Raw genomic sequence first — 72,089 nt, forward strand, 5'->3', positions numbered from 1 at the left:
ACAAAAGCTTTGATACCAAACTAATTTGGGATTTATTGTTAAGTTTTGGGATAGGTAGGGTCAGTGTTTGTTGTTAGGAAGTGACAAAGAAATAAGTAAAATCAATTGAAATTTGCTGGAATTTGAACAGAAAGAAGAAGAAGAAGAAGAAGAAGAAGAAAATATTTACCTCACACGTGGAGATCCTGAGCATGGCAACTAGAGATTCCAGCTCCAACAACTCAGGAGTCATCAGTTACCAAAATATTCAAATTAAAGAATTCATTTTATTAACTAGAATGGGTCAAGCCCGGTTATATCATCTTACTGAGATTTACATGCTCAAATGAGCATCTAATCTATGTTCTCTTGATATAAAGCATTTGGAAAAATATAGAGTAATTAGTTGATTTGATACCTTGGAGACTGGAGAGTAAAGGGGAGACTATCAAAGCCCAATTGAGTATATTTCTCGTCATGGAAGTTCGTTTCATAATATATTTACTTCTTGTGATTGCAATGAATAAAGTCGTAACTCATTTAAAGAAACCTCTTTCATCACAGGGCAATGATGGGTTAGTATTACAAGGAGAATGCTTATGAGCATATTGCCAAGAGATCATTTTTTATTACATGAATGAAAACTTAATACTAATAATAAAATTTGTATGAATCAGATATATCTGCTTTAATAACTAGTGTTTCATGTCGTTAAACACCATGTTTCTTGCCTAAGTGCATTTTTGTTCTTTAAGTGTTTTGCCTTTAGGATTGAACTGTCTTCAACGGGGTTTTCCTTGCAATCAAGGCACTGGAAGATGTAAGTACAATTTAAAAATCACACTTGTTGGAAAGCATTAGTAGGTATTCAGGCCAAGCAATGAAAAGATTATACTTTAGGGTTGGTGTTTCTAAGAAGAATACGAAGTGATGAAACTTCAAATGCTTACAAAATATTGATATGAACACAGTACTTAGAAGATGCATTCCAAATTTTTAGTACACATGAATATTGTATCTATCCTTTTAAGGGCTAAATTGGCAATGCTCATAGCTATATTCCAGTGTCAATTCAATAATTTTCAATGGCAATGTGACGTACTTTAGAAAAAAATTATAAGGTCAATGAACCTCTGACTAAAACCCTTTACTGGTTATCATTAAAAAGTATTTAAAAATCTTGGGTTTGAATATGTCAATCTTTTGTCCTTAGCACTAAGTCTCACATTCAACTTACAGATAGTTAAACCATTTTTCAACTGTTAGTTTATTTATAATAAACTACTAGAATTGATCAAGATTCTAAATTCAAGCATGTCCACTATTGAAATGTATAGCATGCTTATGAACGCACAAATTTGATCACCTTTTTTGAACTTAAACATCAAGGAGTGCTTTTTTTTTTTTTTTTTTTTAAGATTCTGACTTTGCAATTAAGTGAGGTGGTCCTTAGATTACCTCTTCTAATGGGATTGTGTATGAGTGGGATAATGAGACACTTGGTCCAGCTACATATTATGTGATTGACACAAACAGGTGGGCTGTTAGCAATGTTGGATATTTTAGTTGGACCAATGATGCTAAGTATACAAGGCTTTCATTATCTCAATTCACGAATACTTTAGACTCAGAGCTGTTCCAAACAGCTCGACTCTCAGCTTCATCATTAAGATACTATGGCTTAGGGCTCGAGAATGGAAACTACACTGTGAGCCTCCAGTTTGTAGAAACAGCTTTTGATAACTCTAACACATGGAAAAGTCTTGGGAGGCGTGTCTTTGATATTTATATACAGGTCTTCATAATCTCATCAAATTGTTTTAGAACTACAGTGTTTTCTTTTAAAATAAAGTTTGCACTTTGCATTGCCTATCATCCTAGTAAATAAGTGTTACTTTCTTTTGTTAACCATTAATTGTGTGGTTTAATAATCACACACCATGACCATGACTAGGGGTTATGATGATAATCAAAGTGTACATTTCCTAACCAAAAAAAAAAAAGAGTGCATGTAAAAAATATATTGACGGTCTTATTTTATCAATGCAAAAATTTCCTTGAATATGATGCATATTTATAATTGAGATTATCTAATTAATTCCAAAATTTACCACTAGAGGTTCTCTATTTTGGCCCCTCAAATTTTATTTGACCATCTGTAATTTCTTCACTACTTTTGCAATTAATTTACAAAACAAATAGTTTTGATATCGAAAATATGTCTATAATCATGATAAAGATTTTGAATGAAGCCTTTGATGTGGTCCAATTTTCCTAAAAAATTATCTCCCTCTTATCCTCCCTGTTTATTTTGTTAATTTTTGAATTTGTTTACCCTAGGGGAATCTTGTTTTAAAGGATTTTGACATACGAAAGGATGCTGGTGGTGCATCTTTCGTAGCTGTTCAGAAGGAATATAAAGCGGTTCAGGTATCAGAAAACTACCTTGAAATCCATCTCTATTGGGCTGGAAAAGGGACTTGCTGCGTACCTGCTCAAGGTACTCTCGGGCCTTCTATTTCAGCCATCAGTGCTACCCCAGGTAATAAAGTGCAAAAACTGTAGCTGCAATTTAGAAAGATTAGGTACTGGTTTCCTCAGATATTAGTACCATGTTATTGACTATCTTACTTTGGTATAGAATTTACACCCACTGTTAGTAATAGACCTCCTAGCAGCAGCAAGAATAAGACTGGTCTGGTTGTGGGTCTCGTTGTTGGTGTTGGAGTTTTGAGCTTTCTGGCTGTTTTCGTATTTTTCTATATTGTTCGAAGGAGAAAACCGCCGGCCAATGATGATGAGGGTAAGCCAAAAATCATGTTGCACATACATAATAGTTGTCAAACTTCTTTCAGTTTTCTCTACATATTAGAAAAAGGGAACTCTTTCCTTTATGTAATGCTGTGGTACTCACTATTAGTGACTAGTGAGGTGGCCTCTGCATACTCCATATTAGGTTTAGTATAAAATGCAGTGTATCATTTCTTGTATACGTAGGCATTTTTACTAAAACCTCTTTCTATACTTGTCTTGGAATAATAAGCATTTACACACAAACAGACATATATGACCAAAAAGGAATAGGGAGAAACATAATTTACATGGCCAATGAAACCCGGGGCTATAGACAACTTTCCATATATTAAGCTTGCTATTGAATCTCCAGCTTCAACACAACAATGTTGTAGACTAAAACACATTTATGGTTGATGCTTATGAAAAGGATAGTTTCTCATTTTAGCATGAAAAAAATTTGCTGCATTTTCTGCTTTAAACCACTCAAGCAAATCGATTACTAGATGCTGGATTCAGTGTTACAACCTGTATTTATGTTGAAATTGCAGAGCTCCTTGGAATAGATGCTAAACATTCACTTTCAGCTATGCTGAACTAAAGACAGCTACAGAAGATTTTAGTCCTGATAATAAGCTTGGAGAGGGTGGATTTGGACCCGTATATAAGGTAGGTCCTTGTTCTAATTAAAACTTTAGTGGCTGAACCCAACCCATTGCCTTCAAGTTGACTGTCTGATATAAGTTTAAGGCTGCTATACATCTGTTTCTATTTCCATGCGATAAAAATTATCAAATCACAGATTGCAACATCTCCCTTTTCTTTTTGTTTCATACTTATTTTTTTCCATTTATTTTAATTTTGCTTTTTTTGTGAGTCTGCATGGCTCCTTACAAGTATATCTTGTTCCTGTGATGGGTGGGAAGCTAGCATTTGCAATTATTGTAGAAGTAAATTGATCAAAAATATATGAAGATTCATAACCTCATATGCATAAGCCCTTTTCTATTTCTTGTACTAGTTCTAATGCACATGCATCTTCACGTTCATAAAAAAAAACTTTAGTTAGAGTAAAAAGTTATTCAAAGTTACTTATCAAAAAAATATTTATTCAAAAAAAAAAAATTTATTCAAATTAAGTTCTTAATGAAATGAATGAGCCTATTTTGAGTATTTTCTAGTTATCTTCTGACTCAGGCAATTTTCCCAAATTCAAACCTTTCTAATCTGCCATATCGTAAAATCTGTAACACAATTTTTTTTCCCTTTATTTGGCCCTGGTTGCACATTCAAACCTTTCAATGCAACTTGTTCTCTACACTTGGTATACTTATAAAAGAAAGCATCGTATATTGAAATGAGGTCCATTTTTTATTCCACTATGGCACTATATCTCAATTTCAAGAAGTGAATCTGTAAAATCACTGATTTAGAGAAAACTACTTATAAACCCTAAACTTTAACAATTTACATATAAAACCTCGTATTTTATCAAATGTTTCAGTTATCCCCTTCTGTCCATATTTCCTATGCTGTCGTTTACTTACATGAGTCCAAAATGGTGCATTTTGGTAAGTCCAAAATAATGTCGTATTTCCCTTTTTTGTTTTTGTTTTAAGTTTATGAGTTGTCATTTTTGTGTGACATTAATCTTTGTAAAACGCCATTGTTTAGGAACATATGTTTGTAAAACGCCGTTGTTTAGGAACATATGTTTGTAAAACGCCGTTGTTCAAAGATCAAGGTGTACATTGAAACATTTTTAAAGTTTAGGGGTTTAATTGCAATCAACCCAAACTATAATGTTTAAAATGTAATTTAGTCAAATATAATTATTGGACACACATTCTAACTAGTCACACTCCAAACAAATTACGCTTAAAATGATGAATTGATGATTCCATAAATTTAATATCCTCTTGGATGGTTTAAAGCTTGAGCAGTTGTCTAAGAAAAAATTTTAAAAATGGACTGGACTCTGCGTTTATTAGATTTGATATTAATGGGCACCATTAGATGAGTAATTATATTTTGTGGAGGGTATAGCATTTTTAATTAGTCATAACATTTGGCTTGAATAAAGGATTTCCTAAATGTTTTACTATTAGGATTTAGAAGATTCTGACCAAATAATTGAAGTAATAAGAAAACAAGATTAATTTTTTTTTTTTTTTTTTGTTACTAATTTAATTGCTAGGAGGTAGGAGCATCAAATAACGCTTTTATTTTTTATTTTATTTTACAATTTGTCTGGTTGTTTACCTTATCTATGAAATGGGATCCAAAAGATGATCTTTTTTTTGTTGTTAATAGTTTTCTTACTGTATTGAATGTATCATTGGAGGGAAAACACTCTAGAAGGCAAAGTTTATTTATTTATTGGACAAGGTTTGGCTCCAACCACCAATAGAAATATGACATATGTCCCGTTATGTGCAATGCATGTGACTCACTTGGTTGGTTGGGTTAAGTGAGTCATTTACATTGCACATGACAAGACAAATATCATTTTTCCATTGATGGTTGGAGCCCAAGGCTCCAAACATATTTAGAGCCAAATCTTTTCCTTATTTATTTATTTTAAAAATCAACGTTTTGGACCAAATGAAGGAAATCCATGCTTTGAAGAACATTTACATTGGGAAATGTTGTCATCCCTGCTCATACGTTTCCTATGAATGGCAGGAGGCATGAAATTTTTTATTTTTTATTTTTTGAGAAAAGGAGGCATAAAATTGAAAATGATTAAATTGGACATACATCTTCACAGTGTAGATAAACATAAAGTAACTACAATGTTCTGAGTTTTATCCTTATAATTGTATATATAAATGGATATTATGTTATTTTGTTTTACATTGTTTGACTTGAGCCATCAGTAAGATAATAAGTGTAGATTATATATATTAAGACATCCATCCTAATTGGTCAAACTCCCATTTTTAATTTACTTTAATGGATTAAATTCATATGTAGTAATGTAGATGTGTAATTATTTTAAAAATATATATGTATATTTTTTAATATTTTGTTGGTACATTGTATTAGGGAACACTCAATGATGGGAAAGTAATTGCTGTGAAGCAACTATCTGTAACATCACACCAAGGAAAGAACCAATTCATAACTGAGATTGCTACTATATCTGCTTTGCAACACCGTAACCTTGTGATGTTGCATTGAGGGAGATAAACAACTCCTTGTGTACGAGTATCTAGAGAATAAAAGTCTTGATCAAGCATTATTTGGTATGTGAAAGCATCTTTGCAGTTGCTATACGTGTATAACTATTTATTTATACCATGTAGATTAAATCTGTATGCTTGCATGAGACAGGAAATCGAACTTTGAATCTCGATTGGTCAACACGCTTTGATATATGCCTGGGTGTAGCAAGAGGTTTAGCTTATCTTCATGAGGAGTCACGGCTTCGAATTGTACATAGAGATGTGAAGGCTAGTAATATCCTTCTTGACTCTTATCTCGTCCCCAAAATATCAGACTTTGGCTTGGCCAAGCTTTATGATGATAAAAAGACCCACATAAGCACCCGCATTGCAGGGACCATGTAAGACTCTAGAGGCATAGTGTGTCACCTTGTCTCTTTGAATTATATAATCCTTTTATTTTATTTTATTATTTTATAGTTATGTTAGTACTAAACTTTGCGTGTGATTATTACTGATATAGTGGGTACCTTGCACCGGAGTATGCCATGCGTGGGTACCTTACAGAGAAGGCTGATGTGTTTGCCTTTGGTGTTGTGGCTCTTGAGATTGTCAGTGGGAGGCCAAATGCTGACTCGAGCCTGGAAGAAGAAGAGATATATCTGCTTGAATGGGTATGCACAGTATTTTTGTGTTCCATGTATTTATGATCTTTCTATAATTGGATGGATTTTTTTCCTTCAAAAAGTCAGTAGCATTTTTTTTTTCATCTGGACATGTGTTTTGTGTTTGTGACAGTCATGATCCATCCATAACTATATATTTTTTACTTCTGCCAAAAGTTGAAGTACCATTAAAACCTGGATCATAACTTATCAGAAATAAATAATTTTTTTTCCAAAAATAAATAGATAAAAATGAAGAAGAAAGTTTGGACGTCCAAAGGAAGCTGAATAATTTTAATTGCTAATTTAGTGTATTTGAAAATAAGTCCACTTTGCAACTTAACAGGAAATGAAATGAGTCTCCATACCCAAACCTACCCTAGTAAGAGCCTACTTTTTGTGTGACCAACATTATGTAATAGCCTCTTTCAAAATTATTTCATGAATTCCAAGATAAAACTTAAGTCTTATTTTGTTTGGTTAGTTCTTATCTATTCATAATTCTGTAATGATCATGATTTTGAACTTTACACTTTCTTTGATATTGAAGAATGTGTTAATCTTGATTTATCACTCATCCATATGTCCCAAAACATTTAAATTAGAGTTCTTAAAATAGATTGATTGTTAGATTCACAAAATGAGCCTATGGATGAGTTTAGGGAAAAGAACTGGATTTTATCTAGATCCCCTGTAAAACATGGTTGTCTTATTCATTCAAACAATTAGAATACTCACTACCAATACATTTATACTTCAATATGAAACTTAGACTCATTGAAAGTTCTAAGCCATTGGATTACTCACTTCTACCTCTTCTGTACCATATTCTGAACCTATAGAAAGTTGATTCACTGAAACAAATGGATCACTCACTGCCACCACCATGATACAATATTGTAAAGCTGCTCTTGTAACACACATCTTTCTCAGGCTTGGAAGTTGCATGAAAACAACCGTGAAGTTGACCTTGTGGACTCTACATTATCAGAATTCAATGAGGAAGAAGTAAAACGACTGATAGGAGTATCTCTTTTGTGCACTCAAGCATCTCCAACATTACGGCCATCTATGTCGCATGTGGTGGCAATGCTTTCGGGAGATATTGAAGTAAGCATTGTAACTTCAAGGCCAGGATATTTGACTGACAGGAAATATGATGATGTGACCAACGTTACAACTATGAGTGGGGGTGCAACTATAGGAACCGATACTAGCTATTACAACTCATTATCAGCAAGTGCAAGCATGGTAGGTGATGTAGGGAATTCACCAGGAAATGCTTCTAAACCTATGCTTGGTGAGATTATCAAAGAGGGCCGATGAGAATTAGTATTTTTTTTTTTTTCAAAAGTTTTCTGGTGTGTAAATAAAGACACTTTTGTGTATTCTCCAAGTCCTAGCTAGTTGTAAATTTATTTATATAATCTAAGATGTTATTGTTTAGTATGAATTTTTCAAAATTCCTTTTGTAAGTTTTACACCATAATTCCTTACGTTTTATGGCATGGCGTAATTTGCTTCATGTTGTGACTGAAACACTATCAAATTTAAGGCACTATTCAAGAAGCGATACTTTCACATGGAGATTAACTTGGGTGAAGTTCTTATTAAAAGGAGAATAACTATCTCACTTATTATTCATCAAGGTGAAATGGAAAGTATACAAAAATACTATATAATACATACTTAATATTGAGCGTGAAGGCTGATACGCTTAGTATTAGGCGAGAAAAAACTAGTTTGGAAGAATTTCCTTTTATGCATTATATTGCATAGTCAAACTATCCACATGTATTTTTAAAACAAGCTACATGACTCATTAAATAGGTCATGAGACTAAAGCTTCGTTTATTTTGAAGTAAAATATTTTCAGGTATTTAGTATGACAAGTAAAATTTTTCAAGCAAACTACAAAAGCCGATGGCTTAGCACTAGACCACTAGAAGCGGCAATCAAAGTAGTGGCTCTAACAACTAGACTATCGAAGATCACCGTTGGAATGGTATCTTCGGTGATCAGATTGCCAACACCAGTCGACAAAATGGTGTCTTTGGTTACAAGACCTCTAGCACTGGTTGTGATGTGTTGCCTTAGGCCATAGGACCGCCAACACTAGTCGGCAGTGCGGCATCTTCAGCCATCAAACTGCCAGTACCAATTGTCAGTGAGGCATCTCTTGCCACCAGACCATTGATGTAGAGTCATTGGCCACCGAAGCATCGGCATTGATCGCGGAATGGAGTCACTAGACACTGGACTAACAACACCGGTCGTTGGAGCGGTGTCTCCCAACCATCAGACTAGTGACCTCGCAACCAAATGGGGGAGGGAAGCTATTGTGTGTTTTTGGAAAATATTTTACCAAACTTTTAAAGGTAAAACATTTTACAACTTTTTTTAAATGATTTTACGGTCAACCGAAAATATGTTACAAGTTTGACTATATTTTACCTGCAAACATGCACCTAAAAAAGGGAAAACATTTTACTTGAAAACAAACAGAGCATAAAGTACACATGGATAGTTTTATCAATCATCATGTAGTGGATTAGAGGAATTTTTCTCCGAACTAATTTAGAGGTAAACTTTTTCAATTAGTCAACACCTGACATCAAGAGTGAGTGAGGCTAAAGTATGAAAACAAGAAGATAACCAATTAGTGATGGTTAAACTACACATTTCATATGGCAGTTAGCTAAGCTAATTGGAGAGTACCGCCAAGTAAGGCATCTAACCCTAATATTTAAGCTTTGTTGGCGTGTGAGACATGGTCGAGTATGTTAGATAGTCACAGGCTCCATTCAATTGAAACTTATAAGGAATTTAAGGGTTATATTTTTATGTAATTGACATATCTTATGACAAAATGCACTTTACGTGAAATTGGGGATACCTAGCTCAAGAAAAGCTAAATTTGCACGTCTTGATACCTAGCTCGACACCTTCGATCTATCAAGGTTTAATGAACCTCGATACCTATCTCAATCTATCAAACTGACAGATTTCATAATATAGCCTACAATATTTGGATTCTAATTAGCTATTGTTTATGGGATTGTGTAAACCTAATAGGAATAGGAAAGCTCATTTAAAAGGCCCATTAAGCTCCTATTTAAATAAGGTGGTAGAGAAAGAATACCCTAACCTTAGAGAGTTTCATAAGGTTTTCTTATTGAGGTCCTAGCCTCCATCTTTTGAACTTGTGAGTTCAGAAAGTAGAAGAAAAAGATCTTGTAGCTAGTGTGCACTTTCAGGTTCTGTACCAAGCAAAGTCTATGGCACCAACAATTGAAGATCTTATTGGTGTTTTTATGTGAACCTACTACAAATCAACTACAACAATCAAAATGGTTGTTATGGAGTTAGTCACATATTGGGTTTCATGTAAAGCTGTTAGACATAGATTGAAGATTTGTGCAAAGGTAAGAAGTCTTCTACAAGATCAAGTCCAATTGAGAATTGGAGTACGGATTCAACTGTAATTGGCACTTTAGTATAGACTGGGTAGGGGTAAAATTCCTTGTACTTGTAATCTTTTGATTTTGATTAGTAATTCTTGAGAGTAGTGATCTGAAAATCACCTGATGAGATTTTTGCCTTATGAATGTTTTCCCCATTAGTCAACAAATTACCATATCAATTTTATTTTCCATTGCACTCTAGATTATTTGGTGATTTTTTGTGCCTCCACATTATTTGCATATAATTTAATCTAATCAACTTAGGTGATTGAATTAATTTACTGGGGTCTATATATAACCCAACAAGGAATGAAGAGATTTAATTTCCCAAACAATCTTGTGTTGTATTCAAGTTACACCAAAGAAGGATACTACTTGATTGGCTACCAATAACTTTGATCTACAAGAATTCTTGGTGTGTTAGGCCCAGGGAAGCAAATTAGAGAAATAATTCCTATTAGAACACTTAACTAGATCTAGTCTCATTCAATCCTATAAAGAGAGCTCTCTACAATCTACATCACGTAAAGGGTAAAAAATAACTATCTAAAACTTTTTAAGTTTACAAAAAGATAGAGAAAAAGAATTACAGTTTTGGTCCTTAACTCTCCCTAGTTTCGGATATAATAAAATGAGAAAAAGAATACATGTAGTTGACCCTAAATAGTATATTAGAGCATTCACATCCAGGTTACTAAAAAAATACATATTTTACACTCTAAAAAGCTACTTTACCTATTTTACCAACTCATTTAATAATATAACCAACATCCCATTTCTTATTTTTACATACAACATAATAAAATAAAATAATAGAGAGAGAGAGAGAGAGACAAAGAATGAGAGAGTCAAAGAGGAGAGAGGAGAGAGAAGTGAGAGTATGAAATAAATACAAACTTGCTTTCACAATTGCTAAAAACTTTTAGCAATATACACCCATGTAAAGCTTAATTTGAGAGTGTGCGTTGCTAAAATAGCCATTTTGGGGTTTTACACCCCAATACTAATGCTCTTAAAAACATTAGTATCAGGTGTCCCAAATGCTAAATTTTTGGCATTTGGCATACCAAACACCAAAAACCAGTCCTCATTAGATGTGTCAAATGCCCAAAATAAAATTGGCATTTGCTACAGTACTGCTCTATCAATGGCACTGTATGATCATATGTTCTTCTTCTTCTCTTCTCTCACCCATCACCCTCTATCTCTCTCTCCTCTTTAAAGTCATTTGAGGACTCTTTAACTATAGATATAGCTATAGTCGCAACTTCATCCAAAGAAGATCCGAAAGAGCATGATAAGGAATATAAAGAAGATAAAATTACCATACACTGATGGACATCTAAAGAGGAGAAATTATAATCCACAAGGACCACAACTATACCTCAGTCATTATAACTTCTACTGAGCAAGTAATTTTCACAATGATAAAGTGATAAAGTGAAATAAATAAATAAATCAATATTTTTATTGGTTTGTTTATATTATTTTAATGAATTAGTTATATTATTTTAATGTGTTAATCCTATAATAGAAGATATGATGTAGAATTTTTTGTAAAGTGGTGTGTTAAAATAGATAAAGTAGGTTTTAGTGTATTAAAATGACATTTGAAATAGCACAGTTGATTAATAGTTGCTCTTAAGACAATTGTTAATAAATCATTTTAGGAAAGTTTTGGCACAATTTTCATGAAAAATATGAAGAGCCGTTAAAATAATTAATCATTTTTTTCTATAAAAATTTATTAAAATAGTTCCTAAACCAATGCCCTTAAGGCATCCCTTCACATTTTCCTTTAAAAAATCAAGAAAAGTTAATATTTTAATAGGAAAATATAGAATAAAATAGATAATCTGATGTGTGATGTTTTGAAAAATAAATATGTAAAATAAAAACATGGGTTTTTATGTTAAAATATAATGAAAAAAAATCTGCAATGCAAATGATCTTAAGGGTCATGATGATCAAGTCCTGAGACTTGCACAAATAAATGAGGGGAAACGTAAACGGATGCCTTGAGAGTATTAATTTAAGAAATTTTTTTTAAATTTTTTTTGTGGGAAAAGAAAAAAAAAATTATTTTGACGGTTTTTTATATTTTTTATAAAAGTTATGTCAAAATTTTCCTAAAATGGATTTATTAACAATTGTCTTTTTTTTTTCTTTTTTTTTTGTTGAATAAATACTTTATTATTCAAAAAACTCAACTTGAAACAAGGGAGAAACAAAAGATTGGGCTTGGAACCATCTCTAACATAGGCCTGAAATACATGAGAAGGTAGATTGAAGATGAGAATCGGCCCAAACCAGTTTACAAGAGCTGCTCATTGAGCAAACAAATGTGTAGATACATTACCAAATTAATTAACAAAATAATTAACTGGCCTAGACCAGTTTATAAGAATTGCCCAGCGGACGAACAAATGTGTAGATACATTCCCTTTCTATGAATAAAAGAAAATTCAACATTTGAAAAGCAATTAACAAAGTACAAAAAGTTAATATAACTCATAACAAAACAAAAACAAGGTCAATGCCAACGAGTCATGACTAGAGAAGAGAGCCTAGATGCCAAGTTGTGAATAATGCCTTATAAGTTATACAACTTATACTTACTAGCTACCAAGTTGCCACCAATAGGGTCCGGTTTGTGAATCTCGAGCTACCAAGTTGCCAATAGCTAGGGGCGCCAGTGGGGCATGATGTAGTGTTCTATAAACCGCATGAATTTATCAATTATATATGTAGTGTTTTATAAACAATGGTCAACTTTCTGTTTCTAGATATTGGCATTTTTAAGTTTAGTTTATTTACTAATGGATAATTGAACATGGGAATTTGTATATTGTAAGAAATGCATTTATAGTCAGAGTAGATAGTCTGGTGTGGTGGCTTTGCATATCTGTATGAGAAGCTTTTTATCTTCCTCTATTCTTCTCTCTCTCTAGCCCTTTTGTAATATCTCTCATTGCACTTCTATTTTGTTAATGAATCCCATATAGAGAAAAAATTGAAGTCAGTCATGGTAGGATCATCACCTCTTCTAGTTTTAGCTTTTTGTGTTGCTTGCATCTTTGGCCAACTTTTTGAGTTAGCTCAAGCTCAAAATCGAACCCAAGCTGCTACAGATCCTGCTGAAGGCGTGCCTCTCTCTCTCTCTCTCTCTCTCTCTCTCTCTCTCTCTCTCTCTCTCTCTCTCTCACAAACACACACACGCACAGTTTGATACATATGTTATAGTTCTTGGCTGAGTGCTTTGTTGTCTTCTGCATAGTTTACATATGAACAGCAATACAAAATTGCTTTTTTTTTTTTTTTTTTTGAGTTATAACTTATAATTAAAAAATGAATTCCGAAAACTGTGTTTGATTTATGTAATTGTTGAAGTAAAAGTGTATAAATTGCAAGCTATTTTAGAATCTGATTGTGCTGTAGCTAGCAAATCTAGATAAGAGCTGAAATAATAAGTCACATACTCATATGTCATACAAACAAACGAATCATGCATGCTATCACTGCAAAATAGATATTGTACTTTTCATATTATCATCTTTTCAATGATAAGATTTACATTTGTGCTGACAACTTGTAGTAAATAGTGGGGCTTGGGTGCGTCCTAATTTCGGATATATAATCATCTATTTATAAGTAAATAATCAAATAGCTATCCCCTATGTGCAGATCATGCCCGGCATACAATTTTATTTTTTTTATTTTTTAAAAACAAAGGCCTGGTAATTATATTAAAAAAAAAGTAAAGAATTTTTTTTTGGGTGCAATGTCCAGCATGCAATTTTACTTATTAGATTTTTGAATCACTTGTTAGATTTTTACATATAGTTAATACATATATGTAGAGTTCAGTTTTTCTTTTGAAAGCAAGATTAAATTTGGATATAATCATGTTTGTATTTTTTTTTTTTTCTTCCAAAAAATGTGAGAGGAAGGGTTAGAATTAGATTATTTACATGGGGGAGACGGAAGAGTAACAATAAGCTACAGCCTACAAGCTTCTTGATAAGCAAACCAAATTTTTTTTAATTAGATAGATGGGGAAATGGGAGTTAGGATTCGAATCATAGGAAGAAACATTATAAAAGATATCAATATCATTAGATTAATTATTACCTAAATTTGACAAACGATAAATTGTTTTTTGGGATGATGAACCATAAATAATATGTTGAAGTGGGCCGTGTGGCTTGAATTGCCACAAGCCCACGTCGGTCACTATTGACCAAATCCTATTTGTAATAGGAAAGTTTACTCCAGCCGGCTTTGACCTTAATATATATATATATATATATATATATATTACATTTTAAGTGCAGCCGTGTGAGATTAGAGAGAAATTCTAATTAACCTAGTAAGGAGCCACATGAGAGGAAATAGAGAAAAGAGAGGCAGTCAGCTTCTATTCTTATTTTTTCTGTGAGAGAGTGCTAGGATGTAATTGGGATTTGGGTTTCTTGAGAGTGTTCTTGTGCACTATTGTATTTTCCCTGATCATAGTGAAATCCCTGCAACTCCGTGGACGTAGGCAAATTGCCGAACCACGTAAATATTGTCTTGTGCGTGTGATTATTTTTCTTTGACGTGTGTTTTCTCTATTTGTTTTTGTTTCTCACAGGTTGGGATTTTGGTTAAATTCCCTACATAATAGACAACATGTGGTTCCGTATGAATTTTTAACTTTTTTGGGGGGGGGGGGGGGGGAGACCAAGGAGACCCTAAGTTTGCAGTTTTTACCCTTTAAAATTGGGTTAGGTTTTTTTTTTTTTTAAATAGACAGCTAGTGCGATTTCTTTTGCAGTTGAAACTGTAATGGGTCTGAATGATTTGATAGTTTTTTTTTTTTTTTTTTGGGGGGGGGGTGTGGGGGGGAATACATAACATTTTTATTTTGGGATGGAATAAAAAAAAAAAAAAAAGAGGAGAGAGAGAATAATGCAAAAAGACACGCTAAGTAAGAACATACAGCAGCAAAGTTTTGGAGGGGTATGTATATAGTATCAGAGTAAACGGCCTTTGCTGGCTATTAATTGTTTCAGAAGCTAATCACAATGATATTTAATTTTGAATTTGATTGCATGCAGTTGTACGTTTCTTTCTTTCGAATCCTCATAGTTAAAAAATAAAAATAAAAAATTAATTGCATGATTCGATTTTTTCTAGTTCAATTGGTAAATTGTCCGTCTCTCTATTATTTTATCTCAATATATATATTTTTTATTAATAAAAAACCAATAAGCCAGGGGATCTCCTCTATTATAATTTTTATCTGATTGGTTGTTGAAAAGGTGGAAGGTTATTGCTCGATATTGGTTAAAAAATTAGTATCAAAACTGTTGGATATAATATCAACTAATGGCAAAACAAAGTAGCTAAGTGTAAGTTTGGCAAAAAAAAAATGTTAGGATCTGTTTATTTTGTTGAAATTAAAAACTTTTTTTTTTTTAAAGTACTGTAAATAATTATAAAAGTTATTTGAAATAGTATAGTGAGACCTATGAATAGTATCAAAAATTGCAATGAGACTCCTGAATAATAGCAAAAATAAGCTAAATAGTAAAATAAGCTGACTTTTTAAGCTGAAGCCAAACGCACATTAAGGGTGTGTTTAGATATCGCTTATTACTGAAAACTGAAAATACTATAACAAAATAATTTTTAAATGTATAAATAATACCGTGAGACCCAATTTTGAAATTATTTCTGCTAAAAAAGTACTTACGGGTTCCATGAAGAGTCACAATATCCACGTGGAAAAAATACTTATTTTTTATGCTCATCTTTTAGGTACCTTTATAGAGTGGCAGAGAAAAGTAGCAATTTTTTTTCTTTTTTCCTTTTTTTTTTTTAATAATTTGATGTGTCAGTTGCCACTTGCCACTGTGCAGTGCAGAAATCCTAATCCGTTAAATTTTTTAGTTATTACATACCTATCGGTAACATCTGGTTATTGGACCAGTTTTTGTTTTATTTTGTTTTGTTTTAATGGTTTTAGAGCTCTTCGAGCATTTAATTAATAACTTTTATATACCCCGGCCGTGACCACAATGGCACAAACACAACCCCTTTATATTCAGCAAAAAAAAAAAAAAAAAAAACACAACCCCTTTATTGCGTATGTCCCTTTATTTTATATATATATATATATATATATATATATACACACACACCCAAGTCATCATTTTGTTAATTAAAAGAGCCAAGCTGTCATGGGGGTGCCCTTATATATATGGTGCTCCCATGTGCTTTTTTATTTTATTATAAAAGGGTTTTGAGCATGTAATATCATACAAATAGGTACCACCAAATTGAGCATAAATAATTGAAGTAAATTTGCAGCTTAAAATTTTGATGAAATGAATCCTCATGCACCAATTTAAGTTGGTGGCATATGTCAGTCAAACCAAGTACTATGACAGATGTGTGTTCTTTAAACTTATTGAATTTTTGCATGAAATTGGCCATAGAATCCTGAGGACTAAGGAGAGGTCAGGGAGCAAGGAGACCTTGTCAAAATATTCTCTTAAAAGAAAATCTCATGTTCATTCTCACATATATGATGACCAAAATATGAAAAAGATAAAATTTGTCTAAATAAATTCGCATGGCATTAAAATGGGGACTTTACTTGAACTGAATCTCACAGTGTTGAAATGGGGAAAGGAATTGAAGATAAAATGAAGAGATGAGTTCTTGTGTCTTTTTGTGTATTTTCTACATTAATATTCCTCATGTGGTTTCTAGGATTCTATGAATTGACAGTTAATTTTGATCTTCTCCTATGCTTATTTTCTCCTTGTACCACATTTCACTAGTAGAAGTGTGTTTTGTACAATGAACCTTTAATTCTATGCCATTGGAGTATACAAGCACAAATTGAGATGCCGTTTAATGCAAACAAAAGAATAAAATCCTTGCAAAGGATAATCAGATCAAGCCTCAACATTATATGTATTACTTTTGCAAAGTGTAAGTTAAGGGGATTCAAGTTCAACCCTCGGATCTAACCCCATAAGAAGAGAGCAGAATGCCACTAAGCTCTATGGCCATTAAGCAATATTAATTGACAACCTACCATTATATGTAAACATTGCTCTTGTAGAGAACTTGTATGATGTTAATTACTAATATTCTTGAGTAGTAATTCAATCTGCCTCCTTTACTAAGCTTATAGTTTTAGTGATCCACAAATTAAATTCATATACAAACTAAAGCACAATTATTTCATATGATAATATCCCATTTTTTGCTTTAAAATTAATTTTTTTTGAAAAGTTCTGCAAAATTTGGTGAGTTTCAGAACCTACACTTCAAAATATCTTCAACATCTTCAGTTCAGTATATGAATCTTTCCTTTCATGGTTGATTTTATTTTTTACTTATTTATTTATTTCCTTTGCAGGAAGGTTTATGCCCTAGATGTTGTTGGTGTAATCCCAGATGAACTGTGGACGTTGACTTTCCTCTTCAATCTGTATGATTTCTTCTTTATATGTTCGTTTACTTGCTTTTTGCATGAATATTGATTACCCCTTTTTCATGTAAGCTGGGATTGAACTTAGACCTTGAAAGTGTACTGCATCATGTCAACCACTAGAAATTTGTAGTAGATGTAGTGTACTAGTTTTCCCGGATGGTTCATTTTCATTATATTCTATTAAATGTGCTAAGTTTCCAATATTTCTTACAGGTATTTGGACCAAAATTACTTGACTGGTAACCTGTCCGCATCCATTGGCAATCTATATCGCATGCAGTACCTGTAAGCCTATCTGAATTTTGGTTTGAAACTCAGAGGACATAGTACATCTAATGTTAGTTAAACTCTCTCTTTCTTCTGATGTTTAAAAAATTAGGAGTTTTGGCATCAATGCATTATCAGGGACAGTTCCAAAGGAACTTGGAAATCTTACGGATTTAATCTTATTATAAGTCACCCTCATTCAAAATTTGTAAGTCATCTATATGGCTTCTTGGTGGTGTTGTTTTTATTTTGTTAGATGCTGATGGTCTTCAACTACAACCATTTATTTATTGAAAGATATTTGAAGAAGGGTTATGTGATAAGGTGTATCTCAAATGGCATTTCCTCCTCCCTCAATAATAGGATGGAGGGTAAGATCTTGGGTTCAAGGCACACAAGATGTATTTGTAACTTCCCATTAAAAATATATGAAGAAGGGTTTCAAAAAAAAATTTGGATTTAGTAGTCACCCAAATGCAATCGTACACCTATTCTGATGCTTTTTGCATTTCACACAACTAGTTTTTTTAGGCTGGAATTCTGCATTTCACATAATTGATCTTGATGATCAGCACCCAAGAGAATCAAATCCTTGTTTATAATTCGTATATATTTTTTTTCTTATTAATTTTGTAGGGCTTTTGGGACAAACAACTTCACCGGTTTTCTCCCGTCCGAGCTTGGGAATTTAGTGAAATTACAAGAGCTGTAAGTTCTAGTACAATATAGCATTCCATTTTCAATGTAATTTCTGAAAATTTATTTGATTGTATTTTATAGCTAGGTCAGGCAGACTTTGGAAATGGTTCTAGTAAAGCTTCTAGTAATATCATGTCTGTGGCTCAAGATTATAAAAACTTTGTGACAACAAATCTTATATGCCATATTGCAAGGTTTTGCATATGCAAGACTATATGTTTTATCCCAGAAATATAATTATAATTCTTAAAGATATATTTTACATGATAGAGTCAATTACTATTGGCAGCCAGAAATGATATGTTGAAATGATACCGCTATTGTGTTTGGTGCCAAAAATCACAATAAATTTTATATTTAATTTGTATATACTTCCTAAGAAATTTTGAAAATTGTTCCAAAATGACAAGTTAGCAACCTAAACAATAATCTAATGATGGCTTGAGACCTATCCTTTGATCATTAATTAAATTTATTAATTGCTACTCCTAAATTTTTATTTGAGCTGAGGATGGGATATCAAATATCAGTTTATTCATGTAAGTTATTTACCTTGATAGCTACATTGATAGTTCTGGAGTTGTTGGTGAGATTCCTTCAACATTTGCTAATTTAAAAAGCCTCCAGACAGTGTAAGAACTGGCTTACTACTTATTTTCTGAACTGCAAACTTTCTAAAATTTACATGATAATAAATATAAAAACCAAAAATTTTGATTAGATTTTGTGAGCAAAATACCTATTGTGGTCTCAGGTGGGCATCAGACACTAGGCTAGCAGGCAGGATACCTGACTTCATAGGGAATTGGTCAAAGCTTACTACCTTGTAAGATGATATTGCTAACCCTATCCTATTTTTTTCTTGCTAGATCATGCTTAATAGGGCTCAATATTTATTACAAAGTCAAAGTGAAATATTGTTTTTTGAAGAGTTCTGATTGAGAAAATTTTAGCGTTTACTTTTACATTCTACTGAAAAGATGCATTTGTGCACAATTTATGATTGACTAATCCAAAATGCTTTTGTAGGAGGCTTGAAGGAAACTCTTTTGAAGGTCCAATACCCTCAACATTTTCCAGTTTGACATCTCTGCAAGACTTGTGAGTGTTTGAATATCTTGGTTACTTTTATTTGTATTTTGCAGGAGAATAAGTATGAAGAGTTCTAACAATCTCATGGATGATATTATTGTAGGAGAATAAGTGACTTGTCTAATGGGAGCTCTTCACTGGCATTTATAAATAATATGAAATCTCTAAGTATCTTGTAAGAAAACACCAAAGCAGCCATGTTTCAAATTCCTAATGATGAATATACATGTTTTCTTTCCTTCTATTTTGATCTTCCAAAATATGGTATAACGGTTTACTTACATGTATTGCAGGATGTTGAGGAATAATAATATTTCTGATTCAATTCCATCCAATATAGGGGAATACCTAAAGTTGACACAGCTGTAAGTAATGCCCATTGGTGGGTGACTATTTAGATATTGTGGGCTGGAAATGTGTTAGGTTGAATTTGATTGTTTCTCAAAGCAGTGGAACCAAGAACATCTCTACTATTTATTAGGTTGGACAACCCCAACTTGAAGAAAGAAATTTATATGGGTTCCTGTAATAAAATTTAAATGATAAATACTAATAAAATTAAATGATATAGTTATCAGTTTTCTCATGGCTTACAAAATGAACTCACCCTGTTTGTAATTGAATAAGGAGCCACTTCATAGTATTTTGAACCCATCCTGTTTATTTTCAGCTTCTCCTATCTTTTCTCCATCCTATTCTTGTTGGGATAGTGTATCTGGCTTATATTTTACTGGCTCTAATTTTATGTGATAATAGCTTTGATTTCAATACATTTATATATATATATATATATATATAAAAGCTGAAGCGTAGCATTTATTGTTACAACGCTCCAGTTAAGCCACATCAGCATTCACGTTATTATCCTTTTTTCTTTCCAATTTTCCTATAATTTTTTTAACATTCACTTATTTTTTTTAATATTTACACTTTTCCTAACCTTTCTCCTTATCTTACCTTTTCATCTCTTCACTACCCTCTACCTTAATATCACTATTCATCTTTCCCTTCATCTTCCTTTATTTTGTCTCTTTTTATTCACACTTTCTTACTATAAATTTGTCATCCTCTCATTCATTCTTTGTATAGCTTTCCCTCATAAAAATGCTCTCTCTCTCTCTCTCTCTCTCTCTCTCTCTCTCTCTCTCTCTCTCTCTCTCTCTCTCTCTCTCTCAATTTTTGGGTGGATTTTTTTATTTTTTATTTTTTATTTTTCTTGCATCTTTGCCTTAGGTTAATAAATTTTTGTGTTTTTAGAACTCTATTTTAGATTGATGAGATTTATTTTAGTGTTTTAAAGTTTTTTTTTTTTTGGTTCTCTTTGATTGTTAAATGTTATCCTATTATTGCTTTATAAAGAATTAAAAATAGTATATAAAAAATAATATTATTTCTATTACATAGCATGATTTGGATAATTTAGTGTTTATTGTTATATCTTTTTTTTTTTTTTGCTTTTTTTTTTTCTTCTCATCTAACTTCATTCAACATTGAAATGAGATGAGATCCTCCATATCATTAAATTATTTATATTTTCTCATCTCTTTTATTTATAAAATTTGAAAATTTAATATTTCACACTTTCTCCAACCTCTCTCATTCCCTTTACCTTTTCATTTCCCCAAACCCTCTACCTTAATACCCGTTTTACTCTTTCCTTTTATTTATTTTTTCTTCTTATTATTATCCTCTTAGCATAAATTTGTCACCAACTCTTCCATTTTATGCACAATTTTCCTTCACAAAAAAGTTTTTTCTCTCTCAATCTTTTGGTGGATTTTTTTTCTTGCATATTTGTTTTAGGTCGATAAATTTTGGTGTTCTTTATAACTTTATTTTAGGTTGGTGCAATTTAGTTTTGTATTTTATGTTTTTTTTTAAATATTTTTGTTCACTTTGATTGTTGAATGTTATCATATTGCATTATAAAGAATTAAAAATAGTTGTGGGGCCAGAGAACTTATGACCCGGCCCACTTTCCATTAGGACTCAGGGCCCATGCCGAGGAGAGTAGTTGCCGAGAACAGGTAGTAAAAGACCAAATAGCCTAGAGATGCAGCCGAGGATGACCCTGTCCTCGGCATCCCAATACTTCAAAAGGAAGAGCAACATGTCGTCAAAGGTAGCCTCCAAAGCGTCCCCAGAAGAAAATGCGAGTAGAATGGGACTCACATGGGGGTACGGAGTGGGAGTGGTTCAAGGAAAAGACGTTACCTCCGCATTGAATGCGCCCACAAACGTTCTATCCATATTAATGGGAAAAGACTCATGAACAGTGTGGCTTCGATTATTGCAACTAACAGAAAGTAGGGGGAGGCGGCTGATGGGACAGGTACTCGAGTAAGTACCTGCCTGATCAACAGATGAAGGGTTAGGATCAACCGAGAAGGGCTATATAATGTAAAGGCTTATGCGCCAAAAAAGGGGGTCTGAAACCAGGGCACCTAACAAAAGGGAAAGGACGAATAAGAACATAAAGCTTCATGGACGAGATCCACGGACAACCTTAGCTCACCTCTATGCGTCCACCATGAGTACCATGACTAACCACCGTCCGGTGACCAAGGCCTAGCATTTCAAGCCCACGCTCTACAAATTATATTGTTTAGGCCCTTAAAGTGTGAACCTAATACCATTTTGGGGTCGCTACAAATTGAGTCCTTACAATTGGCGCCGTCTGTGGGGAGGGCTTGTGTGTTGGCACAGGCGGTGGATCGAGAAAGTCCCTCCATCACTTCCAGCTGCCCGTTGTTGTGCCCTAACATAAAGTTCCACTAGGGGCTATGCTTCGAAGCGTCAGTAGCGCGGACGGTTCTAGGGGCTTCCAACGTCAGATCAACGTCCCACACCTTGGCCGAGGGGCTAATCCCCCCAAACTTAAAGGAAATCTAAGTTTTGGACAGAACCAAGGTATTGCATGGTCCTCAGACTCAAACCTATGGGGAAACCAATTACTTAAGGAAAATTCTAAGTTTTGGACAGAACCAAGGTATTGCATGGTCTTTGGACTCAAACTTATGGGGAAACCAACTACTTAAGGAAAATTTTAAGTTTTGGACAGAACCAAGGTATTGCATGGTCCTCGGACTCAAACCTATGGGGAAACCAACTACTTAAGGAAAATTCTAAGTTTTGGATAGAACCAAGGTATTGCATGGTCCTCGGACTCAAACCTATGGGGAAACCAACTACTTAAAGGAATTCTAAGTTTTGGACAGAACCAAGGTATTGCATGGTCCTCGGACTCAAACCTATGGGAAAACCAACTACTTAAAGAAAATTCTAAATTTTGGACAGAACCAAGGTATTGCATGGTCCTCGGACTCAAACCTATGGGGAAACCAACTACTTAAAGAAAATTCTAAGTTTTGGACAGAACCAAGGTATTGCATGGTTCTCGGACTCAAACCTATGGGGAAACCAACTACTTAAAGAAAATTCTAAGTTCAAGCCTATGGGGAAACCGACTACTCAAAGGAAATCTAGATACCCGGCTCGGCCTAACAACACACATGACATCTCGGATGATGCCTTTATCTCCCCAAAAGTATGTTCAGACACAAGTTCAACGCCCCATAGGCGCGGGTAAGTTAGAATTCCGAGATATGATCTCAAATATATCATATGCACAACCATTCATACATGTTAAGACAGCTAGTTCAAAAATCATGAGATTCGTAATAATAGTAAGTATCGGCAAGAGTCACTAACATGTAATTTAAAGGAAAAAGGAACAAAAGAATTTCATATATGTGGTCAATAAGTTCAACTACAAGCAAACTATAAAGTTTTCAAAACAAAAGGGAAACTAGTTAATAATTAAACTAGAAACAAATACAAAGGTTGGCCAGGGCTTCTACTTCTTCAATTTCGTTTTGGCCACATCTTGGGAAGGCCGAGCAGGACTAGCTTCGGGGCCCTGGGAGTCATCCCCTTCTTGGGAAGGTTGAGCAGGATCGGTTTTGATACTCTTGGGGACATCAGTAAGGGGAATTGCCTGTAGGGGCTGAACAAAGATGGCTGACTCCTCGGCACCAGAGATCTGAGCACTGACCGTAGGCTCGGCACCCTCTTTAGGCATCTCGGGATTCAGACCTCCAGGTGTTTCCGTTGCATCATGAGGCTCTCCTCCTTCAGTCGACTCACTAGGAGGGACGATGATCTGAGCAGTTTCTGACTGAGCAACCCCTACCTCGTGTGGATCGCTCGTAGCCTCGGAGCTGGCGGAGGCGGTCTCACGGATGGCTGGAGGATAAAATATGCTCTCCGCCTTCCACAAGTCGGACGAAGCTTCCACCCCAGCTCGTTTGAGGGCCTCTTCCTAAACCTGGGAGCAGTATAGCCTGCATACTTTAGGAATTTGAACTTTAAGGGAGGCCTGGGTTTCAGCCACCCCCGCCTCGTAACCCTCCTCCTCGGCCTTGTCCCTAGCCACTTCGGCCTCAGTTCTAGCAAACTCAGCCTCCTGCTTGGCCCTCACAGCTTCGTCCTTGGCAAATTACGCCATGCCCTTAGCATTATTTGCCTCGATCAGTTACTTCTTCAAATCGTTGATCTGCTCCTTAGCAATCTGCAATTGCTCCTCGGCAGCGAGTAGGCGCCTTGTCTGTTCCTCGGCCTGTTTCTAAGCACCAGTCAAACCTGCCGCGGCACTATCCCTGGCTCGGGCAGCCTCCTTTAAATCCTCCCTAGCCTTCGCGAGGTTAGTCTCGGAAGCTTTGAGGGTCCGCGCAGCATCTATGCGTTTGGTGACTCAACCTCGGCGGCCTTACTCTGCCCCTTAACTTCTTCCTCCATCCTATAGGTGGCCTGGATAGCCTGCCAATTGAGATAAGTATATTGTGAATGAAAATCTGGGAGCAAGAATTGATAGAGTCTTAGGTTTCAAGAGTCTTACCATACCGAGGTATCTCTTCGCGCTGAGGAAAACCTCCTGCAACCTCATATTCTTCAACTCCTCCATATCAGTAGGAAGCAGCATGGTCCTCCCTAACGCATCGGCCACATAACCGCCACTGCTGTCTCCAAGGTCCCTCATGGACGCGTTCTCCAGCAATGGCTCCCCGTAGAGCATTGGGGCGGGAAGCCAAGCACTCGGGGCGGATTGGGCTTCGACCCCTTTCCCCTTACTTTGGTGCCCAATCTTTAACTGTTTCTAAGCTCGCGGGGCTTCGTCCCTCTCCTGAGAGGATTGAGATTTTCCCCCATCCATAAGTTCCTTACCCTTGGGACTCCTCTTTCTCTTTGAGTCAGTGGGTTCCGGCCGAGGAGGCAGAGCTGATTGGGGAGGAGCAGGAAGTTTGGGACGGGGAGATTGTGGCTGCGACTTAGTAGAGGAGGACCTAGTCTGGACGGGCTGGGGCTAAGGTGGCGGAGTTGGAGCATTGGATTGCGGTTTTCCCTGTGCACCCTTTCCCGGCTGACCCTCGATGAGGTCGAACAAGCTGGTCGGGAGCTTTCTCTTAAGACCTATCTTGACTCGGGAGGATGTTCCTACTGACAACAGTTCCGCTTCGGACAAGTCAGGGTCACCCAAATCACCAGAAGGATCCTCGGCTGGGTCAGCTTGGTCAAATGCCCCAAAACCCTCCTCGGACAGACCCAAATTACCTTCGTCCTCCGCTGCTTGATGAGACGATGAAGAGTCCACCAATGGGATGCTCTCTGGGATAAGAGATCCTTCGGAGATCAAAAACCCTTGTTCGACTACGGTAATTTTCAAAAGCCGAGGATGGTTAGCGCTGACCACGTGCTTTAGGTCGGAAAATGACTTCTGAATGGGATCGTACCCTAAGATTTTGTGAGCGGCTCTGACTTGACCATCTTCGTCATTTACAAAAACTGCCGCTTGAAGAACAGTCTCCAAATCAACTCGGTTAACCAGATGAAAGTGTCGGTGAAAGGCGTTTGGATCTGCAAAAAGAGGCATGTACATGGTTAGTAACCGAACCACACCAAATTAAAATGGCGCAAAGGATTGGCACCCGTCTACTCTCTATACCCCACTTGGTTCTCCCTCCACCATTGGGCATGGAAGGTCATCATGCCATTCCCCAGATATGATAAGAAACTCCTTGTTCAACCCCTTGTTGGAGTCGGGGAGGCACTGGATTAGCCGAACCCTATCGTCTCTCGTCTTCATGTAGTAGAATTTGCCTTTCAAATTTTGGAGATTGTAGCACCAATTTACGTCATGATGGGTTAGTCTTACCCCCATTTTTTCGTTTAAGGCATCCACACAACCCAGAATCCTAAACATATTGGCGACGCACTAGGTGGGAGCTAATCGGAAATGCCTAAGGTAACTCTTCATTACCGGCCCCATGGGGATTCTCATACCCCCCTCTATGAAGGCGAGAATGGGAATTACCACCTCGCCCGTCCTTCTCAGAAGATGCCACTCCCCCATCTTACAGTGCCTTAAACTTACGTTGGGGGGAATCCTATAATCGGCAATGAACTTTTCCATCGCCTTTTCAGTATCAACCAATTTTCTCAATTTAACCATCTCTAAGAGCTACTAAAAAAACTCGGTGGATGACAGGAGAAGGAGAGGAACAAGAGAAAAATAAACCCAGAAAAGAAAAAAGCACGAGTTAGTGAAGGTAAAGAACTTACAGAAAAGAGGAAAGGTGCCTCGGACAGGCTTTTTGTGCTGGAGATAGACTTGAATTTGGATGAAAGTTTGGATGAACCCAGGATATATGCTCTGGAACTCTTAAGTGCAAAAGTGAAGAGACAAATCAGTTCCAAAAATCATTTATACCTCTCATCGAAAGTAACTGCACGAATTTTCCCGCCCATAAAGGTAAGGAAATTTCCATCGTTAGATCACCATCACGCCGTTGAATGTGGGAAGCACAGAGCTGCCCGCATTTAATGAAGACACGTTTCACCTTCCAAAGGCTCTAAGAACGTGTCTCGGGCATACGAAGAGTCTCGGGAACCGATAGGTGACAAGGATTGACAAGTTTTGACAGAGGCCTGATGTCATCAAAACCCTCCTATCCGTCCGAGGATCCGGACAGCAGAATTTTAAGGGGCTATTGTGGGGCCAGAGAACTTATGACCCAGTCCACTTTCCATTAGGACCCAGGGCCCGTGCCGAGGAGAGTAGTTGCCGAGGACAGGTAGTGAAAGACCAAATAGCCTAGAGATGCAGCCGAGGATGACCCTATCCTCGGCATCCCAAGACTTCAAAAGGAAGAGTGACATGTCATCAAAGGTAGCCTCCAAAGCGTCCCCAGAAGAAAAGGTAAGTAGAATGGAACTCACATGGGGGTACGGAGTGGGAGTGGTTCAAGGAAAAGACGTTACCTCCGCATTGAATGCGCCCACAAACGTCCTAGCCATATCAATGGGAAAAGACTCCTGAACAGTGTGGTTTCGGTTATTGCAACTAAGAGAAGTAGGGGGAGACGGCTGATGGGACAGGTACTCAAGTAGGTACCTGCCTGATCAACAGATGGAGGGTTAGGATCAACCGAGAATGGCTATATAATGTAAAGGCTTATGCACCAAAAAAGGGGGTCTGAAACCAGGGCACCCAACAAAAGGGAAAGGACGAATAAGAACATAAAGCTTCATGGACGAGATCCACGGACAACCTTAGCTCACCTCTATGCGTCCACCATGAGTACCATAACTAACCACCATCCGGTGACCAAGACCTAGCCTTTCAAGCCCACGCTCTACAAATTATATTGTTTGGGCCCTTAAAATGCGAACCCAATAGCTTTCAAGCCCACGCTCTACAAATTATATTGTTTGGGCCCTTAAAGTGCGAACCCAATACCATTTTAGGGTCGCTACAAATTGAGTCCTTACAATAGTATATAAAAAAAATATTGTTATTATATTACATAACATTTTTTTGATACTTTGTTGTTTATTGTTATATATTTTATTTTTACTTTTTTTTATTCTCATATTATTTTATTCAACATTTAAATTTAGCTACATCCCCCATATCATTAAATTATTTATATTTCCTCTCCTTTTTTATATTAAAAAATTAAACATATAATATTTTACTTAAATTTGATAAATAAAATTGTCCTCATAAAGTGGAGTAATACTAGGGAAACACTCATTCTCACACCCAATACATTTTAAAAAAAAAAAATGGAATACAAAACAAATGTCAATTTAGAAACACTTAATTAAAAAATTAATGTGGATATTAAACCAAATATAACATAAAGTAACTAATAATGCATATTTAATGCCATAGAATCATCATCAAATTTTAGAAAATGAAAGGTTGCCAATGGAGAGAGAGAGAGAGAGAGAGAGAGAGAGAGAGAGTAAATAAATAAAAATACAAAGTAATAAAGAGTAGAAAAAAAAAAAGAAAAAAATCAAAAATCATTATTAGATGTTAATTGGAAAACAAAGAGATTATAAGGAGAAGTAAAAAATAAAATAGAGATGTACATATGGAGAATATTAAAAACTTTATAGTGTAGTAAAATAAACTGTTACATTCACTTAAAAAAATAAATCAATAATCAACCATTAAATACAATCATAGTACTAAATTTAAACTTAAAACTAACCAAACTTTAATCATAGAAACCATATTTCCAATTATAACTAAAAAAGTGATGTTCTCCAATAATAATATAAATTCCATAAGAAATAAATTTAAAAAATTTAAAATTCTTTTTTTGACATTTCATTTAACCTTATATATATATATATATATATATAATTTTACTTTTTGAAAATCTAATGAATGATACTACCTCTCATTTAACGTCTTTATTATGCAAATCATTGGTTAGTAAATATATAATGGTAAGAAGCTTTATAAATGAGATCATTAAAATATATATATATATATATATATATATAAAATTAATTAGCAACGATCATTATGGAGTAATAGTCTATGGTTTTACGCATCTAATGAAGTAGAATATATAAAGTTTACTTAAAGGTATATGTAAAGATTCACATTGTGTGTGTGTGTGTGTGTGTGTGTATGTGTGTGTGTGTAAAGGTTTAAAAAAAAAAAAAGTTATATGTAAGGTTTAAAAAAAATAATAATGAGATCACCCAAAAAGAAAAGTTGTGCGACTAGTAATAATAATATTGTTTTACTTTTTTAGGGATTTGAGCTTCAACAACATAACAGGACAGATTCCAGTCTCGCTTTTCAATTTGAGTTCGCTCTCTCACCTGTAATATACCTCATTTTCTTAATTGTATATTATACATCCAAATATTATTATTTATTGTAGTGAAGCATGTCTATTGTGTTCATTATCAGGTTTCTTGGAAATAACAAGTTAAGCTACATTGTGCCTGCGCAAAAAAGCACGTCTCTTCTCAATGTGTAAGTATCTAAGACATTATTTTCCTTCAACAATATTATGAAACATTTAAAATGAAGTGGACTACATGGAGGGAAAGAAATTGGCGTACCTTTGAAGATGTGGAGTGCACATCAACACATTTGCAAGCATCCTTCATTAGTTCTCTTTATGAGTGGTCTTTTGTGTCGGGTCTCACAAATAGTAACTCTATTCATTCTTTCATGGATTTGATCCATATGTAGATAGTTCTCCATTTGTATTTCTTTAGAGTCTAGGCTACTTTGTGATTATTTTCACAAGGTAGTCTCGTTTCAATATAATTATTTTTAAATTTTTAAAAAAAATGAAACATTTAAAATGAAAATGGAGGTGTCTAACGATTAGCTTTTTAATTGAAAAACTCTCTTATTAGTTGATTGAATCTTAGCCGTATGTATACAAGGAGTTACATTCAATCTTTTGTCGAGAGGGGGTTATATTCAAACTTGAGTACCACATCCCTAAACTTGTATGCATTAGGCTCCGTTTGGGAGTTCATAAGGGAAGGGAATGGAATGGAATGGAATGATCATAAGGGAATGGAAAGGAACGGAATGGAATGGAATGTATTTAAGCAAGAGAAAGGAATGGAAAAGAATGGAATGGAATGGAATTAAGTAACCTTGATTGGATGTTTTAAAATGAAGGAATGGAAAGGAATGGAATGTAAGTAATTTTGTTTGGGAGCAACATGGAGGGAATGGAATGGATTCATTTTATAACAATATTACTATTAGACCCTTATTTTAAAATAAATAATTGAATATACAGGGGTATTTTGGGAGTTTTAGTAAAAAAATCATTAAATCTAATTCCATTCCCTCCCATTCCTCCCAATTTCGGGGGGAATGAAAATTTAAGATTTTAAGGGAATAGAGAGGAATGAGTGTTCCCTCCTACTCATTCCATTCCCTTCTACTTAAACTCCCAAACAAGGGAATGAACTTTCCATTCCCTCCATTAAAACTCCCAAACAAGGGGAAGGGAAGAATATTCTAAAATTATTCTTTTTATTTCTTTCCATTCCATTCCATTCCCTCCTCCCAAACGAGGCCCAAGTGAACATTTATATATAGTGAGCTATAACAATCATATGGAGAAGATGCTTTTACATTGGGAGGTTATAACACACTCAGGTTAATCAAAGATTTGATCTCCATGTAATAATTTAGTGATTACTGTAAAATGATAAAGTGTTTCCTTTCTTTCTTTCTTTCTTTTTTTTTTGGGGGGGGGGGGGGGGGGGTAAGAGGGGGTGATTTCTTGTATATTTAGAAGCAAGAAATTACAGAAAAAAAAAAAAAAAAAAAAAAAAAAAAAAAAAAGTGTAAATTCTGTATCACCACTGCTTAATTATGCTGGCCTTATCTTATAGTCTCAGAAAAGAGTAACACATTGCTAGATTCATGGATTTCCATGTGTAGCTAATAACATAAACAAGCATTGAATCATCAGCAAACATGGAAAACTAGAGGTTCTGGATTTCAAAATTTTATTTCGGAGCATCAGTGTCACTAGAGTAATGCCTAATTTAGTATTGAACATGGATTGTTTACAAATTGAATGGATTATGCATCTAAAATCCTTGTTATGTTATTCTTGCAGTGATTTGTCTTACAATAATTTAGAGGGAAGCTTTCCTTCTTGGGTCAGCGACAAAAATTTGCAACTGTATGTGTCTATGGTATTTGAAAAAAATTTATATTATATTTATTTTGCTGATATTCTATAACCTGCTACTCTTGAATAATCACTGACATTCAGATCCTATGCTATATAACATGCAGTAATTTAGTTGCCAACAATTTCACAATAAGTTCAAACAGCAGGTAAATTTCTCCGTGCTATATTTTCTTATTTTAATGCTTGAGTTTAAACATAATGAAACAAATTGTTGTTTCAAATCTAGTTTAAAATGGCGAAGCTGTTAGAATCTGATAGCCACAATGCTTTCAACATGGTACATTGTCCTCTCAAATGTTTTGGAATTTTTGAGAGGCAATTTACTGAGATTTATATGGTAAAATGAGCATCTAATCTATGATCACCATTGATTTGATACCTAGGAGAGTAAAGGGGGACTATCAAGTCCCAATTAGTTAAGTGGTCTCCCCCCCCCCCCCCCCCCCTCCCTCTCCCAACATACCAATTCTGCCTAAATATTATACGTTTCTCTTCATGGAGGTTTCATAATATATTTGCTTCTTGTGATTGCAATTAATAACTTATACTAGAAAAATACCATTGATAACTCATTTAAACAGACCTCTTTCATCATGGGTTAGTATTATTAAGAGAATGCTTATTTTGCATATTGCCGAGAGATCATTTCTAATTACATGAGTGAAAACTTAATCCTAATAAGAATATTTATATTAATTAGATATATTTGCTTTAATAACAATTGTTTCATGTGTATCATTAAACACCATATTCCTTGTCTAAGTGCATTTCTTCTCTGCTCTTAGTGTTTTGCCTTCAGAATTGAACTGTCTTCAACGGGGTTTTCCTTGCAATCAAGGCACTGGAAGATGTAAGTAAAATTAAAAACTCACTTTTGATTGTAAGATTGAAAACATTAGTAGGTATTAAGTTCAAAGAACAAGAGGATACACTAGGACTGGTGTTTCTACGAAGAATACTAAGTGCTAAAACTTCAAATGTTTACAAAATATTGATATGGTAAAATCAAGATGCATTCCAAACTTTTAGTAGACATGAATATTTGTAGGGCTAAATTGGCAATGCATCATAGCTATATTCCATTATAAATTCAGTATTCAGTAATTGATAATGGCAGCACGATATACATTAGAAAAAAATTTCAAGGTCAATGAACTTCTGGCAAGAGCCCTCTACTGGTGAAATTAAAAGAGTATTTAAAGCTTGTGTTTGAGTATGTCAATCTTTTTTCATTAGCACTGAGTCACACATTCAACTTACAGATAAATTAAACTATTTTTCAACTGACATTTTAGTTTATTTATAATAGACTACTAGAATAGATTAGGTTTCTAAATTCAAGCATGTCCATTATGGAAATTATTAGCATGCTTATGAACACACAAATGACCTTTTCTGAGATTACACATCAATGACTGCTTCTTTTATGTTGGATTTCAGATTATAACTTTTCAATAAAGTGTGGTGGTCCTCAGATTACCTCTTCTAGAGGGATTGTGTATGAGAGGGATAATGAGACACTTGGTCCAGCTACATATTATGTGATTAACACAGACAGGTGGGCAGTTAGCAATGTTGGATATTTTAGTGGGACCAATAGTCCTACGTATACAAGTTCTTCGTCATCTCAGTTCAAGAATACTTTAGACCCAGAGCTGTTCCAAACAGCTCGAATATCTGCTTCATCATTAAGATACTATGGCCTAGGGCTTGAGAATGGAAACTACACTGTGAACCTCCTGTTTGCCGAAACAGCTTTTGAAGACAGAATCACTTGGAAAAGTCTTGGGAGGCGTGTCTTTGATATTTATATCCAGGTTTGCATCATATTATTGAATTGTGTTGGAATGACAGTGTTTTCATTTTGAATGAGGTTTGCATTGCCTAAATTGTTTTTTCACCCTAGTATAAAATCACACACCATGACCGTGACTAGGGATTACGATGACAATCCCTGCAATGCAGAAACTAATATCAAATCAATATATTGACTGTCTTATTTCATCAATGCAGAAACTTCCTTAAATATGAGGCATATTTACAATTGAGACTATCTAATTATTTTAAAATTTCTCACTGGAGGTTCTCTTATTTGGCCGCTCCACAGATTTTCTTTTACCATCTAATTAATTCTTATTTTTCTCAGATTTTTAGTTGAGTATGGCACAACCGTTACCTCTGTAATTACTTCACTATTTTTGCAATCAATTCCCAAAACTCAAAATAATTTTCATGTCCAAAATATGCCTATTATCATGATAAGAATTTAGAGAAAAAAAAAAAAAACCTTTCATGTGGTCCCTCTCCAGTTTTCCTATAAATTACCTCCTTCCTCTTTATCCTAATTTGTGTATTTTCTTAATTTTTGAATTTTTTACCCCAGGGAAAACTTTTTGAAAAGGATTTTGACATACAAAAGGAAGCCGGTGGTGCCTCTTTCGTAGCTGTTTCGAAGGTATATAAGGTTCAGGTATCAGAAAACTACCTTGAAATCCATCTCTTTTGGGCTGGAAAAGGGACTTGCTGTGTACCTGCTCAAGGTACTTATGGAACTTCAATTTCAGCCATCAGTGCTACCCCAGGTAATAAAGTGCAAAAACTATAGATCAGTAGATGCAACTCAGAGGATTATGTACTGGTTCTTAACTATCTTACGTTTGTATAGATTTCACACCCACTGTTAGTAACAACCCTCCAAGCAACAGCAAGAATAGGACCAGTCTGATTGTGGGTCTCGTTGGTGTTGGAGTTTTGAGCTTTTTGTCTGTTTTCATGGTTTTATATGTTATTCGAAGAAGAAAACCCCCAATCAATGATGATGAAGGTAAGCCAAAAATCATGTTGCCCATACATGATAATTGTCTAACTTCATTCAGTTTGCTCTACATGTTAGAAAAATGGAACTCTTTCCTTTATGTGATGCTATATTACTAACTATTAGTGAGGTGGCCTCTGCATGCTGCATATTAGCCTTATTAAGTACAAAATGCAGTGTATCATTTCATCTATACAGGCATTTTTACCGAAACATCTTCTATGCATAATACATGTCTCGGAATAATACACATGCACACAAAAAAAGACATGACAAAAGAGGGGTAGAGTGAAACATAAGTTACATGGCCAATGAAGCCCTGGCTATAGAAAACTTTCCATATATTAATCTTGCTACTCAATCTCCAGCTTCAATCCAACAACGTTCTGTAGTAAAACACATTTGTGGTTGATGCTTAAGAAAAGGTTGCTACATTTTCTGCTTTAAACCACTCAAGCAAATCAATTATTACTAGATAACGGATTCAGTGCACAACCTGTGTTTATGTTAAATTGCAGAGCTCCTTGGGATAGATGCTAAAACATTCACTTTCAGCTATGCTGAACTAAAGACAGCTACAGAAGATTTTAGTCCTGATAATAAGCTTGGAGAGGGAGGCTTTGGACCTGTTTATAAGGTAAGCCCTTATTCTAAGTAAAAACTTTAGTGGCTGAACCCAAGCGATTACCTTAGAGATTATTGTCTGATATAAGTTTAGAGCTGCTATACATCTATTTCTATATTCAAGCAATAACAATAATCAAATCACAGATTGCAACATCACCTTTTTCTTTTTGTTTCTTACCTTTTCTTTTCTTTTTTGTTGTGAATTTTCATAGCACTTCATGCAATGATATCTTGTTCCTGTGATTGGCGAGAGGCTGGAAATTGCAATTATTGTAAAAGTAAATCGATCCATAAATAAATGAAGACGCTTAACCTCATATCCATTCCTTTTCTATTTCTTTTACTAGTTATAATGCACATGCATCTTCTGCTATTATTATCTTTCTACTTTAATATTAGTAAAAAAATTATTCAAAGTTCATAATAAAAATGAACGAACCTATTTTCTGACTCAGGCCATTTTCCCAAATTCACTTCTCTAAGCTGCAATATAATAAAATCTGTAACACATTTTTTTTCCTTTATTTGGCCTGGTTACACATTTAAAATAATGGTTTTTGTTCCTTTTTTTTGGGGGGGGGGGGGGGGGGGGGGGGGGGCTATCGTAGATTTGTAGGGCTGTTCAGTCTTCAATGCAACTTGTTATTTACACTTGGTATGCTTATAAAAGAAAGCATAATATGGTGAAATGATGTCAATTTTTCATGTATATCTCAATTTCAAGAAGTGAATTTGTTATGGTAAGAGCCTTATGGCTCAATCTGCACCTTCTATTATTTCCAATGGAGACGTTGAAGGTTCAAATCCTCCCATCCTCCAACTATCGAACTATCAATAAAAAGAAGAAGAACTGAATTTGTAATTACAAGTCACTCATTTACAGCAAACTACTTATAAAGGGTGATGAATTGATGAAAAAGGGGAAAATTAAATTTTAAACCTTATAGTTTGTGGTTGATTTCAAATAAACGCTAAACTTAAATTTAAAACCTTGTAGTTTCTCAAAGTTTCAATTAGCCCCATCCATCCATATTTCCTATAATGTCGTTTACTTATACGAGTCCAAAATGGTGCATTTTTCTAAGTCTAAAATAATGCCTTAATTTTTTTTTTTTTTTTTTTAAGTTTGTGGCTTGTAAATTTTTTGTGTTTGGTAAATGATGTAATTTATTCACACAAAAAAAAAAATTAAAAAAAAAATTATTGGGCATATCCTAAGTAGTCAAGTAGTCTCACTTTAAACAAACTATGCAACAAATCTTGAATTGATGATTCCAAAACATTATATCCTCATGGATGGTTTATAGTTTGAGTATTTGTTTAAGATAGATTGTTAAAAATGGAATGGTCAAGAAAAAACCATTTATGGCTGACATTTATTAGACTTGATAATAATGGGAACCATTAGATAAGTAATTACATCTTGTTGAGGATATCACATTTAGAGTAATCAAATTTAGTATGAATAACCACTGCACACCATTAATGCGATAGTTATTCTACAAGTATAAGTACTTGTGAGGTACGAGGGATAAAGGCCGGGGTTCAAGTCTCTAAGAGAGAGTTTCACGTACATATACATTTAGATTATGCTAGAATAGAATTCTTGTCTTGTATATATAAAAAAATTGGTATGAATAAAGAATTTTCAAAATGTTTTAGTATTAGGAGATTCTGACAAAATAATTGAAGTCATTAGTAAACAAGAAAAATTTGTGTTACTAGTTTATTAGCTAGGAGCATCAAATAAAGGGAACTTTTTTCTTTTTTTTCCCTCAGACATTTGTATGGTTGTTACCTGATCTATGAAATGGGATCCATATTCCATACGATTATCTCTTTGGTAGTTTTTAGCTTGCTACATGCTTTGCTTGTATCATTGGAGAAAAAACCAGTCTAGAAAGCTAGTTTTTTAATCTAACAATTAAAGTTTTGGACCTAATGAGAGCAATCTAGAGCTTGGTAGATCATTTATGTTGGGTAATCTTGTCATCTTATCCCCATATGATACTTTTCCTTTGAACGGTATGAGATATAAAATTGAAAATGATTAGACTGGATATATAATTCTTGGTGAAAATAATCATTAAGCAACTACAATGTTTTGAGTTTTATCCTCATCAATTTAATGTATAAATAATCGTGTGGTTTTCTTTTACATATCTCCTTTTCTATTTACTCTAATAGATTAAAATCATGTGTAGATAAGTAATTATGTTAAACGATTTTCATTGATATTTTGTTTGGTACTTTGTATTATATAGGGAACACTTAATGATGGGAGAGTAATTGCTGTGAAGCAACTCTCGGTTACATCACACCAAGGAAAGAACCAATTCATAACTGAGATTGCTACTATATCGGCTGTGCAACACCGTAACCTTGTGAAGTTGTATGGATGTTGCATTGAGGGAGATAAACGACTCCTTGTGTATGAGTATCTAGAGAATAAAAGTCTTGATCAAGCATTATTTGGTATGTGAAGTATCTTTGCTATTGCTCTCTTTGTGCGTGCGTGTGTGTGTGTGTGTTTTTATGTATTTGTTTATACAATTGTTAATTTAATTTATATGCTTGAATGAGACAGGAAAAAGACCTTTGAATCTCAATTGGTCAACACGCTTTGATATATGCTTGGGTGTAGCAAAAGGTTTAGCTTATCTTCATGAGGAGTCACGGCTTCAAATTGTACACAGAGATGTGAAGGCTAGTAATATCCTACTTGACGCTGATCTCATCCCCAAGATATCAGACTTCGGCTTGGCCAAGCTTTATGATGATAAAAAGACTCACATAAGCACCCGTGTTGCAGGGACCATGTAAGATCCTAAAGGCATAGGCATAGCTTGTCACCTTGTCCCTATGAATTACACAATTCTTTATTTTATTTTATATTATTTAGTAATGTTAAGACTAAACTGTGCATGTGATCATTGTTGATGTAGTGGGTATCTTGCACCGGAGTACGCCATGCGTGGGCACCTTACAGAGAAGGCTGATGTGTTTGCCTTTGGTGTTGTAGCTCTAGAGCTTGTTAGTGGGAGGCCAAATTCTGACTCAAGCTTAGAAGAAGAAAAAATATATCTTCTTGAATGGGTATGAACAATATTTTCACGCTCCATATATGAGATTGTTATCTTTCTTTAATTATATGGATTTTTGTTCTTCAAAAATTATCAGTTGCCTGTTTGGATTCGTGTTTTGGGTTCATGATAGTCACAATCCATCCACAACTACTTTTTTGTTTTTGCTTCTGCCAAAAGTTGAAGTATCATTAAAAGCTGGATCAAAATATATAAAAAGTTTTTTTTTCTTTCTAAATAAAAAAATAAAACTTGGATCTTATGAAGAACAAAGTTTGGACGTCCAAAGGAAGCAATAATTTCAATTGCTAATTTAGATTATTTGAAAATAAGTCAACTTTGCATCATAATAGGAAATGAAATGAATCTCCATACCCAGAGCTACGCTTGTAATTAAGAGCCTACTTTTGTGTGAACAACATTATTTAACAGCCTCTTTCAAAGTTATTTTTATGAAATTCAAGAAAAGAAATAAGTTTTTTTTTTTTTTTTGGTTATGTTTTTGTTCATATTTATTCATAATGTTGAGGTGATCATGGTTTTGAAGTTTACACTTTCTTTGATGTTGAAGTATATGTCAATCTTAATTCATCACTAATCCTTATGTCTAAAACATTTAAATGAGTGCTTAAAAATGGAGTGATTGATTAGATTCACAAAATGAGCTTGTGGATGAATTTAGGGTCATCCGGGTTTTATCTAGATCCCCTGTAATTCAGACTATTTGAATACTCACTACCAATACCTTTATACTATATTATGAACACTTAGACTAATTGAAACAATTGGATTACTTACTTCCACCACTTCTTTACTATATTCTGAACCTGAAGAAAGTTGTCTTATTGAAACAAAAGTATCACTCACTGCCACCACTTGTACACAACATTGTAAAGCTACTCTGAAAACATATATATCTTTTCTCAGGGTTGGCAGTTGCATGAAAACAACCGTGAAGTTGATCTTGCAGACTCTAAATTATCAGAATTCAATGAGAAAGAAGTAAAAAGACTGATAGGAATATCTCTTTTGTGCACTCAAGCATCCCCAACATTGCGACCATCAATGTCACATGTGGTGGCAATGCTCTCAGGAGATATTGAAGTGAACACTGTAACTTCAAGACCAGGATATTTGACAGATTGGAAATATGATGATATAACCAACGTAACCAGTGAGGGTGCAACTGATACTAGCTATTTCAACTCATCATCAGCCAATAAAAGCATTATGGGTGATGTAGGGAATTCACAAGCAAATGCTTCTAAACCTGTGCTTGGTGATACTATCAAATAGGGTTGATGAGAATTCGTCATTTTTTTTCTTCAAATTTTTTCTTGTGTGTAAATTAAAAAGATTTTTGTGTATTTATATAATCATGGATGTAATTGTTTAGCATGGATTTTGCAATCTTCCTTTGGTGAGTTTGACACCGTAATTCCTTAAGTGTCTTGTGACAAAAACACTATCAAATGTGACGCACTATTCAAGAAGTTATAGAAATGTTTCACATGGAGATTTACCTTATTGATTTATTTATTTAAAATTTCACTAGTTGAAGTTCATAATTGAAAATAAATTAACTCTTTCACTTATCTGCTCACCGTACACCATCGTGAAATACTAAGTGAGTTTAACCAAGTAAGGCATCTAACCCTAATATCTAAGCTATGTTGGCATGTAAGACATTGCTGAGTAAGTTAGATAGTCACATAATCCATTCAATTGAGACATATAAGAAAAGAAGAGATTTAATCCCCAAAGAATCTTTTATATATTCAAGTTACCCTAAAGAAAATTACTACTTAGATCGGCAAGCACTAGAATATTACATCTTATAGAAATCAATTATCACAACATCCAATCACTTTCAAAGTTCTAAAACTTGTTATATGTATCACAAAATCCAACTTCAAATCAAATAAACAACTACAAGTCAATTTAGTCCAACCTCATAACTCATTGAGGTAAAATCTCAAACAATTGACATGCAACTAACAAACCCACAATTAAAACAATTTCATAGTTAACATTATCAACTTTTCACATGTATCAAAATCACTCCAAAGGTTTAAAAAAACTCATAAAAAAAAAATCTCAATCTTCCTCATAGATTAAAAGAACCCATATGGTTGCCCCAGAAATCCAAGCCTTGTGTGTACGTTCAGTACTTAAATCCTAATTTCCCCAAACTACATTCACTCCCTGAAAAGTCAAAAGCAAGCCCTCTTTCCTAAATTCTTCAATGGAAGAACCAAGTTCCATCTCTAAAGATCAATGTACCTCAATACTCCTTGAAATTTTTTTTCCCCCTGTTTGGATGCCTAGAAAGAATATATATATATATATATATATATCACAAAAGAAAAGAATCTGGGTCTAGTTTATCTATTTACTTAATTAAACTCTTTCCCTCTCTAAATTTGAAAAATGAATGAAAGTCTCACCTATTGTTTAGCAGATATATCCAATTATTTAATTATTACACTCAGCTAAGTGGAAGGTTAACTGGTTAAGCAATTCCATGTTTTTAAAATTTTCTGTAAGTAAATAGAAACATGCATATTAATTAATTAATTAATTAATTAATATATATATTCAATGCTTATAAAATTTGTTTTATAACAAAAATAATTTTTTTAAAAATATTATTAAAAATTATTTAAAAAGAATATTAAAACCTAACCACTAATAATATATATACATGTCTACTGTCTACCTATAAAAGAATTAAAAATTATGTTGTATATTTATTATTTTATTAATCAATATTAAGGGAAAAATGAGGAAATACCCTTAATAAAATTATGTAGCAAAATACCCCTCTTTCCAAAGTATATAATAAAATTTTGTTGTTTTCAAACTCAATTTTAATAAAATTGAGTTACAGGTGAAACTTAACATAAGTAATGTCGAATTTTATGCATATTTTGCCACTTAAATTTTCCTTGATATTGATAATGTCGAGTTTTACTTAAAAATACACGAGAATATCGAGTTTTAACAAAATCAAGTTCTAAGACAGACATTTTGCTAAATATTTTTTTTGAAAAAATGTGTGTTTTGCAACATAGTTTTAAAATTAATGGTATTTACTCATTTTCCATTCGGCAGTCGGCATACGTCACCCAAAAAAAAAAAAAAAACCTGTGGGGCAAAAGGGGAAAACGGTAGAATATGTAAGGCATATATTTAGAAGAAGAAGAAAAAGAAGAAAGAGGGAAGAAGATCGGTTGATCAGCTCTCCCGAAGAAGAAGAAGAAGAAGAAGAGCCAGAGCAGATCGGCGTGAGAGATTGAGACTGAGAGAAGGAGAGAGATCTAGAGAGACAGAGAGAGAGGAAACTGATTTTGGGTGCAAGCGATACTCTCAAAAAACGCAGCGTTTCAGGTTAGGATTTTTTTTTTAATACTTTTCTTTTTCCCCTCTCCCCGCCGTGTCCCGGCCGTGTCCCGGCCGTGTCCGATTATCAAGTTGTTATTTGGGTTATTTATTTTGTGTACAATCGTTGGCCAAAACATGTACTAAAATTCTTCACTTTTAAGGGATTACAACAGCAGACCTAGTAAATGTCAATAATGTTTTGAGGGTTGAAACTCTGATAAACTTAGGATATTTGAAACAGGGAACAAAAATGTCGGTGACAGCGGGTGTTAGCGATACTATAATTGCCATTAGGGATAAGCTTAGAGGGAAAATTGGGCAAACAAAAGTTAAAAGGTATTGGCCCGGTAGAGCACCTGAATGGGCTGATGATGATGAGGCTGCTAATGCTGCCCATGAAGATGGAGATGTTGCTCTGGAACAAGCGTTCCCGAGGAGTCGTCAGGATGACTCCAATATTGTTAGGAAGGATGATGCTAGGCTGCGGCGTTTGGCTCAGAGTAGGATAGACGATCGCGAGGAAGTGAGAGCTGATCACCGCCGCATTAGACAGGCTGAGATTGTTTCGACAATTGAAGAGGAAGCTAGAATGCAGGAAAAGTTGGATATGGAGGAGGATGATGCGGATGCCTTGGAGGAAAGGAGGAGGAGGATTAGGGAGAAGTTGCTTCAGAGGGAGCAGGAAGAGGCTGCAATTTTGGGAGAAGAGGAGGAGGAGGTAGAGGAGGAGGAGGAGGAAGAGGAGGAAGAGGAGTCTGAATACGAGACTGACTCAGAGGAAGAGCATATGGGTATTGCAATGGTTAAGCCTGTGTTTGTTCCCAAGTCGGAGAGGGATACCATTGCTGAGCGGGAACGTCTTGAGGCTGAGGAACGGGCCCTTGAGGAATCAAAGAAGAAGAGATTGGAGGAGAGGAAGGTGCAGACAAAGCAGATTGTGGTTGAGGAGATCCGGAAAGATGAAGAGATTCAGAGGAATTTGGAAATGGAGGCAGATATTGCTGATGTGGATACCGATGATGAAGTGAATGAGGCAGAGGAGTATGAAGCTTGGAAGGTGAGGGAGATTGCTAGGATCAAGAGGGATAGGGATGACCGTGAGTCGATGTTGAAGGAGAGGGAAGAGATTGAGAGGGTGAGAAACATGACAGAGGAAGAGAGGAGGGAGTGGGAGAGGAAGAATCCAAAACCTGCTGCGCCACAAAAGCAGAAATGGAGGTTCATGCAGAAATATTACCACAAGGGTGTATTCTTCCAGTCAAATGCTGACGACACTGCTGCAACTGCTGGATCAGATAATATTTACACTCGGGATTTCTCTGCCCCAACTGGAGAAGATAAGATGGACAAGACAATATTGCCCAAGGTCATGCAGGTCAAGCACTTTGGTCGTAGTGGAAGGACAAAATGGACTCATCTTGTCAATGAGGATACAACCGACTGGGACAACCCGTAAGTTTTATCTTTTGATTATTCTTCATTCATTAGTAATTGCTATATCGTATATACATTTACTTTTGATATTGATCTGCTTTTCTACCGATTCTTGTTAATCTTTGCTACATCAGTTCTATATTTTGATGGTGTGTATGAGAAGTCAAAAATAAAAAATTTATGCTACGTTTTGTTACTGGAATATTCTTTACCCATTTCTATTCTTGATCTCAATTATCAAATGTTTGTTTGTTGAGCAGGTGGACATACAATGATCCTCTACGCACAAAATACAATGCAAAAATGGCTGGAATGAATGCACCTATAGCTAAACCTAAAGGAAGCAAGAAATTGAAGGATTGGGAGTCTCGTTGATTTTAGAGCACATATAGAAAGCATTCCTGTAGCTTTGTATCAATCATCTTATTGGAGAATTGAGTATGTTTTGGCTATTCTTATTTACGTACATGTAGGCTTGATAGCATCATTTTCTACTTATCTTATTAAAGAAGCAGGCTAAGGCAGTTATTATGAATTCAAAGCAGCTAAGGCAGGTGAAGGTGGCTTGAGTTTTGTGGACAGAAATGCACCTTAGAATATCATGACACGAGATTACGATCCAGTCACGTCATGTATTGCATGTTTTAGTTGTTGGATACACACATTTTCTTCCCACTTAGCAAAAGAGGGTGTCTGAATCACATTTGAAAGTTGTGTTTAGAGACTAAGGGCATTTTGGTAGACTATAATAACCATTAACCACTGTAATGAAATAGCTATTTTGTTGTTACTTGTTAGGTTATGTTTTTATTACAGGAAATAGTAATTTCTTATGAATAAGTATTCTTTAAAATAAGGAATAGGCATTCCCTATTAAAAGTATTGAATCCCTATTTCTTAAATCCTTATAACTAAAATTCCAAAAAAAAAAAAACCCTTATTGCTGCTCCCTTCAGCAATTTTTTATTTTTATTTTTATTTTTTTAGCTGGTCTACTGCAAGCTCTTTATTGCTCTCTCTACTTCTGCTGTTACTTTCTGCCATATTAGATGAACAAACAACAGCTTGGTAGTCCTAGTTTTTTGTCAATTCCTTATGCTACCCATGTATGTAATTTTTAGATTTGCCGCTACCACCCACAAAATCATGTAGGGAATAGGCTTGTAGGAGTACGGTGCTTGTGTTATGATGTTTCCATTGAATGAAGTTGGTATTGTTAAAGTTTCAGGGACATTAGGTTGGTGATATTGGAAAGTATAATAAAGGCGGTGTTTGTAGTGTTAGGTTAATTGATGCCTTTGCAAATGAGTTTGTTGAGTAATTTGGTTTGAAGTCATGGTCCAATCAATTGAATCTCCGATAGCGTGAAATTTTGGTCAAGAAAAACAAAGAACTTGAAGCAAAATGCAGAGATTATGCAGAACATAAAAGAGGAAGAAGAGAGGCTATTGTGCTTGGATGAAACTCTTTCATTTTTTTAAACATATATGGAGTTATTAATTTGAAAAAAAGACACATTAATATAAAAGTGTTCAATTTATATATCAAAAGATGTTAAGCTAGATGCACAAAAGTGTAAATTTAATTTATAAATAAGAATATTTTAGTAAATTTAATTTTAAAATCAAATTCAAGGAATTGTATTAATGTGTTGTTACCAAACAAATGAATTGTAATAATTATTTCATTACAACATCTTGCATTCCTTATAATACTTATTATTATTTCTATATAATCACCACTACAATGTACCAAATGTGGCCTAAGTCAGGTTTAGGAACAAAATTAGTCAGTTTTGAAAAGTTTTGGACTTAGTTGGCATTAATCCAAACCTTAGGTATGTTAATGGAATTTACCCTAATACCTTAGATAAGGTTATGTGTGTGTTTGATCATTTTGACTTGCATTGTTTCAATTGGTAGGAAAGTTATTTCACTTGAAAATTGAAATTGAGATAATTTATTTCACAGTCAAAATTTTATTTTTCAAATTTAAAGACGTACAAATTGTTGTCATTTAAAGTTTTAAATGAGTCATGGGAATATCTAAATCATGAAAGAGTTCTATTTCAAATGGAGATGATTATTTTTAGAAAGAAAATCACTGTTCACTATCTATGTAGTTTTCTCCTTCTAGTCCAGGGAGTACGGGGCCCAAGGGGGCCCGGGCCCCCTGGCCCAAAGCATTTTTTTTTTGGGTAGATATGATACCTATCTTCCAAATTCTTAGCCCCCATTACCAGCCCTGCCCAAACAGCCCAGAGCTCAGCCCAACCCAAAAAAATTAAAAACCCATTAACCCTTTTAAGTTTTAACCCACGGTACATACAAACCAAAATTAGGAAAAAAACGTTTTTTACTTTTCCATCCCATAGACCCTAAACACATCTAGCTTACATTTTTTACAGGATCTAAAGCTTCAATTTCAAAAGAAAATAAACACATCCCAAAAAATAAAGAAAAGAGAACGAGATTAACAAAAATGGTTGTCATCGGCAACCTTCATCTACATGCCCAAGCTTTGCTTTTCCTTTTTCATTTTTCTTTATCATCTTTCTTTCACTGCATCGCTCGCTTCAGTCTTCAAGTTTCCTTAAACCTTCAGCTTCAAGAGTGCTATGAGAACAATGGTTATCTCTACTTTTGTTGTTTGGTAAAGTTCGGGAGGTTCCTAGGTAATAATCTTTTAAGGGTGAAGTTAAAACTATTATTTTATTTAGTTTTTGAATGGCGTGATTTATTAGCTCCATTTTTTTTTTTTTTTGGTAAGCATTTATTAGCTCCTTTGCACAGCCACAAATATATATATATATATATATATATATATATACACACACGGTGGAAAAAAATTAGTTACAAAATTGGTTATAGTATTAGATTATAAATTTACTCAATAAAATAAATATTACTGCATACCGTTGAATTGCATGTTTTTTACACTCTCAATACACATGTCAAATTTTGTGTCAATCGAATATTATTTACTAAATAATCTATAAACTTATATTTTATACATAATTTTAAATTATAAAAACTTGCAACTTAAAAATTTATTAATAACATAACTATTAATCTTTAATTTTCTTGAAATTTTGCAAACATGGAGAATATAAGAAGAAGATATAATCGAATGGTAGATTTATCAAAATTTACTTCCAATAAAAAGATATTGAGTGAACTATAACCAATTTTGTAACAAAATTTTGTCCATATATATATAATACAAAATATTAAATTTATGCATGTTTCATCACATTATATATATATATATATGTGTGTGTGTGTGTGTGTGTGTGTGTATTTATTTATTTATTTTAGTTAGTGGTAATTTCGAAACGGTACACCAAAATAAACTAATATTGAAATATTTTGTTCTAATTGACAAACTTAAACGGTCTTCAAAACAATGGTAAAAAATAACCTTCCTAACAAAATGAAAAATGACTTTTTGATGGACTCTTTGATGTTATGCGTTGAAATGGACATAGTTTTGACATTTAATATGTTCGATCATAGATAATTTTGAAGATTTAAAAGAGCGTCGAGTTCCATTTTCACCCTTTTCATAGATAATGTATTAAGAAACAATAGTGTTTTGTTTCTTTTGTCATTGTTAGTAGATGATTACATCTTAATATATTAAGATTAAGAAACAATGATTTTGTGTATTTATTCTAATTGATAGTTTGTTAACACTATACAAATGCTTATTTTATTTTATTTTTGGCTTATACTCTGAAACTCCTAATTTCAAATCCTGGGTCCTCCTCTATTCTAATCATTATAGATAAGTGGAAAAACCAACTGTTTAAGGTTTGGGGGTAATTAACCAATTGATAAATCATAATTTTTTTCAAGTTGTATGTAATAGTTGTGCCTTTTCTAGTTCTCATTTTATGCATCATCATCGATTACTGTAGGTCAAAGTGGTTTCATTTTATTATTCTTTTTCCATCTCAGGAAAATGAGATCGAATTACCAAATGTTGTGAGGCCGCAATCAGCTAAGATGGTTGTGGTGACCCAAGGCCGATAGCAAGGTCGTACGTGTACCTTATACAGGAGTATAATTTACAATTTCGATGTTATCCGACAAGGAGTCTTCAAGAGAATTTAGGCATTGAACCTACTAGAAAAAAATAATCGGTTTAATTTTCACTTTCGTTCTCAATTTATAGTATTCTATAAATTATATTATTATACAATGCTTATAAATTAATGTGTTATCAATTACAAAAAAATATATATTTATTATGTTTTAAAATCGAATAATTATATTTAATATTACCACATCAATTTATAAAAATTATATAGTAAAATTAGTAACGGCTGTTGCATTTTCCATATTGTACATGGTGGTGTCCATAAGCAATTAAGGGCCATTTTGTCATAGAAACATGTCCAAGATAAAATAAAAGAATATTAGAAATAAGGAGAAAGAAAGAAGGTATTAAGTGGTGTAAGCATTTGGTGAGACCTTTCATAACTTGCATTTGGCTTTAATTTAGTCTTTGAATTAATTAATTAATCTAGAAACCCTATTTTACAATTGGCATTTAATCCAATTCAAGGGTGAAATGATCATTTCAAGTTCAAGGGTACAAACATATCATTTTGAACCATAAAAAGAATTGATAATTCATTTTAAAATATCATCAACACTTTTAAGTTTTAACAATAAAAAGTAAGGACTTTTTTCATGTAAAAATAGCAACATCAAATTGATAAATCATGCAACATCAAATTTCAATGGTCAAGAAAATCCCAAATTGTTTGGCCTAATTAGAAAAACCCAATTATTTAGAGAAACATCATTTAATGTCTTATCTCTTTAAAAAAAAGTTAAAAATTTCCTAAATTTCCCTTAAACAAATTTATCAAAAAATTATTTTAAAACATTTTTTTAAAAATAATTTGAATAAAGATGACATGTATAGTGGATTTCAAAATTTAGGTTTTTAATTTTTTTAAATTAAAAAAAAAAAAAAAAAAAAAAAAAAAAAAAAAAAACTCCCACAAATAGAATAAGGGCATAAAGGAAATATTAATAAATTAATGGTGTTTAACTTTTCAAACATGACATAATTTTGGGACATCCCAAAATGGAATACAGGCCAAACAATTTGGGACAGAGGGAGTAATTGAATACACATGATAACGGATAATAAATTATAGGTTTTTAAAATAATTAATTAAGTATGATTAATGATGTGGCAAAATCTTAATGGTTCAAACCTTTTTTTTTAAGTAGAATAATGGTTCAAACCTAAAGAATGGATGTATATAGACAAGTGCATGAAATAAATTCACATATTCAATGGATGTATATATACAAGTAGAATAATGGTTAAAACCTTTTCAAAAAATAGTTACTTAATTAATAATTAATAAACTTAAATATCATTATCCCTCCGAGAAGATCATAAAATCAAATAGCTTGAAAGTTGGGGGGTGGGGGAAAGGACTCAAGGTGCTGATTGACTTTGTGAAGGAAGAGAGTGTGATCCAGAGCTTGTTTTTAGAAGAGGGAAATGTTGAAGAGAAATAAGGAGAGGAGCAATTGATCTTGTGAAATTTTTGGGTATAGAGTAAAAATAATTATATAAATGAAATAGAATAAAAATGATCATTTAAATAAAATAGAAAGAAAAGATAAAAGGTGTAGGGTCTGATTTTTCTGGTCCGGCCCAAGATGCGTGGGACTTTAGACCAGTGAGCCAGATACAATGAATTTGTAAAGAGTGGGCCAAAGAGTTAGGCTTTGGTGTATGGACAACAATTATCATGATGTTTTACTCGATAGGATGAGATGGACTGAGTTCATCTGGAAGAATTGGTCCTCAGTACAGTTCTGGGAGCCCTTTCTGGTCCCTCTTGTGTGTTGGGGGGTCTTCGCCTCGCCCTCTCTGTTTCTCTTTACTCCCCTTTTATAGTAGGTTTCTTCCTCCTGAATGGGGTCCCTAGGGTAGGTACTTGTCCCATAAGCCCTTCCCTCCAGTTGTTGGGAGTGGTTGTAAGGACAGAGAAGTATGGCCGTGTCAGGTACAAGGCACTGAATGCAATAATGGCAGTCTTTCCTTTAAACACTTTCATTGTCCTTTTCTGCTTTAGTACTTTTCTCGCTCCGTGGGATGATAGGGAGTGTCACTACCGGTAGCAGGTTACCTCCTCCATCCTCGGCTATACTGTGCCGAGGAGGGCTCTCCCCGTGGCCGAGAAAGGGCTTTTCCTCTCCGCGATCAAGGAGGGATTTTTCCCTTGGGCTGGGCCTTTGGCCCAACATAGACATCGACATAGGCCTACTGGTCTTTTACCCCCCATAGAAGGAATATCGCAAAGTGTTTTAAAAAAAGGTTAAATACTTTGGAAAAGATGGTTTTTGGTTATAATTTTAATAAAAATTTAGATTAAGTTATTGAGATATTGTTAGGACGTAGGTCGGATAAGGTTTTATCCATTTTATGTTGTTAGGATTACATATTATATGAGTTGTAAGTTATTAGTGTCTCAAGTGTGATTGAAGATGTAAATTGAAAACACAATATGCTACTTAAGAATTGTTCAAGAAGCTGTTAAGTCTGCCACTTTGACTACAACCTTAACTGAAGCTTTATCAATCGAGCTTCATTAAAGTTTGATTCTTGTCACAATTCTTGTTGACTAATCAAGTTTCGGGGTAAATTAAATCTTTAATTTTTGGCTCATGATGACCAAAGCCATAGGATTCATGCCCTAGGGTTCCAAAACGTATATAAAGTTATGATACATTGAGAAGAAGAGATCTTGTTACAACAGTTGTGTGCCAAGAGTTTTGTATTAAGTATCTTCTCTGGCATAGTATTGAAGATTAATAAGTGTTCCAAGCTACTACATAAACAACCTACACCAATCAAGTTATTGTTGTAATGTTAGACACGAATTAAGTAGATTTGCATCAAAGAGATTCAAAAATAGAAGAATCCAACTGGATTGTAGATGTATATGATCATATGAGCAAGTATCTACTATAAGTAGAAATGCTAAGACTAGGTCCATATTCTTGTATTACAAATTTTCAAAATTATATTTAGGATGTGTTTGTTTGGAGGTGAAATAGCATGGATGAAAAATTTTGGAGAGAAAATGAGAAGGAAAACTTTTTTGGAATGTGTTTGGTTGGGTAGAGAGGAAAGAAAATAAATGGTAGGGCTCGGGTGTGTTCTCCCTAGGCCCACCAAAAAGTTTTCTCCTCAAAATGGAGATAAAATTAAAGGTAAAAAATGTCACTGCTTCAATTCGTCCAGTTCCTTTTTTGTTGTTGTTGTTGTTGTTGTTGTTGCTTTCTTAGGCATGTTGCCTCTTCTTTTTTTTTTTCCTGGACGTTGCCTTTTTTGTTTTTCTTTTTTTTTTCTTTTGTTTGATTTCCTAGGTTATGAGTGTGATAGTTTTTTTTTTTTTTTTTTTTGGTTTAATTAGACTTTTTTTTTTGGGGACATGATTTTTATTTTTTAATAAATTGGGTGATTACTTTTTTTTTAATCACTTTTTTGTTTTAATTGGTCATCATTTTTTAGCAAGGGTGTATGAGTAAATTTATATAAACTCACTTTTTTCATCCCTCCACTTTTTTTCTTTTAATCAAATAAAAATGAGAGAAATTAAAATCTTTTCTGTTCTCCCACTTTCCCATCCTCCTACCATTTTCTATCTTCCTACTTTCCCATCTTTCAACCAAATAAATTCTTAGTGATTTCTTTTGTATAGTGGTCAACGATAAACCCCCACAAGGTTTTTCCCATAAGGAATTTCCCCATGAGGCATTAACCTCATAATTATATCGTGTAACTGAAATTTATTTTTCACTCCACTTTATATTTGCAATAAGGTTGTACTATTATTAAACTAAATTGGGCCTTTATATAATTGGCATAATATTAATCAAGTTGGTAAATTTGGTTTAAAATTAGAATAATACTAGAAATACAAACTATTTTACAAAAATTTTTACAAACTGCTGATATGGTAAGTGATTATTGGTAAATTAAAATGTGATATTAATGGTAGGTCTAAATGAAAACCAATAAGAAGTTTGCCACATCAATATTTTGTAAAAATATTATAAAATAGTTTGTGATTGTAACATTACTCTTAAAATTAATCAACTAAAGTACATTTTCTCAACACAAGTGAAATGAAGAGAGTCAACTTCACCAAAATTTTATTTTGTGAATATGGAATGTGAGATCTATTAAATTTGGAGAGATGCTACGTCTACAATATTTTTACAACATTTTTCAAACAAATCATTGGTGGTTAGTTGTTATTGGTTCAAATTTTAAACTAATACTGAAATTACTTTTTTACCCCAATAATAACAACTAGTAACAACTAGCCACTTAAAATTTGTTGTAACAATGTTGTAAAAATATTATAAACATATCATTTCTTTTAAATTTATAATATTTAATCTGAAAAAAAAATCTATTTCAAAGAAGAGATCTTGACATTCTTTAATGGCATGAAATCAAATAATCAATGTTCCACGGACCTCTACAGTAACGGCTGTCCGCAAACAATTGTACTTGTGCCGATTTGGCTATTTCCAATAGCACACCATAAAGTGAATGGATAATGGTGAAGCCGCAATTTTAGAAATTTCTCAACCGCCATTTTTATTAGTATTTCCATCCGTACATCTAAAATAGTATGATCTCTACCATTTGTCTAATCAACCCCAATATATAGCAACATTAATTCATATAACATTATGTAAAATAGAATTTTAGCTGCAATAAATATGCAAATATAGATTGCAATTGGGAAGCTTCGTGAATGCTAGTTTTAGTGGGTTAATCGCAAAGCAAATAGAGTAGTACATTCCTTAGCTAAATGATCCATATTTATTTATTTATTTTTGGATCTTTTGATTTAAGAAATAGTCCTTTTGCTTTTGTAAATGTAATCTTAAAAGAGGCATGCCAGCAAATTTGTGAGTGGCCCCCTTGTTGTTTTGTTTTTGCCTGTTTTGGTCTTTAATAAAGTTTATCTGCTATAAAAAAAAAATGTATATATAAACAATTATTGTTTATATGTAAATTTGTTTTTTAAGATTTTCTTTACTTATAAAGAGATATATAATTTGGGAGAATAATTAAAATATATAACTAAATAATATTTTTATAAAATATAATATAAAATAAATAATTGGACATGAATATTTTTAAAAAGTGATTAAATAAAATTAATAAAATTAATTTTTTTTATGAAAAATAGACAATTTTTTTTTTTTTTTTTTTGGTCACAAGCAATGTAAATGCTCAGTCTTATTTGGAAAAGAGATTTAAAGGTTGATTTTGATTTCAAATCCGCCATTAAAGTTGTATTATTGATAGAGCTCGGCGGTGAAGATTGAACTTTGACGGTTTGACCATCACCTACTACTATTTTTTTTTTTTTTGAACAGTCACCTACTACTATTTTGGCGCCGTGTGCATTCTACTGCCAGTTTCACACTCAGTTTAGGCGCGTGTTTGACAGCATCTACCTTTTATTCTATTCTAGGTGCTGGTAAATATGGTGCTGCATTGATGTAAAAGGAACCGATCATATATAATATATATTTTTTTAATTGAACTAGCATATAAAATTTGAGATTAGTTTGACATTTAGGATGGAATTAATGATCCCACAATTTAATATGAGATTTAGTTAGAATGAGTGATATTTGTAATTAAAAAAAGTACCACTCAAATATTTTGTTGACTAATATCTTTTAAGTCATGGCAAGTTGGCAACTCAAATATATATATATATATATATATATATATTTTTGAATGAAAGTCATGGCAACTCTTTTGGCTTCTTGATATCAAACTCTAATTATTTTTTGAAATAATTTTTTTAAAAAAAACTTTGAATGATTATCTCATTCTGGAATCCCAATCCATACGTCTTGTCTTGTAAACTAAATGGAAAAAAAAAAAATAATAATAATAATAAAAAAAAGAGAATATAGACTCCCAAATATGATTAAAGAAAAATTACTTAAGTCTTATATGGTTTTATGAAGTCGTTTAATTTATTTCGTAAGGTTTTATATATATATATATATATGTGTGTGTGTGTGTGGATAATGAGAGAGGTGAGTTCGGATTTGAAAATTAGACATGAAAACCACAAAAGAAATGTCATTATTATTAAAACCCAAGAACAAAAATGATAGTCTAATAACAATGGGTTTTTTTTTTTTTTTGGGTAATATCTCATCTCATGTCTATAGTTCTAACCCCGTGTATCTTGTAAGGTTAATACTTAGGTGGGTTTTAGTTTGTCCAAAACTTTTAAAGCACAATATGCAACTCTAGCTTAGATAGATTTTCATTAGTGTTGAACTAACCTTGCGTTTGTGAAAGGATTTTTTTGTTGAATTTATTTTACCAAAAAAAAAATTATATATACCTTACTTTATATAAAAAACTATAATGAAATTGAATGGAAGAAATTTGTATATAGGAACTAATAATTTTGAGATTAAGGTTAAGTTGTTTATATATATATTGCTTACAACAAGTGATAACTGAGAATGAGGTCATGAGGGGTTCGAGTCTAGATTTTTCTTGTTAAGAGAATCACCAGCAAACAAGGCTGTTGGCCTTAGGTTTTTTTTATTTTTTTATTTTATATATATATATATATATATATATTTTTTTTTTTTTTTTATGAATTAGTAAAAGACTGTTGGCCGCCTTACTAGTTCTTGTGATTTTATCATGTGTTAAATGTATGTTCCAAAACTTCAAAGTTAGAAATTTCAAAAGCTGCCCTTATGCAATCCAATTCAGATGCCGGGAATGCTAGTGTCATAATATATATATATATATATATATATATATATATTGTGGGGCCTGAAATTTGGAATCTCGGCCCACTTCACATTAATGGCCCAAAACCCAAGCCGAGGAGCCCTACTGCTGAGGAGGTATGAGAAGAACCCCTTGATGGCCCAATAATACAGCCGAGGACAACCTCACGCTCAACGCCTCACAAAACGCCTGAAGAAAATGACAAACTCAGTACAAGAGCAGTACAAGCTAGAAAGCTGCCAACACCATAACGTGGAGCCCAGCACCTGACAAACCCATACCCTATACCATGCTATCCAGCTTTTCCCAACCACTCTGACGTGAAGACTGATAGGACGAGTAACTGCCCCAAACAAGGAGAAACTGACACGTAGATGAAGAAGGGAAATCAAATACTAGTATAAAAGGAGAAAAAGGAGGGGGACAAAGAGGAGGCCCGGGAAAAAGAAGGAAGAAAAAGGAAGAATGGTGATAATGTAATGCTCCTCGAACTAATTCCGAGGAGTCAAACCTTTCAAAATACATTGATGCAAGGCTCAGCTATGCAGTTCGAACTCATTTTTGTATGATCGCTCACGAAACCGGGACCAGACCGAAACCTAGCACCCAAAGGCAGGCCTTTCCAAACCCACTCTCTACAAATCATATTGTTCGGGCCCTTTACACACGAGCCCAACGTCATCCTTGGGTCGTTAAAAATCGTGTCCCTACAATTGGTGCTATTTGTGGGAAGGCTTGCGCATTGGCCCAGGTGGCGGTGGAGTCAACTCTCTAGCAAGTAGAGGTTCGCGGGGTTTCCTCCATCTCCGGCGACATGTAGTTGTTGCTCCGACATAAACTTCTGCTAGGGGCTACGCCCTGCAGTGCCAACGGCGCGGGCAGCTCTAGGGGCTTCCGGCCTCAAGCTAACTCTCCCCACCATGGTCTAGGGGCTGACCTTCTAAAAACAAATAAATACAAAGAAAAATCATAAGTTGTGGACAGAACCAAGGCCTTGCATGGTCCTCAGACTCAAGCCTATGGGAAAACCAAGTACTCAAAAGAAAAATCATAAGTTTTGGACAGAACCAAGGCCTTGCATGGTCCTCGGACTCAAGCCTATGGGGAAACCAAGTACTCAAAAGAAAAATCATAAGTTTTGGACAGAACCAAGGCCTTGCATGGTCCTCGGACTTGCATGGTCCTCGGACTCAAGCCTATGGGAAAACCAAGTACTCAAAAGAAAAATCATAAGTTTTGGACAGAACCAAGGCCTTGCATGGTCCTTGGACTCAAGCCTATGGGGAAACCAAGTACTCAAGAGAAAAATCATAAGTTTTGGACAGAACCAAGGCCTTGCATGATCCTCGGACTCAAGCCTATGGGGAAACCAAGTACTTAAAAGAAAAACTACGGTACATGGACCTTAGAATCTATCCGAAGAGAACTCTCCATTAACAATTGGGTTAATCCCTAAACTGCAGGGATTCCCAAGTCTGCTCTCGGATCCTCGGTACCAAAGGGATTGATGCAATATCGAGCAATATGTTACCAAAAACACAATCGGAGTCCCTTACTGTTCGGTTACCCCCTCGGATGAATTATTCAGAGTTTATTGTTCTCGGACAGTCTCCTTGCACGTATTACGGAATATTCAGCTGTTATCTCGGTTAGTTTCCTAAGTTTAATTTACTGAGAATTATCGTTATTATGCCTGGTAATGTCGGTAAATTAGAGTTAGTCGGATTATGTTTCAAGGTTTCCTGCTCTAAGTATCATTGAAGAAAAACACACATGGAGCATACACATTCACAAAGTAGTTGTTGCAAAAAAGAAAAATATTCAAAACAAGTTAATAAATTCCTCTTTTATTAAGACAAAGAAGTAGTACAGCGTACAATGAAAAGCTGGAATAAGCTTATATTAAAGCTAATTACATAAGCGAAAAGAAAGATACAAGAGAATAAAGATAAAGCCGAGGAAGTAGTACAGAGGAGAGGTTGGCTACTGCTTCAAGACTTTGTTCAAGGAAAACCATTCCTCAACACTTTTACATGCCCATAACTCAGGCAGCCAAAGAACCCAACGTGGGGCCTGCACCATTGAAGAAAAGGTGCAGGGAACCCAACTTGAGGCCCACACCGTTGAAGAAAAGGTGCCGGGAACCGGAAGTTGAGGAGCCTACACAAAAATTTGCCTGCGACAAGGCAGACGGCGTTGATGGCGGAAAATCTTTCTTCTGACACACCAAAAATCTGGTGTGACCAGAACTTGCTTCAGATTTTGACTAAAAGAGGGGAGGGTACCGTTCCCACCATATCCAAGCGGGAGGACACCTTAAATCTGTGCCTCCCCTACCCAGACCACATCACTTTAAGTCTTGGAAGGGTCCGGTGCCTCTGTGGCGGGTGAAGTTCCTCCCCCTCTGCCCAAGCCTCAAACATATGGCACTAAAGGAAGACGACACTGGAGGTGGGAACTGGTTATGGAGAAAGGGTTATGATTCTGAGGAGAGCAGAAGGGTTTATATGCCAGGAGAACAACCACCTGTCCTACTTATATAAAGGGTAAGGAAGTGTCATTTAATTTAATTTGAGCAGATTCCTAAGACACGCTGCAGACAAGGCAGCTCTGGCACAATTTCCAACGCTATCTACCACCACAAGATTTAAAGGTCCTCGTGAAGGCGCGCCTCGAAGACTGAAATGACAAAGGGCACTGCGCGGAGGAAGAATAAAGTAATGCCTCTTAATTCGGCACATCTCCCACGTAAATGGAAGAACACCAGCAGCAATAAAGCACGGAACTTGAACAAGTCACGAGGTGGGCTCAGCATCACCAAAACCCTCCTTCCCAACTAAAAAGTCGGGAAGCAGGATTTCGAGGGGCTATTGTGGGGCCTGAAATTTGGAATCCCGGTCCACTTCACATTAATGGCCCAAAGCCTAAGCCAAGGAGCCCTACTGCCGAGGAGGTATGAGGAGAACCCCTTGATGGCCCAATAATATAGCCAAGGACAACCTCACACTCAACGCCTCATAAAACGCCTGAAAAAAAGGACAAACTCAGTACAAGAGCAGTACAAGCTAGAAAGCTGCCAACACCATAACGTGGAGCCCAGCACTTGACAAACCCATACCCCATACTATGCTATCCAGCTTTTCCTAACCACTCTGACGTGAAGACTGATAGGACGAGTAACTGCCCCAAACAAGGAGAAACTGACACGTAGATGAAGAAGGGAAATCAAATACTAGTATAAAAGGAGAAAAAGGGGGGGGGGGGGGGACAAAGAGGAGGCCCGGGAAAAAGAAGGAAGAAAAAGGAAGAATGGTGATAATGTAATGCTCCTCGGACTAATTCCGAGGAGTCAAACCTTTCAAAATACATTGATGCAAGGCTCAGATATGCAGTCCGAACTCATCTTTGTATGATCGCTCACGAAACCGGGACCAGACCGAAACCCAGCACCCAAAGGCAGGCCTTTCCAAACCCACTCTCTACAAATCATATTGTTCGGGCCCTTTACACACGAGCCCAACGTCATCCTTGGGTCGTTAAAAATCGTGTCCCTACATATATATATATATATATATATATTTATATATTTATATCTCACAATTTTTATTTTGTTAGCGAACTGTGAACGATTGAGAAAAAATAATGGATCCATGTAGTTTACATTCACTACTTATAATTTGACAAATTGTAGAGAAGTTATGATATTTTTTTTAATAGCACTCATTTGGAAATTATGACAGGTTTAACTGTTTAAGGGTCATGATGTCTGTGTCATGACTTGCACAAAAAACGAAAAAAGGCAAGGGGATGTAAAAAGAAGAAGAAGAAGAAGAAGAAGAAGAAGAAGGTTTTTATGTTAAAATAGAAAAAAAGAAAAAAAATTGCAATGTGAATGATCTTAAGGGTCACGATTACAGAGTCATGAGATTTGCACAAATAAATGAGGGGAGATGTTATTAGATGAAGTAAGGGTCTTGATTTAAGAAATATATTCTTTATAAAATTTTATGAGAAAAGAAAAAAAAAAGTAATTAGTTTTTTTTTTTTTTTTTTTAATAAAAGTGATATCAAAATTTTTATAAAATAGTTTATAAAAGGGTTTGACTTACCTCTAGTATTTTTAAACTAGAAGTTTCCTTTTATTTTAAATACACTATGGTAAGTGGTAGTGAGTTTTAATTTCCATATTTTATTTAGTTAATGAATGATATGACAATTTTTGATTAAAATAAAAGGAAATTCCAGTTAAAAAAGTATTAGAGGTAAGTCAAATTTTATTTAAAATTGTCCTAAAACACTCATGATTTATTAACAATGGTCCCAAGACACATGAATAAAAAAGAATAACGAGTGTGAAAATACATGTAAGTAAAAAAATGTGTGAAAATACGTGTAATGTTATTTAAACACTAAAAATTGTTGTTCAAAATACCATATCAAACAGTCTCTAAACATTTAACAACTCAAAAAATTATTTTATTTATTTTAACGCATCACATTACAATTCAACCAAGTGGTGATTTTTTTTTTACCACTTCAATTAAATATTTCTTCTTTATTATTTTTTATTCTTTCTTTCTCATCTCTGAACCAGGATCAACCAACAAAGTGAACAAACTTTCACTCTTTCTTCTCAACTTAGCAAATCCACTACCACCTAAAACCCCCCACATCACAACCCAGCCATAGCCACCTCCAAATACCCACTACCCAGCGACCATGATCACTGCCAGATACCCACTGCCCAGTCACCATGATCACAACCCATCATTGCAAGATCGACTCACTGAAACCCACCAAACTCATAGCCCAGCCACTGTGATAACAACCCAAACCCCCACTACTGTTACAAAACCCATCAAGAAAAAACCCAACAACCCAAAATTGCAAACCAATCAGCAACCCATCACCACAACTCGATCAATAAACCACTTGCCCAGGTGCCAATGACTTTATGAGTCATAATGACTTCATAAGTTATACTATATAGCTACCAAGTTGCCACCAATAGGGTCCGATTTGTGAATGTTGAGCTACCAAGTACCAAGTTGACACCAATAGCTAGGGGCGCGTGAGTGGGGCATGATGTAACTAACAACCAAACCGCATGATATGAATGTATCAATTATATATGTAGTGTTTTATAAACAATGGTCAACTTTCTGTCCCTAGCTATTGGCATTTTTATATTAAGTATATTTACCAATGGATTTAGTCAGATAGAGTAGATGGTGTGGCGGCTTTGCATATCTATGAGAAGGCGAAAATGGGTAATTACCCATAAGGATGAAACTATTCAGTTAGTTGGCCCGGTTTTGAAAGTAATTGGGAAACTAGCAACTCGAGCCTCAGAGGCTCAATTTTGGCCCTCTAAATCGAGCCTTTGAGGCTCGGTTTATGTGCTTTGACCACGTCTGATGTGGCAGAGTTGCCATCTGGCATTGACATGGAAATCGAGTCTCTTAGACTCGATTTCCACGTGTATTCCAACCGGAAATCGAGTCTTAGAGACTCGGTTTCCAATTGGGGTTTTTCAAAATTAACGTCTTCGTCTATTGCATTTGTCTCACTTTCACTCACACTCACGCTCACACCCTCTCACTCTCACACAAACCAGAGCGCTCTCACTCTCTCACCCTCAGTCTTACATTTTCATTTCCCACACTCACAAAACTCTCTCATTTCTCTCTATCTCTCACAAAACTCTCTCATTTCCCACACACACACAGAACCCCGCCGGCGTCGACGAGCAGAGCCTAGCCCAGCCTAGCGACGACGCCGACGAGGCTGAGCCCAGCCATCGACTCCTCTCCTCATCGATCTCTCTCTCCCTCACTAGGAGATCCTTTCTCCTTTTCTCCCTCTCTCTCATTACCACCCCCATACCCATTCATTTTTCCTCACCATACCCATACCCATACCCATTCCGATTTTGGTTGGTAAGCTATTTATATGATTTTTTGTTTTGATTAATGTGAAATTTTGGGTTTGGATTTGGATACTTAACATCTAGGTTATTTATTTAATTTTCAGTTTTGATTTTTGTGAAATTTGGGTTTGGATTTTGCGGTAGATACTTTATTTAATTTTTATTTTATGATTTTTATGAAATTTGGGTTTGGATTTGGTGAGTGCAGATGACATTGTTGCTTGGATAGTGCATATTGTTGCTGCCATCCTTAAGAGTTTCCAAATTTCTGCCTTCAGGTTAGATTGTTATTGCTGATTAGGATTATAGCTTTTACGAGAGAATTGTATATCTCATTAGGCCCATTTGCTTGTCTATTAGGAGCTTAGAACTTACAAGTTTATATGAAATAGTTATCTCATATATTTATAGTGCTTGCGTACCATTACAAATTACTAAATTATATGCATATAAAAAAGCACTTAGTAGTTTGCTATTGAAGAAACAAATTACATAGTCTTTTTTCAGTTATGTATTTTGGTTGATTGGTTATGATTTAGGTTTTTCGGTTAGGAATGGTTTTGTTTAATTAGTTTAAATAGATGGATTAGATTTAGTTTTGATTAAGGGATTTTGGTTAGAAGTTTTGTTTACGTTAGCTGGCTTGGCATAAATTGGTTTTAGGTATCTAGAATCGATTTTGCATATTTGGGTGGCTTTGATTCGGTGAGCAAAGCACATAGAACTTACGGCTTTAAGCTACGGGTGCTTTTGAACTCTAGGAACCAAATGCCTCTTTGAAAACAAAACCTAAACCCTATTCAATTATTGAGGGGGATTTAAACGCTGTTTTCCTTATAAAAGAGATCAGGAAATGTCACTAAATTACAAGATTCTTGGCCCATTTAAACTGATTCTAAAGCAGAATTGGACAACAATATCTCTAGAAAGTTTAGATGTTCAAACAAGCATATCTCATCCAATTTAGTCTGATTTAGAACTGGGTTCTAAGTTGGCTATGGAAAAGTCAACAAATTTTTTTCTTGGTCATTAATATTAGTATAAAACACAAATAATGTGTCACATCATATTATTTTTCAAGTATAAGCATGATTTGTCAATTATCACCAAAGTTGTATCAACACCACTTTAAATGCTATCTTTACTAGCGTTGTCAACTTGTCATTAGAATTTGGCTTATTAGCCACTTCTTTTTTGTTTCTTTTTTTATTTTTTTCTCCCCTTCTTATTTTTTTTGTTTTTGATCAGTCATTAGCTACTTCACAATTTGTCTACATCGGCATTCCTTTTTTACCAAACTTTTGCATAAGATTTCTCATTCCGAAGGGATAAAATAAAATAAAATAGAGAAAAGTCAAAATATCCTCCATTTAAGATTATGTCTTACTGCAATATCATATGGATCCAATCCACTTACGTGTGGCTTTGGACCATTATTCAATATAGGGAAAAAATGGGAAGGTTATGAACACCTAAGTGTTCTCAATCCACACACTTTAAGTAAATTGCACTCAATATGGGCAAACTAGTATCTACGAGAGTAGAAAAATTTGTATGACGCATCTCCAAACAGCTGGTTTCCATTATAATAACAAATAAGAACTTTGAAAATGTAATAAAAAAATAAGTACTAATAGTTCAAATGCTCAACACAAAGTGACAATGACCTTAGTTAAGTAGTCCTTTGCCACAAAATCAATACGGTGGAATAAAAAAGAAAAAGTTCAACTTTTTGTGAAAACACAGAGAAAGGATGCAAGAATTTGGAAATATTATGGAGCATTAACTTTAAACAGTCATTAATAATTCATATAAAAGGTGTTTCCAACCCTAAATTTTGACTTAAAGCGTTAATAAATACCCTTAAAATTTTGAAGAAATAACTTAATCAATAGCAATCAAAAAATATAAATCTACATGCACAACGAAAAACATATAACAAGCTGAAATTTTTTTCCCCATCAGAATATATGTAGCCTACACAAAACATAATCATACACCACAAAAAGACTATAGTATAGCTATCAGGTTGTGTTCCGCAGGTTGCCTTGGGGTTGTCATTATATGTATCTGATGAGCATGGGTTTTCCACCTTGCATTTTTTGAAGTATTACCAGTCTATTGCTAGTGATTTTTCTCCAATCAAATTAAGGTTTCCTCAAACAATAAGAAAAGAGAAGTCAAGTGTGGCATAAAGCCATTAAAAGCAGGAGGATAGTGAGGTTGTGGTTTCAAAACCCATTGGGTCGTGTATGACTTACCCATTTAAAAATAAATCAAAAATCAAAAATAAAAATAAAAAGGAAGAAGAAGATAAACAAAAGCCATTAAAAAAGGACCTTTATAGCACCATCTCAAGTCAGTAAACAGGAAGCTCCCTGCCCTCAATAAGCACAGCTTTTCCCTCTTCCTCTATATACACCATACCAACTACAAAGGACCTTCCTCTGTAGTTAGCCACCAAATCCAACAGTGATCTAGGTTACTGCCACAGACACAGGCACAGAGCAAAACAGAAAAGAGAGAAAACAATTCCTAGAACTGTAGAGTGGACCCAAAGATGGCACAAAACATCACTTCAATGCATGGAACACCAACAAGTGATAAAATGACATCTCTTGATCATACTTCCACCATAAGTATATACAACAAAGCTTTAATGAGCCTAAGAAGGATATGTTCAAGGGAACCCCAAATCACAAATATTTTGCCAAGGGAAAGCATTGCTCTAACTTTGCTGAAGAACCTCATGAGACGACCAAACCACAAAATTGTGGCTTACTACTGTCTCAAGCACTGTTTTATGTAATCTTCATCACATCACATCCTCTTATATTACCAAAATCATTCATAACATATTGCAAATTAGGAAAGGCATCATATAATTCATTCCTAGTTAGCTTCGACAAACCTGGCACTCTAGTGAAGTTCCCCTTCCAAATAAACCATAGGAAGCAAATAAGCTTACAAACTTCCACTTCAAATGGACAAAGCATTTTTCGTGCCCTTGAGACGGCATAACATCATTCGGTAATATATTTTATGTGATAATCATATTCAATAAGGATTATTGTATTTCTATTCTTTTTCTTTTCTTTTCTTTTTTTTTGTTGGGTGGGGTGGGCGGGAAGTGGAGAGATAAGTTATGTTAATTATTCTTGATGCTTCACCTTCAAGGAAAACTGATAAACAAAGGGAGACAAAATGTTTTATGGTTTGCAAAAGTCTTTGCTTGTGCAGGCAGAACAGATATGGCTAGGGTATTAGTATCTTTTAGCCAGAAAATGCATTTTTTATTGATAAGAAGAATTTTCAAATAGCCTAATCAGTAAAATCTATTGAGCAATAGTATATGAACAATAATATACCTCCCATGTACTAGAGCTATGCCCTCTTCAAGATTTCTAATAAGGTCTTATCATATACCAAAAATTTACTCAAGTACGTATTCAGCTTCCTAGGTCAGAGGTCTCTGAGATAAATTATGCAGAACATGCTCCTCTGGGTAACAAAGTCACAATGCCTATACATTACTGCATAAATGAACAGAGGATGCAGAAATTGAGTGATGACAGATTCTGCATCTTTTGAGCCAAAAAGATGAAACTCGTAATTACAAGGCCGTGTCTCAATTATAAGTAGTAACCTTTCTGTGTCATAATGAATTTGTATAAACAGTTTTCATAATAGGAAAAAGCTGCTAATTATCACACTATTTAATAACCTTTAATTGGATTAATATATTGAAAATTCCACAATTGTATTATATATTTTATTTGTTCTTACTATGGACACCTATTTTTGTATTAATAGGATTTTTTTTATTGTCTAATCCATGAACTTATGTTTTATGTATACTTTTAAATGAGATAATAATTAAAGTCTAATAATTTTGATATTTAAAACACATAAAAAAAAAAGTAATTAAGAAATTTACTTATTATGTGGTTGTCATGACATCAATCACAATTATTATGATGTCATTTTTTTTTTTGGAGAAGAATTATCATGTCAATTTGTAAGCATTTTGTAATAAAATTGATATAAAAAAAATTGTTTCTTTCATTCAAAAATTAATTTATTTAGTTGTTGATATGAAATCAATCAATACTATTTAATACATTAGTTTCTTTTTTCTTTTTCTTTTTTTATGTTCCTAAATTACCCTTTAATCTCATGTTTGATAGTAAGTTTATCAAAGCCCTTCATTGTATTGTGGTATTTGTAACTAAGCATTATTCTGTGTGTGATCTTCTTCTAAAAAATAAAAATAAATAAAAAAACTGCGTGTGTTCAAAACTGTAACCTTAAAAATAAAATCCTAAGTCTAAAAAGCTTTGTGTTCATATTGGTCTCTTTTGGTTTACTCTTTCATCTTTTACTGAATTCTCATTGTACAAATTGGCTTTAGTTGCTCTAACTCATACCTATATATTTAAGCATATTGTGTGTTCAATTTTGAAACTAACTGCTTATCATTCTTCTTCAGTATGGCTGCTGCAAATGCTGGACGCATTGACTATACATAGCCTGGACCCATTGACGACTCGGTGTTGTCACAGCAGGCGACGCATCGGTCCGAAGCTATTTGGAATGGGCGGGTAAAACACTCAACTAAATATTTACTTGTGCACATGCATTTAATCCATACAATGTACACGTATTTGCATATACTATATTAATCCATAACGAGATGTTATGTGCAGGATCCAGGGTCCATTACCTGCCGTAGTCGTAGTTCAAAGTTCTCCAAGCAACCTCCAATGGTGGACGACCGAGTGAGGAACATCATCACCACAGTTGGTTTGGAGGGACTCCTGTGGGTCCCGGGTAGAGAGATTGACAATGGCCTCATAACGGCCTTAGTGGAGCGATGGCGGCCCGAGACTCACACCTTTCACATGCCACATGGTGAGGTGACCATCACATTGCAGGATGTGGAGGTTCTTCTCGGGCTTCCTGTTGATGGTGAGGCTATAACAGGGAGCACACAAAAAACTTGGGTGGATGTGTGCCGAGACTTCCTTGGCTTTCGACCTGTAACTCAAAACAACCATAAGCAACTTGATGGGCAGAGGATTCTCATCAACCGCCTTTTGGAGGAAGTTGCTAACCCATTGCCGCCTGATGCTGAAGACGATCAGCTGCATAAGTACGCACGATGCTACATCCTAGCGCTATTGGGGGACACAATATTCATGGACAAATCCGGCGATAGGGTGCATCTAATGTGGGTGTAGCAGTTGGAAGACCTTCACAACCCACGGAGGTACAGTTGGGGAAGTGCTTGCCTTGCATGGTTGTATCGAGAGCTATGCAGGGCAAGCGAGGACACCAGTCAGATTGGTGGGTGCTTGTTGTTGCTCCAGTACTGGGCATGGGCCAGGTTCCCCTATTTGTGCCCGACAGTTGAGCGAGGCCCGCCAGTGGGTGCTTACGGTCCTCCTGTACGTGGTCCACTATCCCTGAAGTAAGTCTCTACCTCATACTGCTATAACATACTGTCTTCACCAAAGCACGAGTCTTATATTATGTTTTGAGTTCTTTTTCTATTTGGTTCTAACTTCTTCTTGAGTATTTTTATTTGCTATTTGAAGTCCTAGTCTCTTTAGGTTATTTATAAAGGCTTTATTGTAATCAGTAACACTCATAGAGATAGTGAATTTTAAAAGAATGATGACAGCTTATTTTACGCTTTGCCTTTGAGAGTGTTTGTTTAGGGTTTATCTTTCTTTGTTTCCCATTCTATTCACTCTTTTAAACCAAACAACAACTGACTCATTCAAGATCCAATCTTTTTATTGATTAGCCCAACCCACACCATCAAATATCAAAGTCTATTTAAGAACCCTTCAAGATTTGATCAGAAACCTTAATTTAGTACTGAATTTTTAAAGATCCTACATCGATTGTCCTCTTATTATACTGTCTAATATTATGCAAATGACAGCCTAGATACTGAGTAATTATAGTCTGAACAAAATGCAAGACTGTCTTGCACATAAATAAGCTGCTAATGGTTACATGCTTGCAACCAAACTTTTGATGTGCTTGCCCTCTGAATTAAAATTATACCTAGTCGTCAACATGATATTTTAATCCCTCAAATACCAAAGATTAGACTGCCCTGAAGCCTTTCCAGCAGACAAAATGATACTTGATATACTATTTTTCCCTTCAAATGGAGGTCCATTGAAACTTCTATAGCACAAACTATGCAGACAAGACGCAATTTACACCATGGAAAATGCAAAACTGTTTAGCTTTAAACTGCAAGACTTGGGTGCACAAGATAGATGCCATGTTTTAGTGTTTTATTGAGGATTTTGTGTTTTAGTGTTTTAGTGTTTTATTGACTGGTACAGAGGATTTTGCTCTTTCTTTGTTTTTAGCCTCTTTTTTTTGGGATTTGGTGGTTTAATTTGCCGTGTTTTTGAGGTTTTGTAGCGTGGCTGATTGGTTTGGGTTCTAGTTTGTTGTGTGATGCCATGGTTTTTTAGCTTGGTTGTTTTGGGGATTTTCGCTAAAATTTTGGTTGTGGAGCTGGATATTGGCTTGTTAGAAGGCTTATTTGGGAAATTGGATTTGGGCTTTTTGATGTGTTTGCTTCTGTGAAGTTTGATTGAGGAAGCTGAATAATCGATTTTTTTCATTTGCTTGAGTTGCCTTTTGAAATGGGAGTTGATGGATATGGAAGTTCTTTTGAGCATTTTTTAATTGTAGAATGTGTATTTGATGTGCTATTTATTTGGAAAAAAACTCACGATTTCTGTGATTTGGTATGGAGGGAACATTTTCCCTGTGAGTGTACATGTGTATTACTTTCATCCAGAATTTTTTCTCTGTGAGTGTACTTGTTTTTATTTATTAAATTCTACCCTTTATTGCACATTTCCCATTTTGTTAAATTGCAATTAATAGGTGGCTGTTTGATTTGCTTGATCTTGCCTAATTCCAAGTGGGAAATAATTAATGCAAGTGCAAATGTAAAGTTCTGCAGCTCGCGAGTTAAGTTTGGTTTGAAGCTCCATATTAGTTCATTATTTGATGAACAGAGACTAAAGGGTGCTAAATCGTTGCATTATGTATAGGTCCAATTATCATATGATCATTCATTGCCTTAACCATTGACAATCTGCCTGTGTGTTTGGCATGTGCTTTTGCTGTTTTTTTGGTTGCTTGGGTAATTATGCGTTCAGAATTGCATATACTAAGGTCAGTGTAAAGATTTTCAAAGTTGTGGAGGAGGTTCCCTGTTGTAATCCTTGAGAGGGTTTGTTGAATCCTGCTGATTGTGAAGGGACTGTCAAACCAAACAAATATTTACATCACCTCAGACCTTTTCTATCTTGAAAGTCTATGACAGACTTTGCCTTTTCATTTACTCAATTGCTAAATTACAACTTTTTATTAGGGCCAAGTTAGTCCTTTGCTTCTTATCATCTAGTTGTTTTTTCTCCAATTTTTGAGGATAACAAAATCTCTGTACTTTCTGGCATATTCTGCTTGTATAAGAATCTTCTTTCTATTGTGCTCTTTTTTCCTTTTTTTTTGTTTTTTTTGGGGGGGGGGGGGGTGGGGGGAGGGGGGAGTGGTTCTAGTATAAAAATTGACATAGGAAGTGGCTGGTATTATTAAAATAATTGATCTTATAGTGGAGACCCAAACCTTATGTATTGGTAAGGATTTCAATTAGAAAATACCCATATGTTCATTGAGCTCCTTGTCTATTTTTGCTAGGTGTGTGTGTGTGTGTGTGTGTGAGAGAGAGAGAGAGAGAGACCTCTTTGTATCATTGCTGCATGTGTGTGTTCATGCCCTTGTGTTCCTGTATATAACTGATTGTACCTGCCTTCTGTCTGTATGTTTATTTCTTAGGGGTGGATGCATAATCTAAATGGGCTACAATTTATATTTTGTCTGTTCAGAACAAAATTAGTTCTTAGGATAATTCTGTGGCCTGAAAAGAAAATCTCAGTTGGTTCTGACTTAGCAGGGACATAGCTTTTGACTGTGGAGATGAATATTTATTTTATTAAAGAAATTAGGGGTTTTTAGATATTTGTACTCTGACTTAATCCTCTTTCTGAATAGAAAGCATGACATCCATATGATAGATCACCAATGCCTACTCCACTTCTAGTGGGACATGAGAATTGGACTCCTTGGGATTTTACTAGTAAGCCCAAACTAAATAACTAAACTCAAAATAAGACTATTAGGACAACCCATCTCTAAAAACCAAAAAATTATACATTGGTCATAACACCTAAAATTAAAATGATATTAGCTTGCTACTTGCGTCATTCTCTCCTGGTAGAGAAAACTTGCCCTCGAGTTTTAAAGTGTTGAAGTAAGAGAAATCTTGGTTTCTTGAAGTACATCCTTGACTTAAAATAAAATGATCAAATTTAAATTTCCTTTTATTTCTTCATCTTAAGTAGCAATGATGATAATGATACACTCACTAATCCACTTAAACCATTAAACTTTTCAATATGACAAAATCAATATCTTGAAAAAGTTAGTGCAGGCAACAGAACCTTTCTTTGATATGCAACATGAACTGGGAATAAGACGCTTCGGCCTCCATATTCTTTGCCTTTCCCTTGCGTTTTTTATACTCTTGTTTCTTCAATTTCAACTTCATTAGCAGCTTCCACCTCTTTAGAGTCTTTGTTTCATTAAAAGATCTTCTTCAGTTGCAACTTTGACTATATTGAGAATGGCAATTGAGACTAATTTCCAAACTTCCAATTCTTGAACAAATGGCATGATGCAGGCAAAGGAAAGCCAATCTCAGTTTTATATTTTATTTGATTGTGCCAGGGGAAATTTTGTAATTTCCTAAATTCTAGACATGGGCTGTACTAATAGTCCATTAGGTCTTATTTTGGGTTTTTTTTTAAGTCTAGTTATTTAGTTGGGCTTAGTAGAAAAAGCCCAAGGAGTTCAAGTGTTATTAGGGTTTTAAGAAATCCTATTTCAACTAGGAAAAGGTATTAGACTTCTATTTAAAGGGTTGTAATGCTTTCTACTGGGGGAGGAAAAATATATTTTCAGACTTAAGAGCTAAGAAGCTTTGTCTACAGTTACAGACGGTTACGGTTCGTGTGATGCCAAGGAATTTATCTTTTCTTTATTTTTCTGTTCACAGCCACCGAAATCTTGATTTTTCTCCTTTGTTTCATCCCAATCATGAACTACACAGAAACATTGGGGTCCAATAACACTTATCATTCCGGATTGATCATTACCCACTCCACAATCATGTAACTTGATTTTATTTATTGATTTTAAAGGCTTCTAGCAATTTTTTATGTCAACATAACAACATTTTAAACCGAGGTCCAATGTAGAATTTTATGTTAATCTACTATAATTTTGTGACTTTCAATATAGCTAGTTTGTGCTTTGTCTTTTAAAAGGGCCGTTTCTTATTCCAGTGATATTATTAATTAGTTTAATATCTTTAAGATTATCTCAGTAGTTATATGTGATTACATTATCTTAGTTTTAACAGACTCATAAGTTTTATATTGATATTGATATTATTAATTAGTTTAATATCTTAGTTTTAACATCCAATTAACATTAATTGCTACGTTTCAGCTTTTAGTATTATATTGATATTTAATATATGTGATTACATTATAGTTTTAAGATTATCTCAGTACTTATTGATCCATTCTTCTTGATTGTAGGTGGTTGTGGGTCCCAAACAAGAAAAATAGGCCCGCCCAAATTTTCAGGGACAGGTATCGCGAGCAACTAGCTTCCATGTTGCCAGACCAAGTATGAAAATGCCTTATTTTACGCTTTTACGAACATCCATATAGGTTTTGTGAACTTTGAAATATAAACATTGTTCCCTAATGTGTTGTGTACTTTTTTTTTGCTATTGTAGGTGGTGTGGCAGCCATATGAAGCTCATTTTGACGACCTCCCGCCGTGGTGTGTTGCAGGGAGGGCCGTATGGACGGCAACGGTGCCGCTTGTATGTTTCCACCTAGTAGAGAAACATACACCGGATCGTGTTGTTCGTCAATTCGGGATGATCCAAGAAATTCCCGAAGTTGTTAACACTGACAGAGTGCTTCATGGCATTGATTTGAGGGGGAAGATCGGTGTTAATTGGATGCAGAAACATGCTGTGCATATCCTTGAGTGGGGTAATCGCTTTTATCGGCGTTGTGAAGCAGTGCTTGGTGATATGCCTCCAGAGCACGAGTACCACGACTGGTTCAAAAGGGTGACTCGGAGGTTCATCGATAGGCCTGGTGCTGTAGTGACTCTGCTGGTAACTTCTCTATTTCTAACCCAAGTTACCGTGTATCTTACCATGAAACCACTGTTTAGAGAGCATGATGTTTGCCTCGTGTATTTTTTGCTTAGCACTTCATCTCCCTTTAATTTGCAATTTTTAGTAGCAGAACCAACATTTATTTTATTATCAATTCGCATTGTTGATTTTGTATTGCAGGTCTAATATGTGTGGTCTTTTCATGTGCAGATTGAAGGATACGTCCGTTTGTTGAGGCGTCATCCAGTGGGCACGGAGGACCACAATGACATTACTGAGGTGCTGACGGCAGTGCAGGCGATGGCACGTGTCCAACCTCCTATCCCTGAGGCCTCGATTGAGGAGGCAGCTATGCCTACCGGCCCAAGCACGAGCACAGCTCCGGCCGGATGTCAATCCCGTCCGCCTGTTGCTACCCCTCAGCTTCTCCCTACCCCCGATCCCTCTGCATCCACCCCACATGCATCCGCCAGCCCCACCATCCCTTCATCCACCCCACATCCATCCCCTACCGTCACCATCCCTTCACCCAACCCACATTCAGCTCCTACGCCCACCATCCCTTCACCTAGCCCACATCCAGCCCCTACGCCCACCATCCCTTCACCCACCCCCCATCCATCTCCTTGCCTCACCATCCCTCCACCCACCCCACTTCCTTGTTCTGGCTCTGACGTTCGTCCACCCACCCCACAGTCATTTCTTCAGCTGTCACCCATTCCATCATTTGACCTGGGTACCCCACCTGACATGCAGTAGGAGCCACCCTCCCATAGTTCGTTTAGTACCCCTTCTTCAGCCATTGACCCACCCCATGTTCAGGCTGAGCAGGCGGTTGGGTTACCTACAGAGGCTGAAGGTCGGCCTAAACGCATATCAAAGGCACCTCCGTGTGGGACAGGGGGGCACAAACATGGACTCAATGTTGGGCCCGAGGCATCTGATGAAGGACATGCAAGACCTCCTCCTCATTATACGAGACGACGTAAGATTCAAAAAAGGTATCTGAAAGCTTAATGTGAAACAACACACTTTATTCCATTATTATTTCTCTTTTCACATTTCAATAAGATTATTTTTGTTTTCAATATGGTTTGAACGTACATTATTGGAACTTGGTGAATGCCTCAAATAAGGACATTAGCTGGAGGTAGATATTCCAACAAGGATATGGTTCTTAAATGTGACAATGGAGGTAACCCAACATGTGTTGGTTGTTAAATGCTTTTGTTGCAATTTTATTCCTTGCATCATTTGTTATTTTAATCTACATATAATTTTATTCCGAAGATGATTGTTTTAGCGACGAGTTTGAAGAAGATGAAGAAACAATGTTTCTTGTTAAGGCGAGATCACGGAAAAGAATTAGGAATTTGGATAGTGTGATGGTTCTTAACTGTAACCTTAAGCTACATGTCAAATTAAGTATTTATGTGTGGAGTATTTGATTCATGAATTATTTGTAGAGAGGAATGACTTGTTTGATTTGAGATTTTTGTTAAAAAGAATTTCATTGCTGAATTTGCTATTCGTTCTGTTGCAGGTGACAGTTGGAGCTTGTAACATACCGGAACCTAATTCTTGGAAAGTTGTTGAGCATACCAAATGGAAGAGGTTTGTGCTCTTAAGCTCTCCTGTGCTGTCATTTCATATGCCAATGTGTATGTGTTAAACACAAATTTGTGCTTATTTTTGCACTTGTAGCACAATATTTTAATTTGTGTATTCTAAAATGAGTTGGTGATATTTGGAAACGGCATAAAGGATTGTCAGACCTTAGAACACATACATGAGCTGATGAGCCTAGGTTTTGAGCTTTGCTTAGGGAACCCATTGCATTAGCTAGTTGCTAGGGAATGGGATTTTTGAAAGTTATCTTGTTGAGTACCTTTTTTTTTTTTTTTTTTTTTTTTTTTTTTTTTTTTTGTAGCTTCTTATAATGAACACATGCTATTAGGAAAAAAGTGGTCTTGAAGCCTTAGGATGAGGAAAGCTGAAAAGTGGTTGAGGGAGAAGTTTGAAATGTTAGCATTTAAAAAATTGTGAAGTTACCACTTATCAAAAAAAAAAAATGGGCAGTTACCGAATCATTTTATATTTTCTGTGGAGAGTTGGATATGAGTTTGCTGGATGTGGAGGAATTTGGTTAAATATGATGATGATGATGTTATTAATGAATGGGATCCTTGTTACATCATTGGTGATATGGCACATGGTATACTTGCGGACTTTATTTGATATCTGCGGCCTTTGCTGGATTTGGTTTTCTCAAGGGTTTTATTATTTATGCAGCTGGAGCGGGCTTGGAAACACGTCTCCCACAGAAGCTATGCGTCTCTTTGTGAAAATATTGGAGGTCCATGCAATTAAGATTTTTTAGGGGCGTTTTCTTGTAATGTCGTGTAGAAACTTGGGTAATTGATTTTTTTTATATTTTCCTTTTGTGTAGGAAGATGATCCAAGTTGGTATTCAAGAGCTTCTAACTTTGTTGCAGAGCCTGTAGTAGATGTGCAAATGAATGTGAGTATCATGGAACTTGTTTATATTGTGTAGTTCCTTCTTCTTCTTCCTCTATTTTTGATTGACTTAATCAATGTCAGTTAAGAATTTCATCTTCATATTTTGTCATAATAGATAACTGTACAGAACAATGTGAAAAAAATCTCTGCCGATAACCATATAACCACTCTGATATCTGCTCCACCATTACCATTTATGCTTCATCACTACCATTGCTGTTACCCATCACTATTACTTCTATTCTGCTGCTGTTGCTGGCACTGTATTATGGCAAATACACCATCTTTTTTACATTGATGCTACTAGCAAGGCACCATAAATTTACAAAAAAGCATTGCGACCAAAGTGACGATGTCTCACTTAAGCCTCCATTATCATACCACTGTCACTATACCACTGCCTATCCAATCACTGCTGTTGCACTGGCATTCCCTGATTTCGACCCTCCAATCACTGCTGTTAATAAGAGATGGTTTGAAAACAGTTTGAATACA

At 34.9% G+C, this 72,089-nt stretch overlaps 2 protein-coding genes and 3 long non-coding RNA genes across 5 annotated transcripts; all 5 read left to right on the plus strand.

The window, feature by feature from the left end:
• Positions 1 to 370: 370 nt before the first annotated feature.
• Positions 371 to 2,756, plus strand: LOC126720667 (uncharacterized). The gene is made up of 4 exons (XR_007653594.1): positions 371 to 442; positions 1,398 to 1,774; positions 2,320 to 2,521; positions 2,621 to 2,756. It is a non-coding gene; the product is annotated as an uncharacterized LOC126720667 (long non-coding RNA).
• Positions 2,757 to 17,485: 14,729 nt separating this feature from the next.
• On the plus strand, positions 17,486 to 18,016 carry LOC126720668 (uncharacterized). Its single transcript, XR_007653595.1, has 3 exons — positions 17,486 to 17,557; positions 17,774 to 17,845; positions 17,940 to 18,016. It is a non-coding gene; the product is annotated as an uncharacterized LOC126720668 (long non-coding RNA).
• A 442-nt stretch (positions 18,017 to 18,458) lies between these two features.
• LOC126721439 (probable LRR receptor-like serine/threonine-protein kinase At1g56140) lies at positions 18,459 to 38,707 on the plus strand (the record flags this gene model as incomplete). The annotated part of the gene is made up of 19 exons (XM_050424471.1): positions 18,459 to 18,535; positions 19,087 to 19,158; positions 19,281 to 19,352; positions 19,556 to 19,627; positions 19,722 to 19,793; positions 19,912 to 19,983; positions 28,732 to 28,803; positions 28,893 to 28,958; positions 30,583 to 30,648; positions 30,765 to 30,806; positions 31,446 to 31,510; positions 32,101 to 32,477; positions 33,044 to 33,242; positions 33,326 to 33,484; positions 33,994 to 34,112; positions 36,367 to 36,577; positions 36,690 to 36,921; positions 37,048 to 37,198; positions 38,113 to 38,707. Coding segments are annotated over 19 exons (2,565 nt in total), but the record flags the coding sequence as incomplete, so codon positions are not given.
• A 1,682-nt stretch (positions 38,708 to 40,389) lies between these two features.
• On the plus strand, positions 40,390 to 42,793 carry LOC126720664 (uncharacterized). The gene is made up of 3 exons (XM_050423406.1): positions 40,390 to 40,575; positions 40,811 to 42,021; positions 42,264 to 42,793. The coding sequence occupies exons 2-3, from the start codon at positions 40,820 to 40,822 to the stop codon at positions 42,376 to 42,378; spliced, it is 1,317 nt and encodes a 438-aa protein (XP_050279363.1). The 5' UTR covers positions 40,390 to 40,575; positions 40,811 to 40,819; the 3' UTR covers positions 42,379 to 42,793.
• Positions 42,794 to 70,615: 27,822 nt separating this feature from the next.
• LOC126720666 (uncharacterized) lies at positions 70,616 to 72,036 on the plus strand. The gene is made up of 3 exons (XR_007653593.1): positions 70,616 to 70,688; positions 71,367 to 71,430; positions 71,524 to 72,036. It is a non-coding gene; the product is annotated as an uncharacterized LOC126720666 (long non-coding RNA).
• The last annotated feature ends 53 nt before the right edge of the window (positions 72,037 to 72,089 follow it).

Source organism: Quercus robur, chromosome 4 (assembly GCF_932294415.1).
Source record: "Quercus robur chromosome 4, dhQueRobu3.1, whole genome shotgun sequence".
Lineage (NCBI taxonomy): Eukaryota > Viridiplantae > Streptophyta > Magnoliopsida > Fagales > Fagaceae > Quercus > Quercus robur.

What these genes read in the sequence shown, in the direction of transcription:
- LOC126720664 (XM_050423406.1), top strand. Translation starts at nt 40,820, where the DNA reads ATGTCGGTGACAGCGGGTGTTAGCGATACTATAATTGCCATTAGGGAT. An exon ending in ACAACCGACTGGGACAACCC is followed by an intron (nt 42,022 to 42,263) that starts GTAAGTTTTATC and finishes TTTGTTGAGCAG; the next exon opens with GTGGACATACAATGATCCTC.